The following is a 72,089-nucleotide window of genomic DNA, read 5'->3' on the forward strand; positions in this document are numbered from 1 at the left end:
GGTGCCCCTTGTGTAGTTGGGATTTGGCTGTGGGTTTGTTGTTTTGGTTTGTGTTGTGTTGTGCCCCAGCCCCATTTGAGCAGCACGGGAGCGTTGAAGGTTGTCTAGAGGTTGCTCTTCTTGTTGCCCGCCCCGGACCGTCTCAATACGAATCATTGATCAAGATGCGCGAAACCATACGATGAAGAAGCAGCTCAGCGGCCATGTCGGGGACGACATGAGCAAGGAGGGGGGGAGTGTTAGAAGCTGGACACACCCCACGGAAACTGACTACTCGGAAGATTATCATTTTTTGTAATTATTCATTTATTGAGGAAACCTGATTTTTTGCCTTGTAAATATTGGGACTTACAGAAGTTTCCAGATTGTATCCCAGTTTTGATAGTTAGATGGAGTAGATGGTTGATTTGGAACTTTAGGGTTTGAGAATTTTAAGGTATATATACCACTTTTTGACCTTAATGCAAAACCTTTTGTCATTTAAAAAAAAAGAAAGTTTTGAAGTTTGTGAGTGAGCGTACTGTGTACGAGAGAGAGTGTTAGATTCATCTTTACGCTACGTGTGCACCGGTGGTCGGAATCGAGTGCGGAGAAGTGCAGCGTGTTGCCCCCGACGAGAGCTACAGGTTGATACCTACATTGTGCGCGTACGGTCCGGTTTTGCGAGCTCCTTCTACGAGCTTCATCTGGTGATTTGGTGAGCATACGTTGTCCGATTTTGCATTGCAGCATATCCATGCGTTCACATTGAGTAGAGCTACACATTAGGCACTTTAGATTTTGGAAACGAAGACCTGCAAGTTTCGGTCAGACATCCTACGTTATTTTGCACCGGGTGTTTTTGGTTGGGGTTTTGGTTCATAGACCTTAGGGAAAGCGACCTATTGGTGATAGTAGGGTCTCCTTCAAGTTATGTGGTGTTTCGAGATTGTTTGATGGGTGTTCGGCTCTAAAAAGCGTTGTAGGAAGTTTCCTCTTATGCACTCTTGAAGGCTGTGACTTAGACAATTGGTAGAGACCTCTGTAGGAATTAGTTAGGAGTCGGTCAAGTGTAGGTTGACACCTTATGCTTGCTTCCACGCGCCTGCGGGTCGAGCTTCGTCCTTAGTTGACAAATCTTGTTAGGTGAGTTCTCGCTGTGCTGACATCGTCGCGGCGTATCTGTCCAACATACCCATTGTGGATTGTAGGACATCTAACCAACCCACGTGATAGGTGTGACCTGTGTATAGTTCGGTTAGAGTTTTTATTTGTAGTTTGTACCCCTAGTGCCATTCAAGCTTAGTGTATGGCATTCCCCGGCAACGGCACCAAAAATGTGCGCGTATGTCGCACGTGTCAATGCAAGGAACGCGTATGTCGCACGTGTCAATGCAAGGAACGCGTATGTCGCACGTGTCAATGCAAGGAACGCGTATGTCGCACGTGTCAATGCAAGGAACGCGTATGTCGCACGTGTCAATGCAAGGAACTTGCCGATACACTGTGTGCGAGCCACAAATGGCTCCAAGCACACAACAAGCCTAAACTAGTAAGCTTAAAGATGGCGATGGTGTGTCACTCACCGCTCTATGCTTGCTCTCGTGGAGGATTCCTCGTCGCGAAGGAGAAGGAGCCGCCGCCGCGCCGTGCTCAACCGCTTCACCGCCGCCGTGCCGTCGTCGCAATGCTCAATTGCACTCTCTCTCTCTCTCACACACACACACACACACACACACACACACACACACACACACACACACACAAGCAGATGGAGAAGAAGAAGATGGAGATGGAGCAAGAGCACTCTTCAATTGCACAATGAGAGAATGAGTGAATTTTAGGTTTAGTTGACTTTTATATGAGCTCGCCCCATTCACACTTAGGCGCCCATGCTTAGCCAACTAATCCCTTGAATGTTCCAGTTAGAGTGCACCTCTCATTGGCAATCACTCTTACCCTTTTCCTATTGGACCAACAAGCCCGGTACCTGACTCTACCAAATAAATAATAGAGTGTCCGTCTTAGGTGATAGGAATGTGTGTGAGGGTTAACATTGTGGAAACCTTGGTTGTTTGTTGTTGGGAAAATGGCAGCAGGTTGCACACCTCCCATGAATTAGACATCAAGTTGCCAACCTCCAAATTCACTGTATTTCAAAATGCAATTGGTTTGAGCTATTTTCCAAGATGTTCATCTCTTAATATTAACAAATTCTTGAGATGCTCATATATTCATTTTGTAGAAAAATTTAAAATGAATAGTGGTGGTAGAAATTGATCTTGGAATGAGGTTAGGATAAAGTGTAAAGTGCAGGTCAAACAGAGAAAACAACAACCATTAAATTTCTTGAGCTAAGAATGCCATCAAAGCAAGAACTTAAGTAGATCAAGGTTTCAGACAACCAAGAAGTAATAGGAAGTCCAAAGGTCAGTCAATCATTGTCAAGAGAGTCAATAGATGGAAGTCCTAGTGGAAATTAAAGTCTCAAGTCACCTTCCATAGAGACTAGGCTAGATCAAGACGAGACTATGGCAAAAGAAGAAAAAAGATATTCAATAGAACTTCATGAAGATCTCAAGAGCTCAACAAGACCTCAAACGAGACAAAGTTGTCAAAGAAGCTATGAAGGTGATGGAGAGGTTGGATTCCCAAATCTTCCAATGCTCTGAGTCAAAAGACAAATGCCAACATTCAACAAAGGCCTACAACAACCTCAAAGACTCCTTTCAATAGGCCTAATTGGAGAATCAAACGAACAATGGAGTCTTCACCATCAAAGAAGGACAACCCAACCAACAAAGTTGCAGATTCAAAGATGAAACATGTATGGCAAAATAAACCTTCAATGGCAACTTGGTCCTTCAATAATCCTCTTTTTGAGGATTGAGCTTACTTTTACCAGATGAAATGTTTTTAGTAAGCTCAAGAATGTAAAAGGTCAAGTTGCTAGGGTGCAAAAAACACTCTTTGGCATAGTCAAAGTTGGGTTTTTGAGCCACAAAATGAGCAAATCATTAGTCCCAAAGCTTCAAGTCATATTAAAATTTGTGCTAAGAGTCATAATTTTTAGGGTTATGCTCAAGCTGGAAGGGTTGAGCATATCTAAAGTTGTGTTGCTCAGGCTGGATGAGATGAGCATAAGAGTCAAAGTCTATTAATTTAATCATGGCAAAGTGACGTAGAGTCCAACACTCTCATGCACAATGCATAGTATGAGAGCACATATCCTTGAAAATCAAAACCCTTCTTGAAGGGGTGCCAGCTTGTAAATCCACGACATATACTTTTGTAGCTACACCTTCTTTCTAAAAGCCCGTCAAAAAAATCTTTCTTGCATAGCATATTGTTTTCCATGAATTTTTGTGTATGCATATATAAGATGTCCCATCATGCTACCCTCTTATATTTGTTGCCCTCTTAATTCTATATCTCTCAGCAAATGATCCCTTCAGTAATTTATTGATACTTCCCATGATAATAAGTACTCCAATAATGCACGTACCCCAAAGGAACTTTTTTCCCACTGGGTTTTGTCCCTTTGGTCATTCAAGTATTAGACCCCTAATTTAGATCCTCATCATTCTACTTGTCATGTACATACTCTTAATAGATAAACAGAAGCCTCACCATATGCTGCTACAATAGAGAAGAAGAAGGAAAAAAAAAAGAAGAAGGAGAAGGAGAGGAATAATTTTAATGTCGTGAGAACAATCCAAAGGGGCAATGTGTGTGTGTGTGTGTGTGTGTGTGTGTGTGTGTGAGAGAGAGAGAGAGAGAGAGAGAGAGAGAGAGAGAGAGAGAGAGAGAGAGAGAAGCATTCACAGGTAGATATGAGCAAAACCACTCTTGCTAGAAATTACTTGCATAGTGCATAGTTCACACATACACATACACAAAGTAAGGAAAAAGATGTTGCAGCAACTGTGAAAAGGCTTTTGAAAAGGGATAGGGAGCTAGAGTAGGAAAGTTGATGGTGCACGTTGAGAAAGAGGTTATGGAATTTGAAAGAGAGATGCAAGCTTGGGAAGAGAGCGAAAGTGGGCCGCGAACCTACAAGTTGGAGCTATGGAGATAGAAGTTTCAGATCTAGAATGAGATGTTGGACCTGTGGAGAAAGAGGTTGCAGATCTAGAAGAGAAGAATTTGGAGCTATGGAGAAAGAGATTGCAGATCTGGAAGAAAATGTTGGAGCTATGGAGAAAGAGGTTGCAAGTCTAGAAGGAGATGTTGTAGCTATGGAGATAGAGGTTTCAGATTTACAAGTAGATACTATAGCCATGGAGTACGAGGTTGCAGGTTTAGAAGGATATGTTGTAGCCATGGAGGAAGAGGTTGCAAATCTAGAATGAGATGTTACAGAGGTAGAATGATGTGTGGTAGGCTACTTTACAAAAAGATACCTTGGCATGAGAAGAGGAGGAGAGAGAGATGTCACGGCATTTTAGAGAGAGAGTGGGATAAAGATTGCAGATCTGCACTTTTTAGCAGCTGAGGGGAGAGAAAGAGAGCTTGAGACACTTTTGGAGGCGGAGAAAGAAGAAGAGAGAGACAAGACAAGAGAGGGAAACTTTAATATTTGAAAATTGAAAAGGTGATTTTGGGGGGAGAGTAACTCCAACCAAGCCTAGTAAAATTTGATATATTCACCAAGAAAATAATCAAAAGAGTATTTTTATATAGGCATGTCTAGGCTATCTACCCACCATTCTAGCCCTTGGTCAAAGCTTGATTAAGTTTTAAAGATTTACTTAAACTACCAAATAAAGAGGCCCTCCTATACCTCATTCCCTTCCCAATGAAGAGCCAAAATTCCATCATACAATCAGGTGTTTCCCAACAAGGAGGGGACCAATATCATGTAATAATCCCTAGTCAAGATCTAGAAAAAATTACCATGTATAATTGAGCAATATTTAAGGTATAACATCATAACTATAGCCTGATAACTCTAATCACCTGCTCAACAAGCTAGATTTATAGTTCAATAGTTAGTAAAGGTAAATAAAAGCCAATTGTTATGACAAGAAAAATAGGTATTCCCATCATAGTACAAATATAAAATTTATAGTTGGTGCAACCAATCAGTTTTCCTTATAATAAATTAATCATAAATGTATTAAACCAATCCATCCAAATGATTACTATCTTGGGAAAACAAAGCATTAAGTAACCCATAGAGCAGAACCCCACCAAATGATGGCTCTGTTTAAGAGTAGCACCTAAAGTTCAGTAGAACTCAAGGTCCAATTTAAAGTCAGCCAGAAGTTCCACATAACTAAACCTTTCAACATTCTCAGAGCAGCCCAAGCATGTAGAACATATCATTAGAACAAAGAGTTTAGCTATCACAAAACCATGCCAACATGACAATAAACAAGGTCAAAATCAACTAGGATCATCAACAAGTGAAACCCAAGTTCAAAGTAAGAACAACCAAAATAAACCATTGTGATTAGTGAGTGCTCAAGTACAATGGCCATCGGCTATCATTTTTCTTTTCAAAATTAAACAAAATAATCAGTTTTTTGGTCTAGCCAAAGCTTGAGCAAAGAAACCTGGGATGTTGAGGCGTTGTCAAGCAATTTCAGATCCATCAGCTGTTCAAAACAACTTCATAATCTCCATAGAAAAATTACCCCATCATAGCTATCCTCACTCACTCTCTATCTTTACTAAACAAAACTATACCGAGTCTAAGTGAGGGGATACCTCACATGTATATGTAATAGTAGAAGGTAGGTGATAATACAAGGCTAGCAACACCCAATTGTAGCCCAATATCATGCCAAGCATTTAATGTTTATTGGGGAAGTCAAAAAACCATAGGGACAGATGCAGAGGGAGCCATTGAAGGGTCATTGAAGCATTATACCAAATGAGGCAAACACCACGAACTAACATTGCGCAATACACCCAGAAGAGGGGGGAAGAAAAGGGAAGTGAGTATTAATGCTGCAATGTGACCGTAGTGTAGAAGATCAAGGGGACAAAAGGGTTGCAGACAATTACGACGAGGGCGGGGCACAATATAAAGAGACAAAATGGAGGCCCAAATATCACCAGGAAAGAGGCCAAATGGGAGCATCCCAATAATTTATTGAGAGTACAATTAAGGTGATATTCCCACTGGGCATGCACATTGTAGGGGCTAGATAGTGGGGTAAAGAGACCCATTTAAAGTATTCTAATGAATTTAAATCAAAGAGAATACTAGTCCTATAGAATCATACCAATCCAAGGTAGAAATTACCACGTAAAGACTCATGGTAATCACCCACAAGACAATGTAACCATCAACTCCAATAAGCATAGCATGAGACAGACACACCCATGGAGGTTAGTGAAAGCTAAAGACACACCACTAGTAATCACACTCTGTTACATCCATTGAGGAAAATACTAAGTATCAACACATCGTAAACACACACAAGACACTATATTCATCAATTCATTTATGCATAGCAAAAGCTAGAATCTCCCATCGAGGGAAGTGCAAGATAAAAACTCATCCGAGCCAAATGAAGGGGATTTTTTTTTTGCGAGATTTCAGTTTTGAGATTTTACAATTGGAACTGTTTTTTTGAGCTTTTGAACCCCAATTTTACATTAATGATATATTTAAGTATCATTGTGTAGTGGAAAAACTCAAAAACTCATAGTACAATCCTTCAACTACCAAACACTTTTAAGAAATATGGAAGCATTTCTATGCTTATGCAAAATGAAACTTTATAAAAAGCACCATTTGTATGTATTTTTGAGCTTGTACAAAAAACGTGATTCTTAAAATTTTTGCCAGAGTCTCCTTTGTATGGATACCTTTTCATAGAAAAAACTATACACCCTTTCTTGGGCTCCCGCATGCGACTTCCTTCACATAAACTCTTATTTCCATCACTTTAACAATTTTGTTATCTCACAAAATTCAACACACAAGCCAATGGTGTCAACATAATCTAACTACATAGGAAAGCTCCAATCAAAGTCGTCTTTACATCATGTGGCCATCATCTACCAAACAAACACAAATGAAACATCCAAAATCCATGTATGGAGCATACCAAAATGCCATGTCAATTTCATATGGCTTCCATGTACATAAAAACATAAATCAAAACATCAAAATGTGTACTGTCAAAATAGAGTTTCCTCAATGAAGTGTGCATCCGCAAATCACCATTTCACAGGTCCACATGCAATTTCGGTCAAACATCTTTCATAGAGCACATCATCTAGCTCTAGACACATGCAATGCCTCATATCTTCTGCAAAAGCTCGGCCCAAACCACCACACCCCGCAAACAAGTCCAAAACATAGTCATGAGGCTCAGTATACATTGCCAGCAACCACCTGACCATATAAAAAGTAAATTAGATACTTAATGCAAATACACATATACCATAACATTCACTAGTATCATACTTTGGACTAGTCTTACAGAAAGAACAAAGAAGACCTCTCTACCCCGCCTCTAAGAATAACACCATCAATATCAATGGGGAAGACTACATCATCTATCATGTAGCTACAATCTGTTGGAAACAATCTCTTGGCAATTTTCTCCCCTTCCTCTCTATCATAGTCTGTGATGGCCAATACAATACCAAGGACACATGGTAAGATCAAGTACCTGCATAAATAAATAACTCAAAGAATGAATGTCATAGCTATAATGTTTTTAGTTAGTAAATTAAACTATGAAATTAAGTTTGTTATCTCACCGCTTCTCTAGTGAGTGGATGCCGATATGCCTTCTTATTACACATGAGGGTCCATGTATGTAAGAGCACAAATCCTATCCTAGTTGCATCTGCAATAAAATCTCCAATATGCTCGGCCATGCACATGGTGACTAAAAACACCTCATCAGTCAAAAACTCACGAGCAACATCCATGCACCTGTCACTAGACCCCTGGAAGATGTGTTCCATTTGGGAACACTCATTCCCTCTACAAAAGTGAATGATGACATGTAAGCATACAACCATAGTTAGCTGTAGGTACAAGTCCAAAGATGAGTTACTTACCCAATGGGATTGGTCCTAGACCATCCACAAGCAAACTTGTAGGAAAATTTGCAAAGATAAGCCTAGCAACCTCACAACACGGCACATAATCTTTGCTATATAGATTTGTATTCTGTGTCGCAAAAAATTTGTTGATGCTACAAGAAAACCAAACATCAAAATCATGTTCAATATCATAGAACAATGCAAGAAGAAAATGCAAATAAGTAAGCATTATGGAAATCTATCTATCAAGGGAAAACTTATCAATTTGTGATATATCCACAAGGAAAAAATCTACAATGGTTTGGTAATGGAACTCTGCAAGCATTATCTAGATTATCTTTGAATTAGGAAATATGCAAGACAGATTTGCTAAAAAATTTCTTAAACTTACCAACAGATCGTGTGATCGGTCTTCTCTCCCAAGCCTCTTACCCAAGTGAAGACTGCAACAAAGGAAGTATTGTGCACCAATGAGGATGTAGTGTGTGTTAAGTATGGAGCCTGATTTACCCTTGTAATTTTCTGTGGTAAAAGCGCACATTTGTAAGGCCCCCATTATGAGGAGAAGCCATCGTGCGTGAAGGAAAATCACTCATCGGAAACCAAAATTTTCACGGACAAGAATCAGGGGCAACTTTAAAGGCCGGACGGCGGCCGAAAAGTGGTCAAAAAACAACCGGTTGGTTGGGCGGTGGCCGGTAGTCAATGGCCGATGGCCGGTGGTCAGAAGTCAATGGCCGGTGGCCAGTGGTCGGAAGTCAATGGCCGGTGGCCGAATTCAAAAGCGGACTTGTCTTCTCAAGGGCGGCCACACATGGGCGGATTGGAGGGTCCGATTTGGACTTATTCGCACAAGGGCGGCTACAAATGGCTGTCTCTCATAAGAGAGGGAAGCCCTTTTGGCCTATAAAAGGAGGCCATTTCTACACACATTTCAGAGTGTGTGAAGTTGATGCAACAAGGTGAGTGTGAGGTGGTGAGAGTGAAGCAAGGCGGGAGCTCCATTAAGGGTATAATCCCTTTGTAAACTACTTCTTGTTTTGAAGAACTAAAGCCATTGAGTGGCTGCTTTCCCGTGGACGTAGCCCACATTGGGTGAACCACGTATATCATGTGTACTCTCTCTCTCTCTCTCTCTACTCTATAATCTCGTGTATATAAATCTGTCTCTCTCCATTAAGTAATCTACTCAATTATCTATTTAGCTACGTCTTATTTCCTAACAACTCATATCAGAGCAAGGTTTGCTCGTAGCTAAATTATCTCAAGGAAAGGATTCCTTGAATTGAGTGGGAGTTATGGAGGAGGAAGGGAAGCTCAAGATTGAGAAGTTCAACGGCAAAAACTACCAACATTGGAAGATGCAGATTGAAGACTATCTCTACCAGAAGGACCTCTATTTGCCACTAGGCGGTCTTGCGAAGAAGCCCGCAACAATGGCAGATGAAGCATGGATTGTCCTTGATCGAAAGGCACTGGGAACAATCCGGTTAAGCTTGGCGTCAACGGTGGCCTTCAATGTTTCGGAGATGAAGACCACGGAGGACTTGATGAAGTCACTTGACGACTTCTACGAGAAACCATCGGCATCCAATAAGGTATTTCTTATGAAGCGCTTGTTCAATCTAAAGATGGCAGAGAATGGTTCAGTTGAAGAACACCTAAATGACTTTAACACAAACATAAGTCAACTTCGATCAGTGAAAATCAATTTCGATGACGAAGTGCGAGCTCTCCTTATACTATCATCTCTACCGGATAGTTGGGACAGCCTTGTGATGGCTGTAAGTAATTCTATCTCTGGCACAAATACTCTTAAGTTTGATGATGTTGTGGGTGTTCTCCTAAGCGAGGAAATGCAAAGGAGAAGCACAGGAGAATCATCAAGTGCTGCACTATCAGTGGAAACAAGAGGAAGGCTTAAGGAGAGGTTCAAAAACCAAAAGGGTCGTGATCGCTCAAGGCGGAGCAAGTCACGCACAAAGTCAGTTCTTGAATGTTGGAACTGCGGCAAGAAGGGCCACGTCAAGAAGGATTGCTGGTCCAAGAAGAAGAAGGAGACAGAGTCTCAAGACAACAAGCCAACATGGGAGGCCAATGTGGCAGGTAAAGTAGAGCAAGATGCTCTAATTCTCTCATTAGACAATGTGTCTAATTCCTCGATAGTAGATGTCGGGGCTTTATTCCATGCGACACCACACAAGCAACATTTCCAAGACTACACCAAAGATAATTTTGGGTATGTATACTTGGGAGATGATGAAGCTTGTGAGATTGTCGGAAAAGGTACAGTTTCTGTCAAAACTGCTAACGGAAATGAATGGAAGCTTAAAGATGTTAGGCATGTTCCTTCTCTTCGCAAAAATTTGATCTCTACAGGACAATTGGACGATGAAGGTCACAACATTGCATTCGGAAACAAACAGTGGAAGTGTACTGTTAGCACGCAACCTTCAGCTTGTGCAGCAACTACAGAAGTTGACAGTGCGGTGTGGCACTACCGACTTGGGCATATGAGTGCCAAAGGAATGCAAATCCTTCAAACAAAGAATCTTCTACCAGGTTTGAAAGAAGTGGACTTAGAGTTCTGTGAAGATTGTGTTTATGGTAAACAAAAGAGGGTAAAATTTCAAAAATCAAGAAATGAAAGAAAAAATAAAAAACATGAGTTGGTTCATTCTGATGTTTGGGGTCCTGCAAGTACACCATCACTTGGTGGTTCATTGTACTATGTAACATTCATAGACGATGTGACTAGAAAAACATGGGTTTATGTCATGAAGAATAAATCCTGTTTCAAAGGTGGAAAGCCTTTATGGAGAATGAAACAGGTACCAAGGTCAAATGCCTCAGATCCGACAATGGAGGCGAATATTGCAGCCAAGCTTTTGAAATCTTTTGTGCTAGCAATGGCATTCGGAGGCAAAGGAAAACCCCAAGGACACCTCAACAAAATGGGATTTCGGAAAGGATGAACAGGAAAATCATGGAACGAGCACGAAGCATGCGGCTACATGCAGGCCTACCGCTTGAGCTTTGGGCGGAAGCTGTAAGTACGTCTGTGTACTTAATCAATCGGTCACCCTCAACGGCATTGGATGGGGGAGTTCCAGAAGAGGCATGGACATGTAAACCGGTGAATTATGTATTTCTCAAAGTGTTTGGGTGTGAGGCTTTCATGCACATAGATAGAAGCCTAAGATCAAAGTTAGATGCAAAGTCCAAAAAGTGTTTCTTCATTGGCTATGGAGAAGGAGACTTTGGGTATCGCCTATGGAATCGTGAAGATGGTAAAATATTAAGGAGTAGGGATGTAATTTTTAGCGAACAAAATATATACAAAGATTACTTGGAAAGAAAACAAACAAAAGAAACAGGTGATGAGTACATGGAGCTTGAGGACGGTGAAGACTCAAGGACTGCAAACGGTGACAATGTGCAACAACGTCAACCAAATGAGGAGCCTCAACCTATTCCCCGAAGATCTACAAGAGCAAGTAGACCTCCAGAAAGGTTTGTTCCTTCCTTCAACCATCTCTTGATCTCAGATTCTGGAGAGCCGGAATCATATGAAGAAGCTATGCAACATGAATGCAAAGAAGAATGGACGAAGAGCATGCAAGTGGAGATGGACTCACTACATCGCAACCAAACATGGGAGTTGGTTGAGTTGCCTAAAGGTAAGCGGGCACTTCAAAACAAATGGGTGTACAAGGTAAAGGAAGAAGAAGGTGGGAAGAAAAGGTACAAGTCTAGGCTTGTGGTAAAAGGTTTTTCTCAAAAGAAAGGTATTGACTTCAATGAAATATTTTCTCCTGTTGTAAAAATGAACTCAATTAGGCTTGTCTTAAGCCTTGTGGCTGCTCATGATCTAAATCTCGAGCAAATGGATGTAAATACGGCATTCCCTCACGGTGACTTAGAGGAGGAAATCTACATGCTTCAACCAAAGGGGTATGAAGTAAAAGGTAAGGAGAAAATGGTTTGCAGATTAAAGAAGAGCTTGTATGGTTTAAAGCAAGCATCAAGACAATGGTACTTGAAGTTTGATCGATGGATGTTGGATCATGGATTCACAAGATGCAACTCGGATCACTGCGTCTACACAGAGAATTTGGGAGATGGGAAATTCATCATCCTAATGTTGTATGTTGATGACATGTTGATTGCAAGTGCTAACATGCAGGACATGAAAGACCTAAAAGAGGAGCTGTCCAAATCTTTTTCAATGAAAGATTTAGGTGCTGCAAAGAGGATACTTGGTATGAAAATATCAAGGGACAGGACGAAGAAGACAATAAAGCTATCTCAAGAAGATTACATCAAGAAGGTACTAGAAAGGTTTGAAATGCAAAATGCAAAACCAGTTTCTACACCTTTGGCTGGTCATTTTAAACTAACGAAGGATATGTGTCCAAAGACACAAGAGGAGATAGCCTATATGTCTTAAGTTCCATATGCTGCAGCGGTAGGTTCTCTAATGTATGCTATGGTCTGGACAAGGCCAGACATTGCACATGCAGTGGGAGTTGTGAGTAGGTTCATGGACAACCAAGGTAAAGAGCATTGGCAAGCTATGAAGTGGATACTACTGTATCTAAAAGGGACAACAACAAATGCTTTGTATTTTGGAGGAACTGATATTTTTCTAGAAGGGTATGCTGATGCAGATATGGCAGGTGACAAAGATACTCGAAGGAGCACTACTGGCTATGGGTTCACGGTTGGAGGCACAGCAGTAAGCTGGGCTTCAAAGCTGCAGAAAGTGGTTTCAATTTCTACCACGAAAGCAGAGTATGTAGCAATGACGGAGGCAAGCAAAGAAATTCTGTGGCTTCACAGATTCTTAGAAGATCTTGGATTCAAACAAGACAATTGTGTCTTGTACAGTGATAGCCAAAGCGCTATCCATCTTGCTAAGAACTCAGCCTTTCATTCAAGGACAAAGCACATTGAGGTGAGATATCACTTCATACGCACTCTTTTGGAAGAGGGACAACTAAAGCTAGGAAAGGTGCATACAAGTGAAAATCCTGCAGACATGTTTACAAAGGTGGTCAACAAGGAGAAGTTGAGCTTTTGCTCATCTTCAATCGGCATTCAAGGATAAGAAGCCAGAATGGAAAGCAGTCACAGGTTTGGTTTGGAGATCAGTCTCCAAGTGGGAGATCGTTAAGTATGGAGCCTGATTTACCCTTGTCATTTTCTGTGGTAAAAGCGCACATTTGTAAGGCCCCCATTATGAGGAGAAGCCATCGTGCATGAAGGAAAATCACTCACTGGAAACCAAAATTTTCACGGACAAGAATCAGGGGCATATTATGGCCGGAATATTCTTTCTCGCCGGAATATTATGGCCGGACGGTGGCCGGAAAGTGGTCAAAAAACAACCGGTCGGTTGGCCGGTGGCCGGTAGTCAATGGCCGATGGCCGGTGGTCAGAAGTCAATGGCCGGTGGCCGGTGGTTGGAAGTCAATGGCCGGTGGCCGAATTCAAAAGCGGACTTGTCTTCTCAAGGGCGGCCACACATGGGCGGATTGGAGGGTCCGATTTGGACTTATTCGCACAAGGGCGGCTACACATGGCTGTCTCTCATAAGAGAGGGCAACCCTTTTGGCCTATAAAAGGAGGCCATTTCTACACACATTTCAGAGTGTGTGAAGTTGATGCAACAAGGTGAGTGTGAGGTGGTGAGAGTGAAGCAAGGCGGGAGCTCCATTAAGGGTATAATCCCTTTGTAAACTACTTCTTGTTTTGAAGAACTAAAGCCATTGAGTGGCTGCTTTCCCGTGGACGTAGCCCACATTGGGTGAACCACATATATCGTGTGTACTCTCTCTCTCTCTCTCTCTCTACTCTATAATCTCCTGTATATAAATCTGTCTCTCTCCATTAAGTAATCTACTCAATTATCTATTTAGCTACGTCTTATTTCCTAACAGTGTGCACAGTAGAAGAGGGTGCCATATGGGGTATAGTGGTTGCCAGAGAGGACATGCCAGGCTCCATAGATGGCACAATGGGAGGCGTTGAAGAAGTAGTGGGTATCCTTGATGTACTTGGAGGCTCCATTTTCTCTTTACCCTTCTTGAGTACATCTCTTGCTAGTGGAGTACCTTGAGAGCCACTCTCAATGGTGTTTTGAGTAACTCCATGAGAAACAGAAAAGAGACACTCTTCTTGTGTCTCCTCTAAGTACTCATCGCTCTCATTTTGAAACCCTTCACTCAACAAACATATAGCACAATATCACATAAAGTAGCACTAAACTAAGACATATAATCCTCAAAAGAAAAGAGTCACAAGTGTTGAGGTACTTACTCTCCTGTAATACAAACTCTTGCTTTGAAATAACTCCTAATAAATAATCCAACCACCAATGACAAACATTGGCTTCCCATGTTGTGAGGGTCCTTTCAATCAAAGAGGGAGAGAACAGTGTATTCTCATCACGCACATTAATCCACTCTCTAAATAATAATGGGGCTTCATTCAATTCTTGTGCCTCAACGCATTGCATAACCCATCTACAAAATTTTTAGAGCATCATCCACTTTGCACATAAACGCAATGGTATGATAAATGTCATGTATGAAAAAAAACGCCATAGTCTCCTTTGTATGGAGAACACTTTTTCAAAAAAAACCATAACCTTTTCTTGGGCTCCCACAAGGGATTTAAGTGTTTTCAACATAGACATTATACAACACGTATTGTCAAAAAAACCATCCACCCCTATCGGGCTTCCACAAGGAATTTAAGGATTTTTTGTAAACACAATGATATTTCATCATTCTGAAAATGACCCACTGTCACCAAACCATGGCAAAAAAATGAAATGCTCTTTGCAAAGAGTGCAAGTGGAAGATGCAAACCTATAAATCACTCTCTTAGCCGACAACACAAGCTCTGTTATCTTCTCACTAGAGTCGGAAGACTTCACCGCATCCATTAGATAAATAAAAGCCTACATACGTAGTAACAATCAAAAAACACACCCAACTTGATGTTGTGTAAATTAAAACATGTCGATATTCTATTAAAAACAATGGTCAAATGTCTACCTGCAATAATTCTTCATGCTCATCATGTAGAATAAGTCAAAAGAATCTGGAAGTTGTGGACCTTTTACTTGCATCCTTTCAATCATAAGTGTAGCCTCCCCATGCAAGTGAGCCCAATAAGTGTCCTTTGTCATGTAGCTTCTAAAAAGCTTGTGATCATCAAAATGAAGATATTGTGGATCCTTAGACTTAGTGAGGCTCATTAGATGCAAAATTATCTTCTTTCTACAAGCAATAAGAACAACATATCACTTAATCATATAGAAAAACAAAGTGGAACGAACACAATTAAAAATGAGAAACCAATAGGTTCAATACCTCTTAGGAGTGATTTTAGAGCTTATCAAACAATTGAACTTATCTCTAGTGATAAGTTAGCATTTAATGCCAGTTCATCCCATTTAATGCTAAAAAGAAACTTGAAGAAATCATCACCATTAAGAGGATTGGTGATTGATAAGTACTTGTAGTCCCTATCTTTCAACCGTTCCTCTTCTACCTTTGTGGCCTTGTCCATTCTCTTCTTCTTCTCAACATCATTTAGTCCAAGTGCATCTAGCTTTGCTCTTTCTTTGGACATAAATGCAGTGAACTCATCCTAATACAAAACACTGTATTGAAACCATAATAAAATTTTCCATTAATTACCCAACATGTAGAGTAGGTATCACCTTCCACACAAGTTGAGATATCAATCCACATGGAGTGTTGTACCATGCTGCAGCACCATGGTGATACCTTGCCTCCACGGTAATGTCCAACCTAGCCCATTCTCTCATATCGGGTGCCAATTTTTGGATTGAATTTTTATTTGCCATACGAAATCTTTGAAACATATAAACTTCATGAGTGATGTTTGGCACATGTGCCCTAGAAATGCTACAGAAAAATAGAAAACAAAGAGTTGAACACAAGCATTGTTTGCCAAAAAAATGAGAGTCAACATGCGATTAACAAACTTATATATTGGAAGTGTCAAGTGCACGAAGCAACTCTGCTTCTTTTTCTCTGGACAACTTAAGGAATTGGCAATGAACACTAACATGGTATTGACCATTGTATGATTACTCTATCACCAAAAAAAAAAAAATCATCATTTGTAAAAACAAAGCTTTACAACAAAAGATTGAAAAAGGTGAAAGATCTCACTATCTTTGATTCTCTTCAACCATGGTTTTAGCCTATAGTTTCCATCCCATACCAGAAACTTTTTTCCTTTGAGCTCCTGCCACTCTCTACAAAGCGCTCTCTAAAACTCAACATTTCTTTCCCGCCAAAGTGGTCCCAATTCCTCCAAATCCACTACGGTCACGGGAAAGGTATCTCCTCTAGAATCCCCAACAGACACAAGAAAATGCCCCATAGTTTTTGAATACCCAGCAGAATCAAATGAGGAAATGAGCCATTCTACATTATCTCTAGCAAACCTAACAGCCTCATGCACCATGAGTTGACAAAGTGGAACAGGAGGAGGCAATGTCTTCTTCTTGACATAATATTGACTTAGAACATCTTTCATCAAGCCAATCAAAAGTTGCTTGCCTAGGTGTTTGGAATGCTTATTCTTCTCATCCCCTTCATGATCACTATCTTCTTCATTGTCATTAGGATCTTCAGTGTGAACATTGGTCTCTGCATAGAGAAAACAAGTGACAAACATTTAATTGTCCAAAAACATATGCAATTAGAATTAGATAGTATAAAGTATTTAATTTACAAAAAAATTTCCAGAGTCTCCTTTGTACGGAGACAACTTTTTCAAAAAAAAATTGCACACCCTATATAGGGCTCTCACATGAGATTTAAGGACCTTTTCTCAAACATAAAAAAACTATCAATGGTATGTATATGGTTCACCCTTTCTTAATCTCCCACATGGTTATTTATTACCAAACTTTCTCAACAAAAAAAAACGTCCATCAAATTCAACCACCATCAGGATTTATAATACAAACTACGTATCGACATAAAATTATAGCATACACTCATAATTTACATGTGATCTCTACATCATCTTCAACGTTGTTGGAGTCTTCATCAACTTGAGCCTCATCATCAATAAAAACACACCTTTTGAGAATCTTGTTCTTTTTATTGGGTGGAGTGTCCAAATGTCGGACTTGTGATGATGCCTGCTAATTGATAGTTCCCTTTGGTATACAACCGGACCTTAGCGTCATGCTTCACTTGACGGTTGCTAAAAGGAGAGACTGGAGGTTTTCTTTTCTTGCTTTCCCTCTTTGGTGCCATTATCTACAAAACATATATTATGTAGTTTTTAGTTTATATAAGACCAATAATTTGCAATTAAGTACTTATTACATAAAGTAGACTACATACTAATTCAAAAACATACTTTAGAATGTAGATTATAGTATGCTACATATATACTATCTGTAGCATGTAGCTTATATACTATATGTAGTGTGCCCATTTTTTACTATATATTCTATACTATGTATTATATATATTAAATTATATATTATATACTCTACATTATATATATAATATCTACTCTATCGTAGTACTATATTACATAAACTATATCTTATATTATATATATATATATTATTTAGTATATACTATATAATCTATTAATAATACAATATATATATATACTATATATGCAAAAAATTACATTGTTTGATATATATTTGTTCAATAGCCACATCAAAAACGCAAAAAAGGGGGAGGCAGAGCTCCCCCATCATTCGCACACGTGGATGATGGGGGAGCTCTACCTCCCCATTTTTTTTTCGACGCGGATGATGGGGAAGCTCTGCTCCCCCCTTTTTTTGCGTTTTTGATGTGGTTATGCACGTGGATGATAGGGGAGCTCTGCCTCCCCCTTTTTTTTCGACATGGATGATGGGGAAGCTCTGTATCCCCCTTTTTTTTCATTTTTGATGTGGTTATTGAACAAATATATATAAAATAATGTAGGTTTTATTTCAAAAACCTTAATGAAAAGCATTTTTCCTGCAATACCATTGAGAAAGCTCATCAAATTGACAAAAAAAAGGAGGAGGGGGCAGAGCTCCCCCATCATCCACACACGCACGGATGATGGGGGAGCTCCATCTCCCCCTTTTTTAGTTGATTTCATGAGTTTTATCAAATTTTTGTTAAATTTGTGGAGTTAATCCCAAAATTTAATGAAATATATCTGATAATCCATAAGATTTAATCCCAAAATTGCAAGAAAAAAGGGGGAGAGGGGGTAGAGCCCCCCTATCATTCGCATGCGCAAATGATGGGGTGGATCTGCCCCCCCCCCCCTCTTTTGTGTAATTTTGCATTAAAACATATGGATTATCAGATAGATTTGATATGATTGCCAAACACGTTATTAAGAAAAAGTTGAAGAAAGCTAGTAATTGCAAGAAGACAGTTCGCAAAGAACCGTTCAACGCGGAAAAAAAGGTGGGGACAGAGCCCCCTGATCATCTGCGTGTTTTGCAGATTGTCTTCTGGGGCTGGAACGGCAATAGTAGAGAGAGAGAGAGAGAGAGAGAGAGAGAGAGAGAGAGAGAGAGAGAGAGAGAGAGAGAGAGAGAGAGAGAGAGAGAGAGAGAGAGAGAGAGAGAGAGAGAGAGAGAGAGAGAGAGAGAGAGAGAGAGAGAGAGATGGTACATGTGTTAGCTCGAGCAGGTAGACGATGGGTTCCCAAAGTAGTGATGCTTCAAACCTAAGCTTTGAGATTCCCATTATGCACGGACATCAACCAAACTAACTAAAATTAAACTTGACCTGAATATGAACAGTAAATATTATATAACATTACATATACTCTATATTATGTACGATGAGGGATAATATGCATAATTAACATGAATAACTATAAGTACTGGTATTGCTAGTGTATTGAACTATACTGGTAGAACATATATTGGTACTGGTACTGTTAGTATTGGTATTGGTATTGGTATATGGGTATACGAATATTGATACTGATATACGTATATACTAATACTAGTACTAGTAGTGTACTAGTATACGAGTACTGGTATACAGGTATTGGTACTATATTGATATTGGTATACGGGTATTGTTACTGTACTGATACTGGTATATGGGTATACTAGTATTGATACTATATTGATATATGGGTATGAGTACTGTATTGATAATGGTTTATGGGCACTGGTACTCGTAATACTGGTAATGGTACTTGTATACAGATATTATTACTGTATTGATACTAGTATCTAGGTATACTGGTACCGGTATTGTACTGGTATACGGGTACTAGTACTGGACTGATACTGGTATTCTATTGGTACTTTACTATGCTAGTACTGTAATGATACTGGTACTGATACTTTACAAACATTGTATTGGATTGTACTAGCAGTACCAGTACTCGTACTGCTATACTGCTATAAAGGTACTCGTTCGAGTTTAATACCAATACCCGTAGGTTACTAGTACTAGTACAACTAACAAGAAAATCTGAGTACAGTACCAGTACCAGTACTAGTATACCAGTACTTGTATAACAGTCACTATATGAGTACGAGTATTAGTACGGTCAGTACACTACAATACCATTACTGGTACAGTATCAATATCAGTACAGTTCCAATACCAGTACCATTACAATATCAATACCTGTACAGTACCAATACTAATACAATACTAGTACTAGTACAGTAAAAAAGAAACTGTGAGTTGAGTACCAATACTTGTACTGCCAGTACAATACAATACCAGATTCAATACAGTGTATCAGTACAGTACTAGTACTCGTACTGATATATTGCTATACTAGTACTGGACTGATATTGGTATTGTACTGGTACTGGTACTCTCTCCAGTCTTTATCAAAGCGGCCCAAAAATACTGGTATAGGTATATTGGTATTGGACTGGTACTGGCTATTTTCAACCTCTCTCCAGTCTCTAGCAAAGTGACCCAAAAATAGGCAAAATAAGAGGCGTCTTGCACACAAACACATAAAACCGCAAAAGCACAACCCACACACACGAGTTAGCAAATTTAATTTAAATTTTTTTAAAAGTCCACAATTCTTAGCCATTTTGAGCGAGCTATAACTCCCAAATGGTTCAGAATTTGCCCAGCGGCATCTCATATGAATTTTTTTTTCTCGTTGAGCTCTTCAACAATCATTTTGGGGGGGGGGGGGGGGGGGGGGGGGGGGAGGCCCCCGATCATCCCCCCCTTTTTTTTTTGCAATTTGGATCAAAGCATACGGATTATCAGATAGATTTGACATGACTGCCAAAAACGTTATTAAGCAAAACTTGAAGAAAGCCAGTAATCACAAGGACACAGTCCACAAAGAACCGTTCAACACGGAAAAAAAGGGGGGGGGGGGGGGGGGGGGGTGGGGCAGAGGCCCCCGATCATCCGCGTGTCTTGCAGACTATCTTTTGGGGCCTGAACGGTACTAGAGAGAGAGAGAGAGAGAGAGAGAGAGAGAGAGAGAGAGAGAGAGAGAGAGAGAGAGAGAGAGAGAGAGAGAGAGAGAGAGAGAGAGAGAGAGAGAGAGAGAGAGAGAGAGAGAGAGGAGGCACCAACGTGATGCGCATGCGAGAGAGAGATGGTACCTGTGTTAGCTCGAGCAGGTAGACGATGGGTTCTCAAAGTAGTAATGCTTCAAACCTAAGCTTTGAGATTCACATTATGCATGGATGTCGACCAAACTAACTAAAACCAAACTCGACCTGACTATGATCAATAAATATTATATAACATTACATATACTATATATTATGTATGATGAGGGATAATATGCAGAATTAATATGAATAACTATAAGTACTGCTACTGTCAATGTATTGAACTATACTCGTAGAACAAGTATTGGTACTAATATACGGGTATACGAGTACTGCTACTGTATTGATATTGGTATACGGGTATACGGGTACAAATACCGTACTGATATTGATATATGGATACTAGTATACAGGTATACTGGTATTGGAATTGTATTGGTATATGAGTACGAGTACTATACTAATATTGGTATATGGGTACTAGTACTGGTAGTACTGGTAGGGTACTGGTATACGGGTACTATTATTGTACTAATACTAGTATACAGGTATAGTGGTAATAATATTGTATTGGTATACAAGTATTGATATTTTACTAATACTGGTATTGAACTATGCTAGTACTGGTAATCTACGTGATACTAGTACTGGATTGATACTAGTATTGTACTGGTATTGTACTGTTTTGGTACTGTACTAATACTAGTACTGATATTGTACTAAAACTTTACTAATATTGTATTGAACTATACTGGCAGTATCGTTGTATTGCTATACCGGTACTCATACCAGTACAATATCAGTACCCGTAGATTACCAGTACTAGTACAGCAAACATGAAAATCTGATACAGTACTAGTACTAGTATTAGTATACCAGTACTTGTATAGCAGTACCAATACCAATTTGGTCAGTACACTACAATATTAGTATACTGGTATAGTATCAGTATCAGTATAGTACCAGTACCAGTACAGAACCAATACCATTACAATACCAATACTCGTACAGTACCAGTACTAGTACAGTAAAAAAGAAACTATGAGTTTAGTACCAGTACCTGTACTGCCAGTATAGTATAATACCAGTATCAGTATAGTGTACCAGTGCAATACTGGTACTCGTACTGGTATCCTGCTATGTTGTTACTGGACTGGTACTCTCTCTAGGCTTTAGCAAACCGGCCCAAAAATACTCGTACTATACTGGTACTAGTATACTGCTATACTAGTATTGGACTGGTATTGGCTATTTTCGACCTCTCTTTAGTCTTTAGCAAAGCGGCTCAAAAATAGGCAAAAAAAGAGACGTCCTACACACAAATGTATAAGAACCCCAAAAACACCACACACGTGAGTTAGCAAATTTAGAAAGTTTTTTTTTTTTAAGTCCACAATTCTTGACCATTTTCAGCGAGCCATAACTCCCAAGCGGTTCAGAATTTGCCCACAGGCGTCTCATATGAATTTGTTTCTCTTGTTGAGTTCTTCAACAGGTGTGTGTGTTGTGTGTGTTGGGGGGGGGGGGAGGGGGGCACAAAGAGTTACATGTGAAGTAGTATGTGTGTGGCTGATGAGTGATTCTTGATGCTCCAAAATTGTGGTGATGAGAGTTGCAATGGAGAGCCCACATTGTGGCTGGGAGAGGAAAGTGTGTAGGTCTTATTCATGGCTCAAAATGTGAGGGAAGCAAGCTCGAATGTGACCAAAGCTGAGCACTCTAATAGTGTGTGGTACTTAGACTCTCAAACTTGTAGTGAGCATGTGCACAATCAATTTCACTCCTTTCCATTTCCTCAATGCACTATCTTGCATCAAAGGGAGTGGGAGATAAGCCGAATGGCTACGATAATGCGTGTCACTAATAACAAGGGGATATGCGCAAGAATGTAAGGGTAGTACAATTTCCTCTTTTGGTGAAGAACAAAGAGAGAGAGAGAGAGAGAGAGAGAGAGAGGGAGAGGGAGAGAGAGGGAGAGAGTTTACATTTGAAATCCCTTCATTTAAGAACCATATACTGACACTTGACACAAGACAATTAACATAAATAAGTGACACATGACAAAAGGCAAAAAAAATTTATTGAAATTATTTTTGGTACATTCATTTTTGGTAGGAGACTGAACGAGATCCAGAATCCATGAAAGAATAGGCCTAACCTGTCATCATCCAACAAAAAAGTAGCAAGTTAGAACTTGGGCTACTTTGATGGAAATATCCAAACAACCCATTTTTCTTGTTATCGCTATCCCATAGCCCTAGACTCCCTCACTCTCCTTGTATATATTAGGGGGTAGGTTTTTGCCTTCCTATCGGGCATAATCCATTTCTTTATGACTTTTTTTGCTACCACAACACGTTCCGGTTTAGTGGGTATGTCTAGTTTGCTTAGGAGATCTGGTTGACATCCTTCCAAGAAGTCTCTTATGGCGGATGGACGAGGCTTTCCATTGGGTAAGTATGATTTCTTATGAGTTTTTGGATCAGCATCATCGAGAGAGTGTCTATCCCCTAGGATTGGAGTATTGGAATCATGTCAGGCAAAGGGAAACCTTGGAGGTCAAGGGCCAGCCATCTTCCAATGGAGACAGGATCTTAGTGGCAAGGCCTATAAAGGGGGGAATTTCAAACTCCGATCAAACCTTTTGGAGCAATCAAAAAATCAAGCAAATCCTAGAAAGATGCATGTAGAAATTGACCTACAACAACACCTCCATGCCTTGTCTCTTCTTAGCTTTTCCCTGTGTGACTATTGCTACCACCCGTGCTACGTGGTGGTGTGTCTTGTAGAATCTGCACTATGAAAAATCTCGGCTTCATCCACTTTATGTAAAGACTAGGGGAGACTAGAGCCTAGAATCCACCTCCCAACCTCCCACTATATAGGCTAAGCTCCTAGCCCCTTTGCCCTAACTGGATTCCCTTTCCACATTGCCTAGTCCGGCTCTTGGCCCAGTCCAAGACCCTCTGGCCTTGCCCTTGTCGTGACATTACTCCCCCCTTAAGGAAGAGTTTTCGTCCTCGAAAACAAAAGTGGGAAACTTCTTCTTAAGAACACTAATGTTTTCCCAAGTGGCACCTTCCTCAGGCCGATCTTTCCACTTGATTAAAGCTTTTTGAAGCACATGATGATGTGTACATAAATCATTATAGTCGAGAATTTGTTCAGGTTCATGCAGTAAGGTAGAAGGTTCAACAAAATCGACCAAAATTTGTTGGTCAATGACATTGTCGTCCCCATGTAACCGCTTACGTAAACAGCTTACATGAAACACCGAATGAACACGAGAATGTGTAGGTAGCAATAATTTATAGGCACGATCACCCACTCGCTTGAGTATTTTGAAAGGCCCACAATATTGTGGAGATAATTTAGGTGTTGGCCTAGTTTTCAGACTTTTTGATGCTCTGGCAAACGTAAAAATACTTCCTCCCCTTCCTCAAAGGTAACTTGCCGATGTTTCTCATCAGCGTACTTCTTGTACCGATCCTGTGCTTGTCAGACATTCTGACGAGCGCGTTTTAGCATATCTATGTGATCTTGGAGAAAATCCTTAACCTATTGGAGTTTTTCGGTTGCTAACCCCACCGTAATAGGTGACCTAGGTTGAAAACCATACATGAGCATGAAAGGACTAAATCCAGTCGTGACATGCTTAGCATTATTGTTAGAAAACTCAAGAAGAGGTAAATACTCTTCCAAGTTTGACAATTTCTTGCTAACGTATGCACGTAGCATATCCTCTAGCACTTGGTTAACTCGTTCAGTCTGACCATCTGTTTCTGGATGATTGGCCGTACTGAGATTTAGTTGTGTACCCAACCGTTTAAACACAGCCCTCCAAAAATGACTGTTAAACTTGGAATCACGATCACTGACAATGTTACTTGGCAAACCATACAACTTGTATAGGTTTTCCACAAATAACTTGGCTAATATCTGGAGTCCTAATTTGATTTTGTTAGAATAAAATTACATAGTTTAGTCAACCAGTTTACGATCACCCATACCGAGTCATGACCTCATACAGTGGTTGGTAAACCCACAATAAAATCCATAGAGATACTTTCCCATTTACCATTGGGAATCTCCAAAGGATGTAAGAGTCCTCCTACTTTCAGGCGCTCTACTTTGTTAACCTGACATTTTCGGCAATGCAAGACATAATCTTGAACAAATCCATGTAAACTTGGCCAATAAAGTTTTCGTCGTACGAGAGCATATGTCTTTCTAATACCGGGGTGCCCTGCACTTAGACTATCATGACATTCATAAAGAATTTGGCACCAAATGTCTGTGTCCATCGGTATACAAACTCTTCCCCAATGGAGTAGGTACCCATTGTCGATGGTAAAATTCTTCCATAGTTGTAGTTCATCACTCGACAGAGGAGAACTGTGTGTGGAGGTTAACGCTACACTACCATCATTGGAGTGAGAAGGATCCCTCATTTGTACATGGCTCCACACTTTGGAATATGCATCATCCTACGCATATTTGCCCTTTAGAGAATCCAAAAATATATTACGAAGTTTTGTGAACAAGAGAGAATTGATCTCTAGCATACAACTAAGAACGTCAGCCACCACATTGTATCATCCTTTACGGTACCGGAGCTTGGTGTCATATTCTTGAAGAATCTCAGACCACCTGGCTTTCCGACCCTTCAAATTGGTTTGTTGTGTAAACCATTTGATGCTTTCATAGTCAAACACAATCTCAAACTGAGCACCGTACAAATAATGTCTCCATGTTTTCAAGGCAGACACTACTGCATAGAGTTCGCATTCATAAGCAGAGTAGTTCTGTTGTGCTGCATCACGCTTCTTGCTTTCAAATGCAATTGGCCAAACATCTTGTAACAGGACTACTCCAATAGCACGGTCACTGGCATCCGTCTCCAAAACAAATGGTTTCAAAGGATCTACAATAGCTAGTATTGGAGCTATAGCTAATGCATCCTTGAGCGTATTAAAACTATGCTATTGAGCGGGTCCGCACTGCAAAGATTTGTCTTTGCCTTTTAGTTGGTTCGTCATGAGAACAATAATATTAGCATAGTTTTTAATGAATCTGCGATAAAAACTTGCAAATCCTAAAAAATATGTAACTCTTCCAGATTTTTAGGAGAAGGCCACTGCCAAATTGTATCCACTTTGGATTGATCCATATGTAGGCCAGTAGCTGAAATAACATGCCCAAGATAGTGAATTTCTTCCTTTAAAAAATCACACTTAGAATCCTTGGCATATAATTGATTTTTTCGTAACAATTCGAGCACCCACCTTAGATGTTGTAAGTGTTCTTCTTCAGCAGCATTGTATACTAGAATGTCATCGAGAAAGACAATGATAAATTTTCCCAAGTACGGCCTCAAGACACTATCCATAAGTGTCATGAAGGTTGCAGGCGCATCGGTTAGCCAAATGGCATAACCAAAAACTCGTAGTGTCCAAACCTTGTTCGGAATATAGTTTTGGGTATATCAGCAAGTTGAATATGTACTTGGTGATAACCTAACCGCAAGTCTATTTTGAGCATGAGTGAGCTTGTCGAACAACTCATCCACGTGTGGCAATGGGTACTTGTTCTTAACAGTAACCGCATTTAAGCCACGGTAATCTACGCACATGTGCATATTATCATCTTTTTTCTTCACTAATAGGATAGGAGAAGCCCATGGTGAAGAATTGGGTTTAATAAACCCTCTACTAAGATAGTCAGCAAGTTGACGTTCCACCTCAGCAGCTTTAGAGTAACTCATGTGGTAGGGTGGTTTATTGACAGTTTTACTGCCTGCAACCACATCGATGCTATGTTGCACCGATCGTGTCGGCGGTAATCCTGGTGGCAAATCATTAGTAGGAAAAACATCGTGAAATTATTTTAATAATTTTTTAAAATCACTAGCAACCTTTGCTTGTTGGGAAGTAGACATTGGTGGAAGAGATAAGAGAGAAGCATGCGGCGTTGAGGAATGTTCAACAAATTCAATGTTAGAGAGAAAATGAGACAATGAGTAACATAATAAAACTTGATCTATTTCATTATCAAAAACGAGCTGCATAAGCTCAGTGGTACATATCAGTGGTGAAGAAGGTACATCCTTCTCTCCTAACAACAACACATGTGTGCCATGGGATTCAAACATTAAGTTCTTGTGCTCATATCTACGCTTCAGTGATGGTCCTAGGCTATGCAACCATTCCCTACCAAGGACCACGTATGCCCTCTCCATGTTCATAACCTGAAAATCCAAGGATGTGGAGTAGCCTTGTACTTCCAATGGTACAGCTCGGACTTGAGTATCCCAAATTTTAGCATCATATCCATTCATCATTGCTACCTTGTAGCGGTGGGAACTCGGAGTTTAAGGCAAATTGAGTTTTTTCACCAATCCATGATTAATGAAATTGTGAGTAGCACCGTCATCTACCAAGATGCACACCTTGTGCCCTTGCAGAGATCTGTGCATACGTACTAACTCATGTGGTCCGAAGGTCTGTTGCCACATGGAAGCTGTGAGACAGCATTTATGCATCACCTCGGTGTGTGTTACTTCCACTGTAGAGAATCGTGAGGAAGACTCAAGAGGCAGCAGTTGCACCGTGTGCACTTCTTTCTCCTTGCCATGAGAAAAAATTTCCCCTTGGGACAATCCTTTTTTCCATGACCGCTTCCCAAGCATTGAAAACATAATTTTTCTTTCTTAGCTTTATCAAAGTCCTCAGGAGAGAGAGGACCTTTGGACCCCTTGGGTTTTTTAGATGCTTCAGAATTGGCTACTATAAATTTCCTTTTATTGTGCCCTTACAGTGTGCGTGTATTACCATGTGTATTAGCAGGAACATGATTATTATTTGATTTCTTTTCATTTGGATCATCATGAATGTGTGCTTTCGCTATGGCCTACTCAAGTGTTTTAGGGTCTTGAGTCTTGACGTGCTTCTTAAACTCTGGCGTCAGACCGCAGATAAACCCACGTACTTGTTCAAAGGTGTCTAGTCCTTCCAACTTGAGGATAACATCTCGATAGTGAGATATATATTCAATTAATGATGGGTATTGGCGCATGGAACACATGTCCCAAGCCGTCCAATTCCGATCTTCCTCATTTGTAGGAAAGAATTCTTTGTGAAACATAGCCTCAAAATTTTCCTAACTCTATGGTATGATATTCTTCTTCTTGAGAGACATCCACCACTTGTAGGCCTTGCCTTCCAGAGTTAATCTTGTTTGCAGTGCTCTGACTGCGTCCGGAGTATGACATAAGGCGTGAATTACATCCCACTTGCTGAGAAAAATATTCACGGCATCCTTATTGCGATCTCGATCTTCTCCCTTAAAAGTCGGTGGTTTGGTGTTTTTCAACAACTCATCCACCTCCTTTGCAGTGAGAGTGTGCAAAGAATCTGGAGATGGACCCTATCCATGATCATAAGGGCCTTGCCCCTGTGTAGCAACGTGCTTATGCATGTGTGTGGCAATAGGGCCCTTGGCCTGCTGCTACTGTGTAAGTTGTATCACTAATGTAGATAATTTAGTGACGTTTTCATTTAAAGATGCAAAAAATCCTTCCATGAGTAATATGCGTGTTTAAAGTGCACGAAATTCTTGAATATCAAGCAGTTCATAAGCATTGTCACCCACCGTAGCATCCCGGGCACTCTCCGTGAGAGCATCCAGCCGTGAGCCATCACGAGCAAGATCAGGCGTTTGATGCTCAAAATCAAAAGTCATATTAATATTTGAATCCATGGCAACATTGTGCAGTGGAAGGAACAGAAGGAAAAATACCTAGAGTCAAAAAATAATATCGTCGTTGTATGATGCACCGCAATAGGTAATTAGCGTGCTAATTACATCCATGCTCCAAGGTTGAAGAGACCGATAATTTGGTTGGTAGTCTGAGCTTGTTAATTTTCTTGTTCAAGGGTACCGAGTGGTTTTGGAGGAATCGGCTTAAGGTGTCAAAGTATGTATTGATTCCGGACACCAAGAGTGTAATAAAAAAAAATTGCAATTTAAGCTTGTGAGCAGCAAACGGATTCCCTTTCGGAGTGCCTTCGTCCTGGTTGCACCTTCAAGTGAGTTCAATGGCGTGCTTGTGGTGTATGCTTTGCATGTCTAGTGGGCATGCCCCCTTAGCCAAAGAAAGCGTCCACCTTTAGACCTTAGGGCAAGCCCTCATGTGAAAAGAGGTCGTTGCTTATCCTCATGTGAAAAGAGGTCGTTGCTTATGGCGATGGCGCTGCAGGCCGCTCCGAGGTCCTCAAGGATGATCGTAGCATCCCGTGTGGTGCTCCATCAGGGTCGCCCACAAAACCTGCTGCACTCCTTGCTGCAGCGCGTGCCAAATGAGCTCACTAGCGCCTGCAAGGGCGGAGGTCGAGCTCTACTCCCTCCTTTGGCCAAGAACCATTGCACACGCCCACGTGGTGCATTTTTCCTGTTTCCTAGCATGCGGCCATGCCCGCCTCCAAATCCCTTTGCATGTGCATGCTTAACCAAAAGTAGTGGTCCACGACCCACCGCTCTTGCCTAGAACAACTTTGCTCTTGATACCAGTGTAAAGACTAGGGGAGACTAGAGCCTGGAATCCACCTCCCAGCCTCCCACTATATAGGCTAAGCTCCTAGCCCCTTTGCCCTAGCTGGATTCCCTTTCCACATTGCCTAGTCCGGCCCTTGGCCCAGTCCAAGGCTCTCTAGCCTTGCCCTTGTCCTGACACTTTAGCATCCCACATGATACTTGCCTCTAGTCTTTTTTGTGTTCAAATGTGCTATGCTTTCTCTCTAGTCTTCCATGTGTTCATATGTGCAAAGAGTGCTTGCGATGCTAGATAATTCTTTGGATTCCTGTCATGCATGCTTGCGTCTCTCTCTCTCTCTCTCTCTCTCTCTCTCTCTCTCTCTCTCTCTCTCTCTCTCTCTCTCTCTCTCTCTCTCTCTCTCTCTCTCTCTCTCTCTCTCTCTCTCTCTCTCAACCCTAGCTCAACATTTCTCTTTGAAGCACCACCTTCCTCTCCAGCCCTCTGAGCCTTCCCTTGGGCGAGGGGCTGCCCTTGGGGAGGCGTTAAACCAATGCCTTGCCCCTTAACTAGCACATCTTACTGCGTTTCTACCTTGCCAAATCAGGACCTGTCGGCATTGATGCAGGTTCACCAACGCATCCCCCTCCATCACTGTCTCCTTCTTGCCCAGTGCTGCTGTTCTCATCATTGATTTTTTCAAGTAGTCGCTTTTTTGGAATAGTAGATTTGCATGCTGCTCCACATTTAGCGAGGCTACCATTTTACTTTCTCATTAAGCAGCTTCTACCATTGGTGCCCTACCTGATTTAATTTTGAGATTGAAAGTCATTGTGACGGTGTCTCGTAGCAAGCTTTGTCGATTAGAAAAGCCGCAAGAACGGTGTCCCATAGGTTTGCACACAGCCAAGCTTCAAGGGTTTTTTACAGTCAAGGTCTACTCAAGTCATGTCTTCCTTCAACACACCGAATCCCATCACGTGCAAGAGTTTTCTTGTTGTGGCAGCTGCACCCAGGAAGGATCCCGCGGCTCGCCAGGACGCAAGGATCATGGCCCTAGAGGCTCAGATCCAAGCACTTGTTTTGGAGAATGTTACACTTAAAGAACGTTTGGGTAAGCTCGAAGATGCGGCAAAAGAGAATGAATACTCTACTCACAAAAAAACACGAAGTCAAAGCGTCTCTCAATGAGACTGTCAAGGAGGCTCAGCAAGAAGCCAATGCAACAGTGCATAAGAAGATCGACAGTGAAATCCAAGCAGCCTTACAAGAATGCCGCCTACAAGAATCCATTTCCCTCAAGATTAGAATTGGAGGACTCTCCTCACCATGTTGCACCGAGGAGGACACCCTTGAAGAGCCATCACCAAGCTCAATGACACTCTTCAACCAATCAACATCGAACCCGACATTGTCTCTTCGATCGACGACATGCATAGGTGTGTACCACCTGGCCAATGCATCCTCACTTTCAAAAACAAAGAAGAACGGACAAGGATACTACGCCAATCCTACCACCTCAAGGAAACAAAGCTTTGGATTGCCGAGGAATTGACTACAAACCAACTCAAGCATAAAGCAAGCAAGCTCAAGAAGATACATGAAGCTCATAAACAAGGTAAATGGGTAGTCTATCGTGGTGGTAAAGCCATCATTTAGGAGTTTCAAACTCCCAAGCCAGCTTCCCTTCCACCTGAAACCGCTTAGGTTTTCATTTTGATCTTGTTCCTACCATTTTTCCTTCCCCTTTAATGGACCCTCAGTCCCTAACTGATATGTATCTCAGGCCCCCACCCCACAAGAATGGATGTAATGTTTTGTTTTGGTCCCATAGGTCATATCTAACCTTCGTGGATGATAATTAAATCTCTCTCTCTCTCTCTCTCTCTCTCTCTCTCTCTCTCTCTCTCTCTCTCTCTCTCTCTCTCTCTCTCTCTCTCTCTCTCTCTCTCTCTCTCTCTCTCTCTCTCTCTCTCTCTCTCTTTGCCTGCCTCCTTGTGATCGGCCTGCAATTGTGTTTACCTGCCCCATTGTTATGCTTACGTATGCGTGTCATATGCCTACCTCTTTGCTACACATCCTCATAGAGTCATCCAGGGAAGAGAATGTTGGGAATGTTATGTATAACTTTATTTGTATTGTGCCAGTAAATAAAGTATGTACCTTAGGGAACCCTCTTAAAAAACACTCTGAAACAGTCCACACTAGTGCGGACTAGTTCAGAGAGCTTTGTGTGTGTGTGTGTGTGTGTGTGTGTGTGTGTGTGTGTGTGTGTGTGTGAGAGAGAGAGAGAGAGAGAGAGAGAGAGAGAGAGAGAGAGAGAGAGAGAGAGAGAGAGAGAGAGAGAGAGAGAGAGAGAGACAGAGTCTTTCTCGCCCACAACATAGTCACAAGAGGGAGCGAAAGGAGCAAAGCAAGATTCAAAGCGATGTGTTGAGAAAATCCATGTGTAGAAATCTAAGGAGTCAAAGAAGAGAAAGTTCATGGAGACACTTGAGCTTCAAATTGGGCTGAAGAACTATGACCCCCAATAGAAAAGGCATTTTCGCTCACACACACAAGATGAAAGTGTGCATGCTAGGAGATGCCTAACATGTGGATGTGGCAGAGAAGCTTGTGAAGAAGATGGCAAAGAAGTATCATGCCTTTCTAGCTCTTGAAACTATTATTAAGAAGATTCCTCATCTCCTGGGTCTCGGTTTGAACAAGGCAGGGAAGTTTCGTATTATTGTCTCTCACCAAGAGTCATTGGAGAGGGAGTTGAATGAGACAAAGGCCACTATTAAATTTCAGCTGAAGAAGGTGATGTTCATGGGTGTTGTTGTGGGAAACATTGAAATGGAGGAAAAGCAGCTTTTTCAAAATGTGGAGCTGAGTGTAAACTTTATTGTCTCCCTCTTGAAGAAGCACTGGAAAAATGTGAGAGTTTTGTATTTGAAGTCGACTATGGGGAAACCTCAAAGGATTCTTTGATTTTGTGCTGAAGTGTTGAATCCAACTCTAAGGATACTTTGGTGTTGACATGCTGCTGAATTTTGTGGTGTGCATGCATGCCAGGAGGCCAAGTGCCTCTTTTGTTGTATGCCCACTAGGTAGTCCACAGAATGAGGGTTTGTTCCATTTTTTTTTCTAGAGAATATTTTACTTGTTTAATGTATTTTTGAGGAATGATTTAAACACATGAATTTGGAAACATTTTTTGTGAAAGATGATTCCTAATGTGGATGTAGAAAATCTAGAGAGAGAAAGAGAGAGGTGCAGGAGGATGATGTATTAGGGTACGAGCGATGAAGGGATATGAGCGACAAAGAGATCGATCCCTCCATTCTGTAGAGATGTAGATCTTTGTGAAGACATTGACTGGCAAGGCCATCTTGAGGCTAAGTCGCCTGATATTATTGACAATGTGAAGTCCCTCTTGATCAATAGCATATCATCTTTGTTCTAGGAAGCATCTTAAAAATGGACAAATACTGGTTTATTATAATATTCCAAAAGAGTCCACCCTCCATATTTTTCATAGGTGCTCCACTTTGTACTCGGGTTAAGAGGCGGAACCAAGAAGATAAACAAGAAGGCTTACACCGAGCCCAAAAATCTCAAGCACAAGAGGAAGAAAGTGAAGCTCACCGTGCTCCAATTCTACAAGGTGGATGACTCCAAAAAGGTGCAACAACTTTGGAAGGAGTGCCCAAATGCAGATTGTGGACCTAGAACTTTTATGGCCAATCATTATGATCACCACTATTGCAACAAATTTGGTCTCACCTATGTTTATCAGAAGGCTTGATGTTTTTGACTTTCAAAGTCATGTTTTGGATGTAGAACAAGCAGCTAATGCTCAACTAATATTTTTTTTAAAAAAATAATGATGCCACTTACTTTTGTGTGTGTGTGAGAGAGAGAGAGAGAGAGAGAGAGAGAGAGAGAGAGAGAGAGAGAGAGAGAGAGAGAGAGAGAGAGAGAGAGAGAGAGAGAGACTCAAGGACAAGAAGAAGAGAAGTTTTAGCATCATAGGAACATTTTACAAGAGACCTCGTGTATCTATCCGGACGAGCCTTGAACTACTATTCTAGAGGGAAATGAAGAGAGATGCATTAAGAGACTCACTTTTGAATGAGCATCTCACTTAATAACTTTGCTCGCTTCCTTGCTTTCTCATGGAATTTTCCTCGATGGGAGGTTGGTCAAAGGATCAAGGCAAGGTAGTCCCAAGGCCTTTCAGTGGTATCAGAGTATGCTACAATCACCGATCGAAAAACAGCTTGGAATTTGGGTTCAATTATTCACACATTCAAGCACGGATTGATTTTTGGGCAATCTTGCATCTCTAAATTGAGTTTGTGGGCATAATTAGCAAGGCTAATTATAGGCATCTGGGCTAATAGTACGGCTATGAGCTTTTTGAAATGTAGATATGCTTCTTCTTTTTCTAGCATTGCACAGTCGTCATGCACAGTCACCGACAAGGATTCCGATATCAACATGACATTTGAGTTCAAGCATACTATGCCTACTCCTCCCCATGATGGCTCATGGACGGATAATCTCATGGAGGGTACCTGCAAAGCTACAAGAGGAGATGACGCTTACAAATTGCTTGATATTCAAGAATTTTGGGCACTTCAAGCACGTATATCGATGATGGAAAATAATTTTGCATCACTAAATAAAAATGATAGTAAGTTATCCACTTTATTGGTACAATTTATGCAATAGCAAGCCAAGGGCCCTACTGACACACACATGCATGAGCATGAGCATGTAGCCAACCAGAGGCAGGGTCCTCTTGGTCAGGGACAAAGTCCCCCTCTGAATTCTCTGCACTCTCTCACTCCAAAGGAGGTGGATGATTTGTTGAAAAACACAAAGCCACCAACTTTTTTAAGGGAGAGGAGCGAGAGTGAAATAAGGATGCGGTGATCATCTTTCTCAGCAAGTGGGAAGGGATTCACGACTTACGGGTTACTCCAGATTGCATTCAAGGCACTACAAACAGGTCTAACTCTAGAAGGTAAGTCCTATAAATGGTGGATGTCTCTCAAGGATAAAACATCATACCATAGACTTGGGTAGCCTTTGAGGCTGTATTTAGAAAATAGCTTATGCCCATGAATGAGGAAGATAGAAATTGGACGGCTTGGAACACGTGTTCCATGCACCAACATAGATCATTGCTTGAATATATCTTGTACTATTGAGAAAATAGCTTATGCCCATGAATGAGGAAGATAGAAATTGGATGGCTTGGGACATGTGTTCCATGCACCAACATAGATCATTGCTTGAATATATCTTGTACTATTGAGATGTTATCCTCAAGTTGGAAGGGTTAGACACTTTTCAACAAGTACGTGGGTTCATCCACGGATTGACGCGAGAGCTTAAGAAGAACGTGAAGTCTCAGGACCCCAAAACACTTGAGGAGTCCATAGTGCAAGCTCACATTCACGATATTCAGATGTTAAGAAACCACACAGTACTCATGTGCCTCATAATACACATGGTAATACACACACACATCATGGGCACAATAAAAGGAAGTTTGTAGTAGCCAATTTAGGGGCGTCTAAGAAACCCAAGGGGTCTCAAAGGGTCTCAAGGGGCTCTCTCTACAGAAGAGTTTGAGAAGGCTAAAAAAAAGAATTTACGTTTTCAATGCTTCGGAAGCGGCAATGGCAAAAAGGATTATCCCAAGGGAAAATTTGTTGCTCAGGGCAAGGAGAAAGCAGTGCACATGGTGAAACTATTGCCTCTTATGTCTTCCTCACATTTCTCCAAGGTGAAGGTAACACACATTGAGGTGGTGCATGAATTTTTTATAACAACTTCCATGTGGAAATAGACCTTTGATCCACATGAGCTAGTTGTGTATGCATGGATCTATTCAAGCTCACAAGGTGCACATCTTGGTAGATGATGGTGCTACTCACAATTTCATTAAATATGGGTTAGTGAAAAGGCTTAAATTTCTTTAAACTCCAATTTCCCACTGTTACAAGGTAGCGCGATGATGAATGGCTATAATGCCAAAGTGTGAGATACTAAAGTGAGAGCTGTACCGTTGGAAATTTGAGGTTATTCCACATCCTTGGTGGAGTTCTAGGTTATGAACATGGAGAGGGAAGATGTGGTACTTGGTCGAGAATGGTTGCATAGCCTAGGACCATCACTGGGAATGTAGCTATGAGTACAACAATATGATGTTTGAATCCCATGGTGCACATGCATTGTTGTTAGGAGAGAATGATGTTCCTTCCTCACCATTGATATGTAAAGCAGAGCTTATGAAGCTCACTTTTGATAATGAAATAGAAGAAGTTTTCTTGTGTTACTCATTGTGTCATTTTTTTTCAAATGTTGAATTTGTTGAAAATTCCTCAAGGCCGCATGCTTCTCTCTCTTCTCTTCAAGAAATAGCCACTACTCTTTCTCCTTAACAAGCAAAAGTTGCTAGTCAATTAAAAGATTTGTTAGTGGAATTTCAAGATATTTCTCCTAATGATTTATCATCAGGACTACCATCAACACAATCTCTGCAACATGGCATAGATGTGGTCGAAGACAATAAACCGATTAGTAAACCACCCTACAAAATGAGTCATTTTGAGGCTACAAAGGAGGAATGTCAGCTTGCTGATGAGGGTCGCTTTTCAAATTTTGGACCACCTCTCTCTTGGTATGCACATGATGGCAAGGCTTCAACGCTTCGCAGAGGAGGAGGGACCTGATGCATTAAATCTATGTATATATTTTGTACATAGCTATGGTTTTGACACATTTGGATCTCGAAAATAAAGAGAGGTACGAACAAACCCTATGAAAAGGAAAAATAAATAAAGAATCATTGGATGCAAATTCTACCCGCCGACGATCACTACCTAACGGTCACCACAGGTGAAGAGTAAAAGTCAATAGTGAAAGGGAATAGACTCTTAAGAATTATTGAGTTGGAGTCATCAAAATGTTATCAGATTCAAGTAGAATTCACTTGTGGACACAAGGCTTGCACATGAAATCAAGAGGGGACCACCTAGAAGACATTTGGAGGGGTAAAGACGGACACATATGTTTTGTGGGATTTTTCTCTATTTTTTTCATTCCAAATTGGAAGAAGATTTCAACAGCAAAGTAGGCCTTGAGCTGATCTTTTGGCTCCTATTTTTTTAATAAGTTTTGAAGATATAGTTTGGGAGATATGGTCAAAATGGTGGAGCCTATCTGTCCACATGGGATCCCAAGTGTCATGATTATCCAACTCCACACACACAATTTTTTATAGGTTTCTCTCCATTATTTCTTGATTTTCTCTTATTTTATCAAGATTCTCTCAAATATTATAAGGAATCTTTTGGACTCAAGCTATGGAGATAAAGCTTTCCATGATGAAGGCGATTACGAGGAAATTGGTCAATAAGTAGGACACACGGAGCTGTCTCATTGGGGAAATGCCTCTAACTGAGGTTACTTTGTAATAACTCCTTTTTCTCATAAATCTCTTTCCTTATCACTCTCTTGGCCTATAAAAGGAGGCCTTCTCTTTTGTAAAAGGACACACTACACACACACACACACACACAAACACACTATCCCATATGCACACTATCCCATACCCACACACTACACACTACACATATGCAGCCTTGTGTTACATGCTAGTAGCATGAACTCTAATCACATAATCACAACACCATCACCATCACCATCCACAAAATGAGCACCATATCTCCATACACTTGTAATGAAGGATTGCAGGTAGGATTTCAAGAATAAGAATGATGGCTACACTCATGATATTCCTGGTCATCAACTCCCATCCCTTTATTATGCATCATATGGCCTTGTCCCCTTCTCATCTTCTTGCCCTATGCTACCTATTGTATTCATATTTTGCAAGCAATCAGCACACTCCATCTTGGTGCCATACCTTGTGTCGTTTGGGATATACTTTCATTGTGAGTATGGTTTATGCATACACACACACACACACACACACACACACACACACACACACACACACACACACACACACACACACACACTCCCTCTCATATTCCTATCATCTTGCTACTTGCATCTTAACGTGTATTTCTTATATTTTCACAAAGACAGGACTTACAGTCGGGATATCACCAAGTACACATTTGACTTGCTGATATACCTAAAACTCCATTCCAAACAAGGTTTGGACATCATGAATTTTTGGTTATGATCTTTGGATTAACTAGTGCATCTGTAACTTTCATGACGCTCATGAATAGTGTCTTGAGACCATACTTGGATAATTTTATTATTATTTTTCTTGATGAAATTCTTGTGTACAGTGCTTCTCAGGCAGAGCACTTACAACATCTGCAGAATTTTTTTGATTGCTAAGGCAATCAAGTTATATGACAAAGAGTCAAAGTGTGATTTTCTAAAGGAGGAAATACACTATCTAGGGAATATTATCTCAACTAATAGGTTGCACATGGATCAATCCAAAGTGGATGCCATTTGGAGGCGGCCTTCTCCCAAAAATCTCGAAGACTTATAGATTTTCTTGGGATTGCATGTTTTTATTGAAGGTTTTTTAAAAACTATGCCAGGGATCCTTGTCAGGACGTATTTCTTTTCTTGAAAACGGGTGAATGTCCAAGAGATGTCACTAATGGCCACAAGCAATGGCTAGTTCAAAAGGCAACTAGATATCGACTCATTTGCTGCAGTCTAGCTCAAGTATGGAACTACAAGCATGAATGACTCTAGCTTCAAATTGAGGGCTAATGAGGGCCGCTTTTCAAATTTTGGATCACCTCTCGCTTGGTATGCACCTGATGGCAAGGCTTCAAGGCTTCACGGCGAAGGAGGGGGGACTTGATACATTAAATCTATGTATATATTTTGTACAAGCTATGGTTTTTAGACATTTGGATCTCAAAAATAAGGAGAGGTAGGAACAAACCCTATGAAAAGGAAAAATAAATAAAAAATCACTGGATCCAGATTCTACCCGCCGACGGTCACTACCTCCATAGGTGCAGAGTAAAAGTCAATAGTGAAAGGGAATAGACTCTTAAGCATTATTGAGTAGGAGTCATCAAAAGTTATCAAATTCAAGCAGAATTGACTTATGGACACAAGGCTTGTACATGAAGTCAAGAGGGGACCACCTGGAAGCCTTTTGGAAGGGAAAAGACGGACACATATTTTTGTAAGATTTTTCTCTATTTTTTTATTCCGAATTGGAAAAAGATTTCAATAGCAAAGTTGTAGGAGTTGAGCTGATCTTTTGGCTCCTATTTTTTTTATAATTGTTGAAGCTACGGTTTGGGAGATATGGTCAAAATGGTGGAGTCTATCTGTCCATGTGGGAAGGTGTCATGATTATCCAACTCCACACACACAATTTTTTATAGGTTTCTCTCCATTATTTCTTGATTTTCTCTTATTTTATCAAGATTCTCTCAATTTTTATAAGGAATCTTTTGGACTCAAGCTATGGAAGGAGGCATGGAGATAAAGCTTGCCATGATGAAGGCAATTAGGAGGAAATTGGTCAATAAGTAGGGCACATGGAGCTCTCTCAATGAGGGAATGCCTCTAACTGAGGTTACTTTGTAGTAACTCCTTTTTCTCATAATCTCTTTCCTTATCACTCTCTTGGCCTATAAAAGGAGGCCTTCTCTTTTGTAAACGGGACACATTACACACACACACACACACACCCTTTTTCTCATAATCTCTTTCCTTATCACTCTCTTGGCCTATAAAAGGAGGCCTTCTCTTTTGTAAACGGGACACATTACACACACACACAATCCCATATGCACACTATCCCATATCCACACACTACTCACCTACACATACACACCCTTGTGTTACATGCTAGTAGCATGAACCCTAATCACATAATCACAACACCATCACTATCACAATGCACAAAATGAGTACCATATCTCCATATACTTGTAATGAAATATTGAAGGCACGATTTCAAGAATAAGAATGATGGCTACACTTATGCTATTCCTCTCCATCAACTCACATCCCTCATTATGCATCCTATGGCCTTGTCCCCTTCTCATCTTGTTGCCCTATGCTACCTATTATATTCATCTTTTGCAAGCAATCAACACACTCCATCTTGGTGCCATACCTTGTGTCATTTGGGATATACTTCATTGTTAGTAGGATTTATGCTTGTTTCTTTCCATTTTGCTTATGTTGAGGTGTCCGGATTCGCCACCATACACACACACACGCTCTCTCTCCCTCTCATATTCCTATCATCTTGCTACTTGCATCTTGAGGTGTGCAGATTCACCAACTCTCGTATGAGAAGTGAGCATACTTGAATGTTTCCCTCACCTCATTATCTTCCTTATTACATACATGAGTAGCAAGCCCATTCTCACTTACTCACCATTCCTCTCATCTTGTTTTCTGACCACCCCATCACACACTTGGGCATGGATCTTTAAATTGTTTTCCATGGCATGTTTGATTGTGTATATGTATATGTATATAGGAGTCGGAGTCTCAAGACAACAAGCCAACATCGGAGGCCATTGTGGCAGGTAAAGTAGAGCAAGATGCTATAATTCTCTCATTAGACAATGTGTCTAATTCCTGGATAGTATATTATGGGGTTTTGTTCCATGTGACACCACACAAGCAACATTTCCAAGATTACACCAAAGGTAATTTTGGGTATGTATACTTGGGAGATGATGAAGCTTGTGAAATTGTCGGCAAAGGTACAATTTGTGTCAAAACTGCTAACAAAAATGAATGGAAGCTTAAAGATTGTAGGCATGTTCCTTCTGTTTGCAAAAAATTGATCTCTACAGGACAATTGGACGATGAAGGTCACAACATTGCATTTGGAAGCAAATGGTGGAAGATCTCAAAGGGATCTTTGGTGGTTTCCAAGGGAGAAAATGTTGGTACACTTTACTTTTGTACTGTTAGAACGCAACTTTCAGCTTGTGCAACAACTACAAAAGTCAACAGTGCGGTGTGGCACTATAGGCTTGGGCATATGAGTGCCAAAGGAATGCAAATCCTTCAAACAAAGAAGCTTCTACCATGTTTAAAAGAAATGGACTTAGAGTTCTGTGAAGATTGTGTTTAAGGTAAACAAAAGAGGGTAAAATTTCAAAAATCAAGAAATGAAAGATAAAATGCTTTTTCTCATCTTCAATCGGCATTCAAGGATAAAAAGCCAGGATGGAAAGCAGTCACAGGTTTGGTTTGAAGATTAGTCTCCAAGTAGGAGATTGTTAAGTATGGAGCCTGATTTAACCCTTGTAATTTTTTGTGGTAAAAACGAACATTTGTAAGGCCCCCATTATGAGGAGAAGCCATTGTGCGTGAAGAAAAATCACTCGCCCAAAAATAAAATCACTCGCCGAAAACCAAATCTTTGCGCCCATCGGAATATTCCTTTTCGCCGGAATGTTATGGCCGAATGGCGGCCGGAAAGTGGCCGGAAAATGATCGGTCGGTTGGCCTGTTGGCCGGTGGCCGGTGGCCGGTAGTCAATGGCCAGTGGCCAGTGGTCGGAAGTCAATGGCTGATGGCCAAATTCAAAAGCGGACTTGTATTTTCAAGGGCAGCTTCACATGGGCGGATTGGAAGGTCCAATTTGGACTTATTTACACAAGGGCGTCTACGCATGGCTGCCTCTCATGAGAGAGGACAACCCTTTTGGCCTATAAAATGAGGCCATTTTTGTACACACATTTGACAATGTGAAGTTGATGCAACAAGGTGGGTGGTGAGGTGGTGAGAGTGAAGCAAGGCGGGAGCTCCAAAAGGCTATAATCCCTTTGTAACCTACTTCTTGTTTTGAAGTACTAAAGCCATTGAGTGGCTGCTTTGCGGTGGACATAGCCCACATTGGGTGAACCACGTATATCGTGTGTACTCTCTCTCTCTCTCTCTCTATCTCTATTCTATAATCTCTTGTGTGTAAAAATTATCTCTCTCCATTAAGTAATCTACTCAATTATCTACTTAGCTACGTCATATTTCCTAACACGTATGAGTTGGCAATGGAAGTAGCCCGCCTTAAAGACAAGAAGTTGCACATGTAAGCAAGAGTCAACAAGTCAGAGGAATCAAGATCAATTCAACTAACCCCAGTAACTTCAACAGCTGCTCAGAGGACCCAACCACAAGAGGCATCAGAAGAGTAGCAAGACATGTTGAGCTACATCACTACTCAGCTGGAGAATCTATATGTGTTGCACTTGGTTCAATAAGGGTATGCAAACAACCGCAATCAAGATCAAGGTAGAGGCAACGAAGACAGAACCAAGAGTACCACTACTACAATTGTGGGGAAGATGGCCATGGCATGTATTACTAACCACACCCAAGAGACAAAATTTCTACAAAGGAGCCAGACAAAACTAGATTTCACCACCAAGAGGAAGACCACAACCACCACCCAAACCACCACAACAAGCACCACATGTGAAAATCCTACAGCAATCTATGCAAACACAACCACCACCATATACCCTCATTCCACCTTTACCACCACCACTAGCTGGTAACTAGGTAGTGAGTGTCATAAGAGTCACAGAGAATGAATCCCAACATGAGAAAGATTGGAGTACGGTCTTGCATACATATAGTTGAGATGAAGTGTTTTTCAACCAATGGATTGCAATTACCTACCTTTTGTATATGCTATGCACTCCCGTACAACATGTATCAACCTTGTCTTTAAGCTGCAAGGTTGGTGGATTATTACCAACATCGGAGAAGGCAATGGACCTTTTTGACAGCACCCAAGAGGATACTGACTCTTTTGCTCGCTTCAGTAATAGCGCGGTAAGCTAGTTTCTGAAGAAAACTGGGACTTACCACATCAACAAGGCGGCCATAAATGGAGGACTCTTGGTACAATCTTCGGAATCATGATCATAAGTCTTGTCTTGGGAGGAGCTAGAGTACTGAATTATCCTTTCACTTATGGTGGCTACAAATCCTATCCTTTTTGGCATGAAACAAGAAATCTTATTGTTAGGACATTTCAAGTGATTATTCTATTCTTCACATGGGATCCTGGAGGATATTGGCACAAATTTTGAAATCCATAGGCTTGTAATTTACTCAAAGACAGTTTGAGTTGTTGATCATTGTTGTTGTAGCCACGGAGCCTTGTCAGGACGTATTGCTTTTCTTGAAAATAGGTTAATGTTTGAGTGATCTCACTAATGGCCACAAGAAATGGCTAGGTCAAAAGGCAAAAAGATATCGACTCATTTGTTGCAGTCTAACTCAAGTATGGAACTAGAAGCATGAATGACTCTATCTTCAGGGGAAGGGTTAATCAGGGCCACTTTTCAAATTTTGTACCACCTCTCTCTTGGTATGCACCTGATGGCAAGGCTTCAAGGCTTTGCGGGGGAGGAGGGATCTGATGCATTAAATCTATGTATATATTTTGTACATAGCCATGGTTTTGACACATTTGGATCTCGAAAATAAGGAGAGGTAGGCACAAACCCTATGAAAAGGAAAAATAAATAAAAAATCATTGGATGCAGATTCTACCCGACGGTCAGCACAGGTGAAGAGTAAAAATCAATAGTGAAAGAGAATAGAATCTTATACACTATTGAGTTGGAGTCAACAAAATGTTATCAAATTCAAGCATAATTCACTTGTGGACACAAGGCTTGCACATGAGGTCAAGAGGGGACCACCTGGAAGACTTTTGGAAGGAAAAAGACGGACACATATTTTTGTGGGATTTTTCTCTATTTTTTCCATTCCAAATGGAAAACTTTTCAACAGAAAAGTTATAGGCGTTGAGCAGATCTTTTGGCTCCTTTTTTTAATAATTTTTGGAGCTACGGTTTGGAAGATATGGTCAAAATGGTGGAGCCTATCTGTCCACATGGGAAGAAGTCATGATTATCCAACTCCACACACACAATTTCTTATAGGTTTCTCTCCATTATTTCTTGATTTTCTCTTCTTTTATCAAGATTCTCTCAAATATTATAAGGAATCTTTTGGACTCAAGCTATGGAAGGAGGCATAGAGACAAAGCTCGCCGTGATGAAGGCGATTAGGGGAAATTGGTCAATAAGCAGGGCACATGGAGCTCTCTCATTAGGGGAATGCCTCTAATTCAGGTTACTTTGAAATAACTCCTTTTTCTCATAAACTCTTCCCTAATCACTCTCTTGGCCTATAAAAGGAGGCCTTCTCTTTTGTAAACGGGACACACTACACACACACACACACACCCAAAAAAAAAAAAAAACTACCCCATATGCACACTATCCCATACCCACACACTACACACCTACACATAAACACCCTTGTGCTACATGCTAGTAGCATGAACCCTAATAACATAATCACAACACCATCACCATCACCATGCACAAAATAAGCACCATATCTCATACACTTGTAATGAAGGATTGAAGGCATGATTTCAAGAAGAAGAATGATGGCTACACTCATGATATTCCTTGCCATCAACTCCCATCCCTCCATTATGCATCCTATGGGTTTGTTCCCTTCTCATCTTCTTGCCCTATGCTACCTATCGTATTCATCTTTTGCAAGCAATCAGCACACTTCATCTTGGTGCCATACCTTGTTTTGTTTGGGATATACCTCATTGTGTGTATGGTTTATGCTTGTTTCTTTCCATTTTTCTTATGTTGATGGATTTTTCACCATACACATACACACACACACACACACACACTCTCTCTCTCTCTCTCTCTCCCTCTCATATTCCTATCATCTTGCTACTTGCATTTTAAGGTGTGCAGATTCTCCACCTCTGGTATGAGAAGTGAGAATACTTGCATGTTTCCCTTACCTCATTAGCACGAGTAGCAAGCCCATTCTCACTCACTCACCATTCCTCTCATCTTGTTTTCCGACCACCCCATCCCACACTTGGAAGTTGGACGTGGATCCTAAAATTTTTTTCCATGGCATGTTTGATTGTGTATATGTATGCGTCCTAGCCACATATCTTGTTAGGTGCCTCCCCTCTATTGTGTACTCCCCATGATGAGGCCATCGTGCATAGTCTTGGTGTAGAGGCCATCCGGTCTGTTTTGCGCTTCCGCTACCACTGACTACTTGTGCAAAGGCTTTATTCAACCGTGGACTTCTCCTATCCTATTGGTGAAGAAAAAAGACGGTAGCATTCACATGTGCGTTGAATACCATGGTTTGAATGTGGTATCTTTTAAGAACAAGTACCCATTGCCACGAGTGGATGAGTTGTTTGACAAGCTCACTCATGCTTGTATTTTCACAAAGACAAGACTTACGATTGGGATATCACCAAGTACACATTTGACTTGTTGATATACCTAAAATTGTATTCCAAACAAGGTTTGGAAATTATGAATTTTTGGTTATGACCTTTGGATTAACCAATGTATCTGTAACTTTCATGACACTCATGGATAATGTCTTGAGACCATACTTGGATTATTTTTTTATCATTTTTCTCGATGAAATTATTGTGTACAGTGCTTGTGAGGAAGAGCACTTACAATATCTACGGAAATTTTTTGATTTCTAGAGGAATCAAGTTATATGCCAAAGAGTCAAAATTGTATTTTCTAAAGGAGGAAATTTACTATCTAGGGAATTTTATCTCAACTAATTAATGGGCTGCACATGGATCAATCCAAAGTGGATGCAATTTGAAGGTGGCCTTTTCCCAAAAATCTGGAAGATCTATTGATTTTCTTTGGATTTGCAGGATTTTATCAAAGGTTTGTTAAAAACTATGCTCATATTGATGTACCAATGACGGATCAGTTGAAAGCCAATGGAAAAAACTTTCAGTGGAGTGCCACTCAATAGCAAAGTTTTGATACGCTCTAGGATGCATTAACTACATCTCTTATTCTACCTATTGTGGATCCTTCAAAGCCATTCATTTTGGAAATGGATGCCAGTAACCGTGCTACTGGAGCAGTCCTTCTACAAGAGGGGAGGCCAATTTCATTTGAAAACAACAAACTTGATTCAACAAAGTATAATTATTCTGCTTATAAACGCACACTCTACGCAATAGTGTCTACCTTAAAGACATGGTGGCATTATTTGTATGGATCTTAATTTGAGATTGTGTTTGACCATGAAAGCATAAAGTGGTTTATACAAAAAACTGACTTGAGGGGTCGAAAGGCTAGGTGGGCTAAGATTCTTTAGGAGTATGACACAAAGCTCCAATATCGTAAAGGACGATACAATGTGGTGGTTGATGCTCTTGGTCGTATGCATGAGATAAACTCTCTTCTATTCATAGAAATTTTTAATGAGTTTTTGGAATATTTGAAGGCAAAATATGAGCATGACGATGCATACTCCAAAGTGCGGAGTCATGTGCAATGAGGATCCTTCTCACTCCAATGGTGGTAGTGTTTTGTTAACCTCCACACCCAATTCTCCTCCATAAAGTGATGAACTGCAGAGATGGAAGAAATTTTTCATTGATAATGGGTACCTACTCCACAAGGGGAGAGTTTATGTACCAATGGACGCCAACATTCAATGCCAAATTATTTATGAATGTCACAAAATTCCAAGTGCAAGGCACCCCCCATGCATTAAAAAGACTTATGCTCTCGTAAGATGATAGTTTTACCGGCCAGGTTTTCATGGCTTTGTTCAAGACTATGTGTTGCATTGCTAGAAATGTCAAGTTAACAAAGCAGAGCGAATGAAGGTAGGAGTACTCTTACATCCATTGGAGATTCCTAATGGAAAATGGAAAAGTATCTCTATGGATTTTATTGTTGGTTACCAACCACTGTAGAACATCATGACTCGGTATGTGTGGTCGTAGACTAGTTGACCAAACTATGCAAGTTTATTCCAACCAAGCTGACAATCATGACTCCAGAATTAGCTAAGTTATTTGTTGAAAATATGTGCAAGTTGTATGGATTTCCAAGCAACATTGTGAGTGATTGTGATTCCAAGTTTGACAATCATTTTTGGAGGGTTGTGCTTAAATGATTAGGTACACAACTCAACCTCAGTACAATAGATCACCCTGAAATGGATGGTCAAACTAAACGAGTTAACCAAGTTCTAGAGGATATGCTACGAGCATACATTAGCAAGAAAAAAACAGACTGGGAAGAGTATCTACCTCTTCTTTAGTTTGCTTACAATAGTGCTAAGCATGTCACAATTGGTTTTAGTCCTTTCATGTTAATGTACATTTTTAAACCAAGATCACCAGTTATGGCAAGGTTGGAAACCAAAAATATCCAACAGGTTAAGGATTTTATCCAAGACCATATGGATATGCTGAAACTCGCTTGTTAGAATGTGCAACAACAATAGGATCGGTATAAGAAGTATGCTGACGAGAAACGTCGGCAAGTTACCTTCAAGGAAGGAGAAGAGGTATTTTTGTGTGTGCCAAAGCATTCAAAAATGTAAAGACTGGGACAATACCTAAACTATCTCCAAGATATTGTGGGCCTTTCAAGATACTCAAGTGAGTGGGTGTTTGAGCTTACAAAGTATCATTACTGACACATTCTCGTATTCATCCGTTATTTCATGTAAGTTTGCATGGGGATGACAATGTTATTGACCAAACAGATTTTGGTCAATTTTGTTGAACGTCCTACCCAACTACATGAACCTGAACGTATTTTCTACTATCATGATTTACGTACATGTCATCACGTATGCCGACAAGCTTTAGACAAGTGGAAAGATCAACCTGAGGAAGGTGCAACTTGGGAAAACATTAATGTTCTTAAGAAGAAGTTTTGCACTTTTGTTTTTGAGGACAAAATCACTTCTCCAAGGGGGGACTAATGTCAGGACAAGGGCCACCGTAGAGGTCAAGGACCAGGCCAAGGACTAGGGCCAAAGGCCGACTACCAATGGAGACAAGATCCTAGGGGAAAGGCCTACAAAGAGAGGTTGGGTGGAGGATCAAGGCAAGGTAGTCTCGGATCAACCTTGACATAACATTGCAAATCAAACTCATGGACAAAAAGGGGAACTAAGGAGAGAAAAAGAAGAGGTAAGAGACTAATCAAGCCCCATCCCATCCTATCTACAAGGAAGTCATTAATAATTCATATCATTTTGAGAGCATTAGTTATTCATAGTTTGTTATTAGCATGTTGTCCACAACTATATCCTTGTTTCTTTGTTGAATCTATTAGGAGACTTTTATGGGACACCTAAGGTTAAAGCCCACCTCTATTTATGCATTAGTGACCCACGTTTCTATGAGTACTTGCAAAAACTTACAAAGTCCCCAAAATTTTGGAAAACATTGCAAGAGTTCCCCCTTGAAAAAAAACCATAATGGACTTCATCCAACCAAGCAACTCCTCAACCATCAACATACTTTTTTTTTCCCTAGCCTAAAGGTTTGATGCCATCATAACATATCACAATCTAGCTACATTATGTTTAATATGTGTTTTTATTAACCACCTTGCGTAGTTTAAAAAATCAAACATAAGCAAAACATCTATGCATCAATTTAAACCCATCTTTTGGTAGCACCTAAGCTTAAATCCACCTTTATTTTTAAACCATTTGTTCTTTTGCGGGACGTCTAATTGTATATTTTACTTCCATTTATGTATACCGTACCCATGTTTATATGATTACTTTAGAAGGAGTCTCCCACATCCTTAGCTTTTAGAAAATTTTGACAGATTTTTCTCTATTTTTGAGTATTTTATCCAAAACCATGATAAATCACCGATGGTATTGGTGGATATGCTGCAAGTAGACACTAGCACATCGAGAACAAGACCAAAATACTACATGTCATCCAAGGACAAAACTCAACCCGTAGGCGCATGGAAACAAGTGGATGGTTGTCAATCACCTACTTGACCATCTAAGACAATCACTACTCGAGGAAATCATGCCTAGACATACTATGTGTTCATGAATGAAACTCAACCTACGACGCTCACACTCACCGAATCAAGACCAAATGTGTTTGATTCACCACAAAACTCATATGGAACACTCTACTTACCAAGAGGTACCTACCATATGGACTCTAACCCAATATCTTGCCCAGCAAACGCGTATGAAGATAGGCAATGTATTACAGGTCATTGTTTCTCCTCATGTATGGTCCTAACATGTAGCTCTACTCATCATGAACCCATCCATACAAAGATATCACCAAACAGACACACAGATAGCAAGAAAAATTACTGAGAACGAAGCTCGTCTCCGAATGGAACCAAAACCTTGCAATCTCGGTGTTGGTGTGTAGCCCTCGCCTTTGCAATGGCTACTCTGTAGCATGAAGTTCAGGGATATGTGTTCAAAACATGAGTCAAGAAGGGGTTGGGTCTCTCGCTGTGAGAGGTGTGAAAGAGAATAGGAACAACAGGTGAAAAGGGCTACAGAAATCACCATAAACTTCAATTAATCAAGTCAAGCTTTAAGTGCTACTTAATCCTTAGCCAAGGTAGGCTGTTAACAGCACCGTCACTTGGATTATCTAAAAACTAGGAGTTTAAGATCCCTTAACAAGATTAAGCAGCCAGTTAGTAGCGGCTCTAAGACTTATCAAGATGATTAACCAAATTTAAGTAGATGATAGTGATAATTTTCCTCCATGTTGGTCTTCTCGCTTTAATTGCCTGTTGGATTCTGCAAATCTTCTCTTTTTGTGTTGATCTTTCCCTGCTTTGATATCCCTTAAGAGCTTTCTATGTCCTACTGCCTCAATTACCAAATACAAGCTACAACCTTCTGCTTTAATTGTCTTCAAGCTCTGTGTACCCTTGATGATTTCTCTTACCGAGCTCGATAGAGTGGGCTTACTTGCTCCTTATGAGATGAGAGAGATCCGGATTTATTTTCCTTAAGTTTTGAGAGAGAGAGAGAGAGAGAGAGAGAGAGAGAGAGAGAGAGAGAGAGAGAGAGAGAGAGAGAACCACCTTCCTTGATTAGATCCGAAAACAAGAGAGAAAGAACCTCCTTGAGTTCGAAAGCGAGGAATCGCTTTTCTTCCTTGCTTATGCAATCCCTTCTTCTTCCAATAGACGTGCTCTCCCTTCCTTGCTTCTTACTACTGTTGTCTCCTCCTCCTCCTCCTCCTCCTTGAGAGAGAGAGAGAAAGTTCCCCTTTCTTCCTTGCTTAGCTTCCGAGGGGGAGAGAGAGAGAGAGAGAGAGAGAGAGAGAGAGAGAGAGAGAGAGAGAGAGAGAGTTCCGCCTTTTTCCTTCCTCCGTTCCAATTCCCCTCATTGCCATGGCTTGAGAGAGAGAGCAAGAAAAACCCCTTGAGGTCCAGAGAGAGAGAGAGAGAGAGAGAGAATGTGTCCCTCTTCCTCTCCTACAAATTCCCCTCTTCTCACGAATACTTGCCTCCCTTTTTTTATATGCCTTTCTTCCCCTATTTTTTCCTCTCTTCCCCCATGCTAAATCCCCCAAATTTTTGCTCCACCACACAGTCATGACACCGTGACTAATGTGGCGTTGGAAAGAGGATTTGATGATGTGGCAAGTCAGATTGTGGGCACCACAAAATTTGCTACAAATAGTGCCGCATGGGGACACCATGCCTATCTAAGCATTATTCCCTTCATGCTCAAGACCATCCGATGCCTCCAAAGACCAAAGGGAGTGAAATCTCTTCTTCTTGTGCACTGTCCTCACTGCCCGCTGCTTCACGCCATGCTTTTTTCTCCTATTCCCACTTGTTGAAAGGACGCTCTTTCAACAACGTTTCCACAAAGATTCCATTAATATTCCTCAAAGATTCTGTAAACATTCCAAATGAAGATGGTGATGAAGTAATGAAGATGAAGATGGAGGCTGCAACATGAAGATACGAGTTCATGGACGTCATCAAATATCCTGTTATTATTATTTTGAGCCATTACGGCCACTTTTGTAATGTTTACGAGAACCTCATATTTTAAATCGGCACTTGTATTTTGGCCGCAGATACTTGTATAATGAGTAAAGCCAACTCAGTTTCTTGTAATTAAGCTCTGTAAAAGCCTAGGGACAATTCAGGTCATTTGGCCAGACATTAGGTTTGAAGGCTTGGTATATAAGCTAAAACCTAAGGCTTTGTAAAAAAGACATTATGTTATCTCAAATAATATACAGTCGTGGGTTCTGCAGCACACAGTAGTGAGCTTCACGCACACACACCGTCGCGCACACTAATCACATTGCAGATATGAGAGTAGGAGCGTGTTAGCATCCAGGAGCTCTTCCCGTCGACGCAAGCAATGCAAGCTGAGGACCACATCGCGAGCCCGCCTGCTACGAGCTATATTTGGTCGTAAGTACCTCAAACGACATCCGTTCTGAATGATCGAGTAGTCGTTAGAATCAGGGCGAGAAGCTCTTCGTGTTGATGTCTTTGTAGATCAGTTCCGGACACTTTGGAAATTGCTGTTTTGAGTCTATCGCGACAGCGATTAGAGGTCTTACAGTCATGGTTTTCAGGGTTTAGGTGTTTGGCCACATAGGATATGTCTTTGTGAGTCTTACCCTCCGATTTTGAGTCATTCTGATATGATTTGAGACTGTTTCGAGCTTGTAGTGTTTCGTAGGATGCGTTGTTTGTTTCTTTGCTTTATGGTAGTGTTGTGGTAGGATTAGTGACTGTAGAGTGTTGTTCATGTCTAGCTCACGGTTGACAACCCAGAGATTGCCTCCATGCCCTAGTCGGGTCAGCTACGTCCTCGGATTGACAGTTTGTTGGTCTGTGTTCTCACTGTGCTCCATCGTCCGTCGCGGCGTACCCGCTAACATTGGCGCCGTTGCCGGGGACCGAAGCGCCTAAACTAGCATAGACCGCATCACTCGTGTTTGATATTATAGCGTTTCTCTAGAGTTTTCTAAAGTGTTGTCACCATTTGCCTTCTTAGTGGGAAGTCAAAGAATGGATCTCTTAACTGAGGGATAGCCAGGGAGCCTACGTCTCACCGAGGTGGTCCACCATGAGGTTGAGGTATGGTTATATTATTTTGTTGTGTGTTTAGATTAGGTTTTATAGTTTGTGTGTTTGGTTGTGACTTATGGTTGTGAAGAACTTGAAAGAAAAAAAAAACGCAAAGAAAAACGCAAAAGGTAAGCCGAAGGCTGTTTGCTTGCCAGAAAGAAAAAACAACCATTCAACCATCTAAAGTAGGACTTTAGGTAGTGTAGGACATCTGATGTTGATCTAGAGCAATTTTGACATGAAAATATGCTTGAAAACACAAAAGGTAGAATTGTGCTGATTATGGTAAAAGTACTCTACAATGGTCGTTTGAAAGCCGATTTGAGTGCTTGTTTTTGCATTGAAGACCTTAAGGTAGGGGGAAAACACAGATTTGGTCCAATCAATCAAAAAAAAAAACTCTAAAAAACCCCAAAAAAAAAAAAACTGAAACCAAATCTGCAATTTTCAACAAGAAAAAAAAGTTTGACCTCAAGACCTTGTTTTGCATATGCTCTAGAGCTTGTATGTGAAATTTCAAAGCATTGCATCAGTGCTTGTGCATCTAAGTGGGAATTTGCTTTTTCTAAGTGTAAGGAAGTGAACTGTGAAATGCTTGAATCCAAAGGAAAGGAAGTCCAAATTGAATGAAACTTTGGGGATAGGCTTCTAAGGGCATTGGGAACCAAACTGTCCAAAAACAAAGAAAAAAATCACTTCCCAGTGGCTCTCTGCTCAGTCTATCGCGATAGACTGGTGAATTGGAGATAGACTCACAATCAGGCAAAACCCCTCATACCACAGGTAAAACACATCAATACAAGGCTGCTCCCAAAAATTGAGTGTACTTGGACACTTGCTTGACCACCAAACCTCAAGTCTGGTGTTTTGAGTCAGACTTCAGAGACAAATTGGGTAAAGGGACTTGACTAAATTTCCAAACCTTATGAAACTTGGTATACATGATCTACAGAGGGTAGGGAACACATATGTGAAGAGAAAATTTGAAAAAAGTGTCATTTTGGCATACTTGGTGACTCTATCGCGATAGACTAAGAACCCAGTGATAGAAATATAATTTTTCAAAAACCTTTGTGGCATAGCTTGGAAAGGAGCTATCAAGGACACATAAAAATTTTGAAGTCATTTGGACATCAGAATGTGGGTCTAAGACCATTTGAGAGGATTCAGCTTGTAGAAAACACCACATCTGGTCTAATTGACAAAGTAAAAGTCCAAAACAAGTAAAAATTGGTAGGAGGACTAAGGAGAGGTATTGGAACACAGTGGTATAGTCAAAGTTCAAGTTTGACCTATAAAAGGGGTACTTGCTGAGTCTATCGCGATAGACTCAAAGCAGGGCCAAAGAAATTAAAATTTTCAAAACCCTCTGGAGCATAACTTGTTTAGCCTCTCAAGAGGTTACACACAAAATTTGGTGGATTTTGGACATTGGGAAGTCATCCTAGGTCTATTTTCTAGTGATCAGATAGACTCAAAATTCTAGAGTTGGAGTTAGAGACCTAAGAAAAAGTCCAAAACAAGTGAAAATTGGTGAACAAGGTGTACAGAGCACAGGGAACACAGTGGTAAAGAGAAATCTAGAAAATTTTCAAAATTGAAGAATCTGCTGAGTCTATCGCGATAGACTGAGGCTTTTTCACAGAAATTGAAATTTTTGAAAACTGACCTTAGAGCCTTGTTCTACATGTTGTTGTGAGCCTATGGTTAAATTTTGAGTAAATTTGGAGCATTGGAAGTGCATCTAAGTGGATTACTTCACAAGATCACAAAAGAGATTGTTGTTTGATGCAAGTTACAAAGGAAAAGTATTCCAAATTGGTTGAAACTTGGTGAGTAGTATCTCAAGAGAAGGGGGAACTCAAATCTGTAAAAACAGTTGAAAAACTGTATCCCAGTAACACTCTGGTGAGTCTATCACGATAGACTCAGAAATTCACTGTAGAAAAATCAAAATTCAAATCTGACTTCATATTTGGGTTCAGAAGGCCCATTATACCTTGTACACAAAGTTTGAGTGCATTTGGACATCTGCACGGGGTACTTGGTGAGTCTATCGCGATAGACAACTGAGGAAAAAGATTTTGAAACCAAGTATACCACTGGGTTTATCATTGCCTAAGGAGTGCACACATAAATTTTGGGCTCAAACTGATCACTTGTAAAAACATTAGATAGAGCAACTTTCCAAATTACATCTCACTGTTTTAGTCATAACTTTCACATACGGACTCCGATTCCATAACTTTTTTATCAAAACGTAGCTTGAGAGTAGCACTACAGATCTTAGAGTATATTGACCAAAATGGTTGCCAACGGCATACATTTTGGTCAGTTTTGAAAAAAATGCTGTTTAAGGCCTACCCAAGAGTTACCCATGCCAGAACGTCAGATCCTATGCTTCATCAGAGGGCTTAGGAATGAGAATCTCCAAAAGAATTTATACGTGAAAAGATACCAAACCTTGGAAGAAGTGACCAAAGCGGCAGTTGACCTAGTTGACAATTGCAAATTCTATGAAGATGGTCAGAAGAACATGAATGATGCGAGTGAGAAAAAGAAAACCGCTGATCTTGAGGATCAAAGAGGGAATCTAGGACAAAACCAAGTAAATGTTGAGGAGCAAATCATAGAGAATGTGGTGCAACGCATCAACCACTCTGACAGAGTTACAGCCTATAGAGTTCCTCAAAGACGCAGGTGCATGACATGCGGAGGGGACCATCAAACGCAACATTGTCCTGACTATAGACCTAAGACTCCACCAGGGTTTGAGCATGTAATGTCTCAACCGCCTAGATATCATCCTGTAGCGGAACAAGTGTTCTTAAGTGAAAGACCCATGGCTGCTAGAAATGCATATGTGAGTCATGAGCTTCAAACAGAAAGATATGTGGTAGATCAGGGGCCTCTTCAAGGTCAATATCAAGTATTGCCACAACAACCAATATGTCCATGTGACAGATGTGGTAGTAGTGATCACTTGATTAAGGATTGTCCACACCATGATATCATGATAAATGTATATTGTAATGAGTGTGCAATCACACATATGATTTTAGATTGTCCTAAGAATCCAAGAAAGAAAGGTAAAATGCAACCACGTGTTACCTTTCCTTCTACCATCAAATCAGAGAAAGAACGAGCCGCAACAAAAGGAGAGACGACAACAACAACAGAGCAAGAAACAATTGCAAAAGAACAGGTGCTTAAACAACAAGAAGATGAAAGTAAGCAAGTTGCTCCATTAAACGTTGTCACAAGAGCACAAGCAAAAGTGCAAGAGCAGAAGGCTACAGATGGAGAGACTAGTAAGAGTTCCAAAAGCCGTAGAAACTCTAGACGAGCAAGAAGGACTAGAATGAAAGCGAGACTAGAAAGGGGAAAAGGGGAAGAAAAGGCTGTTACAGCTGAGTTGGAAACAACTCAAGAGCAATAGACATAGCAAAGGGAAGTTGAAACCCTTAAACCAGCTGAAGCACCCAAGAGTGCTAGTTCAAGAGGATCTGTCCTAGTGGACAAAGTGAATGAGCCTTTAGACGCGATTTTACAGGCTTATGAGGCTAGATTGGCAAATAGATAGACCTTAGAACAAAGATGGATGACCCATCCTTATCCCGAACTAGAGAAGCAGAGGCTAGAAATGTGTAAGCAGCTATTGAAACTGCTCAAGCATTGCTAGAACCACCTCCACCAGAATTGAAGGATAGGATAGTCACCCCAGTGCACAAAGATGAGACCATTAATAACCTACTGACATAGACTTGCACCCCACCTTACAGTTGTACTAAATTGTAATTTGTAAGTCTCCGCATACATCCGATGGAGATACAACCCTTCCAAGTCCCCATACATCCGATGGAGATGCAACCCTTCCAAGTTCATTTATCAGTTTAGCCTATGGTAAATTGCACCATTTTTATAGTTTGTCATTGCTTTTTGCCTCGCCAAGTTGGTGACTGGTACTAAAATAGCCTTGCCCTCATAAAAACTTTAATCCTAAGAAAATTTAACCTTGCCCCCATAACCCCAAGCTTCTTTTAAGCTAAATGTTTGCCTCCACCAGACTCTTTGCCCAAACCTCAACCTAACCTTCCACCACACTCTGGCCCCAGGCCCAAACCTCAACCTAACCTTCCACCACACTCTAGCCCCAAACCTAAACCTAAGCTAGCCATGTACATCAAATTCATCGTTGCACAGCTCAAGACTTCAATCTTGTATAATGAAGGAGAGGTTGCGACAAAATCTCTTGGAGAAATCTAACGGTTTGACCCTTATCAAGGATTCTAGTGCTTCATGAAACCCCCTAGCCATTGGTACCACTTTTATGCAATCTCTCTAAAGATCACCAAAAATTAACACCTTAAAAATTTCCACTCTCAAGGAATTACACTGACTTTCAACTAAGCCAATCTATTTCTTGGTATTCATCCATCACCATGAAGTTGTACACAAGCCCATTTAATGCTTAACTAGAGAAAGCCAATGTTTTTCTTGGTATACACCCATCACCATTTTAAAATCTTAAAGTTGTACACAAGCCCAATGAATGCCCAACAAAGCCAATCTATTTCTTGGTCTACATCCATCACCACTGAAACTCTTAAAGTTGTACTCAAGCCCAATGAATGCCCACCTACCCACATTTCCCTCCAAAAATTCTTAAATTTTTTTCTCTCCAAAAGTGCTTATAAAACCAATAGCCTAAAGAGAGAATTTTCTGTATTCATGGAATGCCCTAATGAGACTCAATAAGTCGAAACGCGTTGGCAAATGCCATGATGCCATGTTTGAGTAAAATCTCTCTTTTTTCCTTGGTGGGATCCCTTCTCTCCCTTTAAGCTTATGTGAAGTACTCGCACGCTTGGCTTTTATAATTAATCAAGTTTTGAAAAAAACGCTGTTTAAGGCCTCAAAATGCATCCGGAATTCAGGGGTGTCTAAAACCGGCAATTTGAGAGAATTGTGAGAACGCTCACGGTTTTGGACATAGTTTTGGATTTTCCCTGACCAAAACACTTGAACACACTGAGAGAGGTATTACTACAGCAAGCTAGATCTATTAAGCCTAGAAGTCATGTCTACATCAGACTTAGACTCAGACTCAGCTTATACAAGCACATGGATTGCAGGGATAGATGAGCACCCGCCCAGAATAGATCTTCCAAACCTACAGTACATAAAGACCAATTTTGTGGAGAGAGTTTGGACGTATAACCATGAAAGTGAAGGACTATATAGGTATATTAATGGAAATCAATTCAACCTTTACAGTTGCTTAGAGCCCTACCCAGATGAACTGACAGAATACAAGCTCTTATATGTCTATACATACGAGGTCGACCGACAATGGACATCCTTATTTGTTGACAAGTATGGACGAGAATATAGAGCTGTAGAAAGCACAAATCCCCGAACCAAATTAGAGATAAGTGGATATTTGGTCAATGAAGGAGCTCAGATACATCCACCAAACACAGGAACCTCTAAGAGAATTCCAAAGAGGGGACCACCACCTTGATTTCCCCCTAGAGCGATAACGAGAGATGAAACGATACCAGAGAGGAGTAAGGTTCCATACTTTGCACCCCAAAGTATAAGACCATCTCGGCTAAGAAAATGGGTAAATAGAAAGTACAATGGCATAGGAGACCCATACGCCCATGTCTCGGCTTTCAAGCAAGTCCTACAGGAAGGGGATCGGGGAGCACACCACAGACGGAGAGTGACAGAGAGAGAAGGAGACACGACACACAATGTGGGTGGGGAGACTCAAAGAGTGAGCAGCCCCCTATACACTTATGCTATGTATAAGGTATACAAGTCAGTGGGCGCCCAGACTCTGGGCGGTCGGGCAAGGCACAGACGCCTATACCCCAACAACCTCCCACTTAAAGGCGACTGTGCCTTTAAGCAAGAGAACCTAGTCTAAAGACTATAAAAGGCGAGAGAAAACCGCTCTCAACCGATGCCCACTGGCTGGCTGTGATCGTGTGCATCCGGCTGTCCTGATCCTGTGTAAGTCCATACACCACCAGACGTACCGCACACGTACTGCAAGTATGTATGCAATACCTGCATATCTCCCTCGTGCACTATGCCATCATCAGTCAACAAATGACTGACAACCCCAACTGCAAATGCTCCCACTACAGCTGCGATATCTGGTCTCAAGATCAACATCTCATACATGAGACCACTGAATGCCGATGCAATGCTAGCGGGCCCTGCTAGCTTTACGGAGCATGCATCAACATATATATCCCTCGCAATAGGCATCTCTGATTGACAAGGCGTGTCAGCCACATGCATCTCCTGACTATCCACAAAAGACGCATCAACCTGTCGTGCAATCTCAGAGCAAACCAGTTGCTCTAGGTGTCTGCTGGAAGACATATCCTGCACAACTATATCCCCATGCTCACTGTCGAGCATAGAAAGGAATGATTGCATAATCGCTGACATCTCAGTCTCCTCTGCAATCATCCACTGCAAACATGACCACTCAATCTATTGTGACTCACTAGAGCTCTCATGCTCTAACTCCGTATGCATAGACTCTTGCACAACCTCCTCCTGTCGTGACTCACTAGAGCAAGACCGCTCTACCTGTCTATCTTGCATAGAAGTATCTCGCACAACTGACTCTTTGCTTTGCTCAGTCACTAGCAAAGCATGCATGTCTGACTCTGTCACCTCTCTGTGTGACTACTCAAGTCGTACCCCAATTGTGTGCACAACGAGCTCACTACTCTGCACTCCATGCAAAGAACCCTGCAACCCATGAGCAAAAGAGACTCGCCTGCTCTCTCGCTCTCTACCTGGCTGCATGATCACAGAGACAACACCGTCTCTCTCGTGATCCACATGCAATGGGTAACCTGTACCACTCCTGGCACCTCTCGCAATCACTAGCGAACCCAAATGCATCACAAAATCTCGCTCTCGTAGCGAAATCTGACATCCACAATCCCATAACTGTCTGACTGAGATCAAATCCCGTCTCACATCTGGCACATAACGCACATGATGCAGGATAAATCTCATACCACTGGGCAAGGACAAACATACGTCTCGTGCACCCTCAATGTCATACACAGCACCATCATCCATGTGCACACAACCAAGTCTCCCACTAGAAAATGTGCTAAACCACTCACGATGCGACGTGACATGGAAAGTAGCATGTGAATCTAGTAACCAATGTGAAGACAATGTGCAATCCGATATGCAATCCGTAGACATAAGATCGTCTGAAGACAAGCTAGATGTAAATGTGACATCGTCGTCACAAGCATACTCAGTAACCACCGTACTGATCTCAGTAGCATCTGTCATGCCCAAATCTGCATCACGCATCTGTCGCCTCCGTTGTCTCAAACGCCTGAAACATCGACGCCTAATGTGCCCTCTATGTCCACAATGCCAACATGTCAAGTCTCTATGCCGTCGAGACTTGCGTGTGGGACCAATCTCTCCCATGGACATAGAAGTGGGACTAGACTCCCCTGTAAACATGGATGTCGCGTACATAGCATGTAAACTTTTCCATAAAGCATGAGTTGTAGTCTCCCTCAAGACCTGCCAGTCAACAGACTCAACTAGATGCAAACGAATCGTAGACATTGCTAACTCATCAAGATCCTACCAATCATCATCACGCATAGACTTGGGCTTCTCCGATAAACCATGCAAGGGTTTATCCTGTCCCAAATCTGTCAATGCAACAAGCATATGTTCCTTCCAAGCAACAAAATCTGTACCATCAAACTGTGTCAGACCATAACGCTGGAAGTCAAATGAAAAATCAGCCATAATGCTCGCAAAAGAGCAACCAACAATGAGTAACAAATGTCAACCAAATCAGCCCTAAACTGGCTCGAATCGCATCAACAAAAGTGTGCAAATATGGCTGCAAATCAGCCCCAAAACAACCCCAAAATTCAGCTCTTAAACAGCTGCATAAACAAGTCACAAACGTGTCCCAGATCAGCCTACAACTGAGCCAAACATGGACACCTGCAAAGAGGAAACAATGGCTGAAAATTCAGCACCCAAATAAGCCCTCAAACCTGCCTGTAAACTTGTAAACCTGTAGCTGAAACCTGCTGATAAACCTCAAGCAATTAGTGCTCGAATCCATCTACCTAGCTCGTAGCCACACAAGCATACATCACAATACTCACTCGTGTGAGTGTGCCAAGATAACTGTACGCCTGTCAAACCGTGAGCTAATCACCAAGCCCACACTGTGCGGTATCGATGCATACACACGCACAAATCTCCCACCTGCAGAGAACACCGCACGCAAATGCTGAGTGCAACCCGCAATCTCTACCTAGATCGCATAAATGATACGCATAAAACTCCTGGGAAAATTTCGCCAGAGTCTCGTCAGTAAAACGGCCACAAAACCAGTAACCAAACTGACTGCACGCTCAAAACCATGAGCAACCAAAGCGCATCAAACCGCACTCCAAATGCATGCACCAATCTCCACACTTTGCATACATCATTGCAAACACCTGCAAATCTAGTACACAAATATCTGCTCTATCTGTGACTGCCAAAAAACATGCTCGAGGCATACATTGCCGAGCTCAAAATGCAATCACATTAGTCTCCCTGAGCATCAAACCACATAAGGCATACATTGTATCCTCCCACCTATGAGGAAACTTGCAGCAAATATCACTCTCACATCTGAGAGCAAACCATGTGTGGAATCCTCGACACACAATAAACAACTACTGCTGCAGAAAATTCAGCATTCAGAATTTTAAAATTTTGATATGACAAGCGCATCCGGAGCATGCCAAAACCCCAAGGTAGACTCTTGGATCACATGTATCCGAGTCCGGGTGTGAAAGCTATGCCAAAAAACCTCCGTTTCGATCCAAAAACGCAGCATAAACTGCCAAAAGAGGGCTGAAAATGCATCTCCTCAACCGTAGCTCGAATGAAGTTTTTGATGGCTCGAATGGCTTCAAAAGGGGGGTAAAACGCCAGGACGCCCAGTGGAAACGCTCTCGAAAAGCTGAATTTGCCGATGCCGAATTCGAAACCCTGTTTGCACTCTTGAAAGTGCGTGTGCGCGGACGTGATTTCGGGAATGAAACTGGCTCTCCGCTGTCTTCGTGACTGTGCACACACGCGCTCCCTCCGCTTTTTCGTCGGAATATTATGGCCGGACGGCGGCCGAAAAGTGGTCGGAAAACAACCGGTCAGTTGGCCAGTGGCCGGTAGTCAATGGCCGATGGCCGGTGGTCGGAAGTCAATGGCCGGTGGCCGGTGGCCGAATTCAAAAGCAGACATGTCTTCTCAAGGGCGGCCACACATGGACGTATTGGAGGGTCCGATTTGGACTTATTCGCACAAGGGCGGCTACACATGGCTGTCTCTCATAAGAGAGGACAGCCCTTTTGGCCTATAAAAGGAGGCCATTTCTACACACATTTCATAGTGTGAAGTTGATACAACAAGGTGAGTGTGAGGTGGTGAGAGTGAAGCAAGGCGGGAGCTCCATTAAGGGTATAATCCCTTTGTAAACTACTTGTTGTTTTGAAGTACTAAAGCCATTGAGTGGCTGCTTTCCCGTGGACGTAGCCCACATTGGGTGAACCACGTATATCGTGTGTACTCTCTCTCTCTCTCTCTACTCTATAATCTCGTGTATGTAAATCTGTCTCTCTCCATTAAGTAATCTACTTAATTATCTATTTAGCTACGTCTTATTTCCTAACAACTGGTATCAGAGCAAGGTTTGCTCGTAGCTAAATTATCTCAAGGAAAGGATTCCTTGAATTGAGTGGGAGTTATGGCGGAGGAAGGGAAGCTCAAGATTGAGAAGTTCAACGGAAAAAACTACCAACATTGGAAGATGCAGATTGAAAACTATCTCTACCAGAAGGACCTCTATTTGCCACTAGGCGGTCTTGCGAAGAAGCCCGCAACAATGGCACATGAAGCATGGATTGTCCTTGATCGAAAGGCACTGGGAACAATCCGGTTAAGCTCGGCGTCAACGGTGGCCTTCAATGTTTCGGAGATGAAGACCACGGATGACTTGATGAAGTCACTTGACGACTTCTACGAGAAACCATCGGCATCCAATAAGGTATTTCTTATGAAGTGCTTGTTCAATCTAAAGATGGCAAAGAATGGTTCAGTTGCAGAACACCTAAATGACTTTAACACAAACATAAGTCAACTTCGTTCAGTGAAAATCAATTTCGATTACGAAGTGCGAGCTCTCCTTATACTACCATCTCTACCGGATAGTTGGGACAGCCTTGTGATGGCTGTAACTAATTCTATCTCTGGCACAAATACTCTTAAGTTTGATGATGTTGTGGGTGTTCTCCTACGCGAGGAAATGCGAAGGAGAAGCATAGGAGAATCATCAAGTGCTGCACTATCAGTGGAAACAAGAGGAAGGCCTAAGGAGAGATTCAAAAACCAAAAGGGTCGTGATCGCTCAAGGCGGAGCAAGTCACGCACAAAGTCAGTTCTTGAATGTTGTAACTGCGGTAAGAAGGGCCACGTCAAGAAGGATTGATGGTCCAAGAATAAGAAGGAGACAGAGTCTCAAGACAACAAGCCAACATCGGAGGCCAATGTGGCAGGTAAAGTAGAGCAAGATGCTCTAATTCTCTCATTAGACAATGTGTCTAATTACTGGATAGTAGATTCCGGGGCTTCATTCCATGCGACACCACACAAGCAACATTTCCAAGACTACACCAAAGGTAATTTTGGGTATGTATACTTGGGAGATGATGAAGCTTGTGAGATTGTCGGCAAAGGTACAATTTTTGTCAAAATTGCTAACGGAAATGAATGGAAGCTTAAAGATGTTAAGCATGTTCCTTCTCTTCGCAAAAATTTGATCTCTACAGAACAATTGGACGATGAAGGTCACAACATTGCATTCGGAAACAAACGATGGAAGATCTCAAAGGGATCTTTGGTGGTTGACAAGGGTGAGAAAGTCGGTACACTTTACTTGTGTACTGTTAGCACGCAACCTTCAGCTTGTGCAGCAACTACAGAAGTTGACAGTGTGGTGTGGCAATACCGACTTGGGCATATGAGTGCCAAAGGAATGCAAATCCTTCAAACAAAGAAGCTTCTACCAGGTTTGAAAGAAGTGGACTTAGAGTTATGTGAAGATTGTGTTTATGGTAAACAAAAGAGGGTAAAATTTCAAAATTCAAGAAATGAAAGAAAAAATAAAAAACTTGAGTTGGTTCATTCTGATGTTTGGGGTCCTGCAAGTACACCATCACATGGTGGCTCATTGTACTATGTAACATTCATAGACGATGCGACTAGAAAAACATGGGTTTATGTCATGAAGAATAAATCCGATGTATTTTCCATATTTCAAAGGTGGAAAGCCTTTGTGGAGAATGAAACAGGTACCAAGGTTAAATGCCTCAGATCCGACAATGGAGACGAATATTGCAGCCAAGCTTTTGAAAGCTTTTGTGCTAGCAATGGCATTCGGAGGCAAAGGACAACCCCAAGGACACCTCAACAAAATGGGATTTCGGAAAGGATGAACAGGACAATCATGGAACGAGCACGAAGCATGCGGCTACATGCAGGCCTACCGCTTGAGCTTTGGGCGGAAGCTGTAAGTACGTCTGTGTACTTAATCAATCGGTCACCCTCAACGGCATTGGATGGGGGAGTTCCAGAAGAGGCATGGACATGTAAACCGGTGAATTATGCATTTCTCACAGTGTTTGGGTGTGAGGCTTTCATGCACATAGATAGAAGCCTAAGATCAAAGCTAGATGCAAAGTCCAAAAAGTGTTTCTTCATTGGCTATGGAGAAGGAGACTTTGGGTATCGCCTATGGAATCCTGAAGATGGTAAAATCTTAAGGAGTAGGGATGTAATTTTTAACGAACAAAATATGTACAAAGATTACTTGGAATGAAAAAAAACAAAAGAAACAGGTGATGAGTACATGGAGCTTGAGGACGGTGAAGACTCAAGGACTGCAAACGGTGACAATGTGCAACAATGTCAACCAAATGAGGAGCCTCAACCTATTCCCTGAAGATCTACAAGAGCAAGTAGACCTCCAGAAAGGTTTTTTCCTTCCTTCAACCATCTCAGATTCTGGAGAGCTGGAATCATACGAAGAAGCTATGCAACATGAATCCAAAGAAGAATGCACAAAGAGCATGCAAGTGGAGATGGACTCACTACATCGCAACCAAACATGGGAGTTGGTTGAATTGCCTAAAGGTAAGCAGGCACTTCAAAACAAATGGGTGTACAAGCTAAAGGAAGAAGAAGGTGGGAAGAAAAGGTACAAGTCTAGGCTTGTGGTAAAAGGTTTTTCTCAAAAGAAGGTATTGACTTCAATGAAATATTTTCTCCTGTTGTAAAAATGAACTCAATTAGGCTTGTCTTAATCCTTGTGGCTGCTCATGATCTAAATCTTGAGCAAATGGATGTAAATACGGCATTCCCTCACGGTGACTTAGAGGAGGAAATCTACATGCTTCAACCAAAGGGGTATGAAGTAAAAGGTAAGGAGAAAATGGTTTGCAGATTAAAGAAGAGCTTGTATGGTTTAAAGCAAGCATCAAGACAATGGTACTTGATGTTTGATCGATGGATGTTGGATCATGGATTCACAAGATGCAACTCGGATCACTGCGTCTACACGAAGAATTTGGGAGATGGGAAATTCATCATCCTAATGTTGTATGTTGATGACATGTTGATTGCAAGTGCTAACATGCGGGACATCAAAGACCTAAAAGAGGAGCTGACCAAATCTTTTTCAATGAAAGATTTAGGTGCTGCAAAGAGGATACTTGGTATGAAAATATCAAGGGACAGGACGAAGAAGACAATAAAGCTATCTCAAGAAGATTACATCAAGAAGGTACTAGAAAGGTTTTCAATGCAAAATGCAAAACCATTTTCTACATCTTTGGCTGGTCATTTTAAACTAACAAAGGATATGTGTCCAAAGACACAGGAGGAGATAGCCTATATGTCTAAAGTTCCATATGCTGCAGCGGTAGGTTCTCTAATGTATGCTATGGTCTGGACAAGGCCAGACATTGCACATGCAGTGGGAGTTGTGAGTAGGTTCATGGACAACCCAGGTAAAGAGCATTGGCAAGCTGTGAAGTGGATACTTAGGTATCTAAAAGGGACAACAACAAATGCTTTGTATTTTGGAGGAACTGATATTTTTCTAGAAGGGTATGCCGATGCAGATATGGCAGGTGACAAAGATACTCGAAGGAGCACTACTGGCTATGTGTTCATGGTTGGAGGCACAGCAGTAAGCTGGGCTTCAAAGCTGTAGAAAGTGGTTTCACTTTCTACCACGGAAGCAGAGTATGTAGCAATGACAGAGGCAAGCAAAGAAATTTTGTGGCTTCACAGATTCTTAGAAGAGCTTGGATTCAAACAAGACAAATGTGTCTTGTACAGTGATAGCCAAAGCGCTATCCATCTTGCGAAGAACTCAGCCTTTCATTCAAGGACAAAGCACATTGAGGTGAGATATCACTTCATACGCACTCTTTTGGAAGAGGGACAGCTAAAGCTAGGAAAGGTGCATACAAGTGAAAATCCTGCAGACATGTTTACAAAGGTGATCAACAAGGAGAAGTTGAGCTTTTGCTCGTCTTCAATCGGCATTCAAGGATAAGAAGCCAGAATGGAAATCAGTCACAGGTTTGGTTTGGAGATCAGTCTCCAAGTGGGAGATTGTTAAGTATGGAACCTAATTTACCCTTGTACTTTTCTGTGGTAAAATCGCACATTTGTAAGGCCCCCATTATGAGGAGAATCCATCGTGCGTGAAGGAAAATCATTCACCGGAAACCAAAATTTTCCCGGACAAGAATCAGGGGCAACTTTAGAGGCTTCGGGGGCGGAGGCCCCCGAGACTTTTTTTTTTTCACCAGAATATTCCTTTTTGTCGGAATATTATGGCCGGATGGCGGCCGGAGTGTGGTCGGAAAACAACCGGTCAGTTGGCCGGTGGCCAGTAGTCAATGGCTGATGGCCGGTGGTCAGAAGTCAATGGCCGGTGGCCGGTGGCCGAATTCAAAAGCGGACTTGTCTTCTCAAGGGCGGCCACACATGGACGGATTGGAGGGTCCGATTTGGACTTATTCGCACAAGGGCGGCTACACATGGTTGTCTCTCATAAGAGAGGGCAGCCCTTTTGGCCTATAAAAGGAGGCCATTTCTACACACATTTCATAGTGCGAAGTTGATGCAACAAGGTGAGTGTGAGGTGGTGAGAGTGAAGCAAGGCGGGAGCTCCATTAAGGGTATAATCCCTTTGTAAACTACTTATTGTTTTGAAGTACTAAAGCCATTGAGTGGCTGCTTTCCCGTGGACGTAGCCCACATTGGGTGAACCACATATATCGTGTGTACTCTCTCTCTCTCTCTCTCTCTCTCTCTCTCTCTCTCTCTCTCTCTCTCTCTACTCTACTCTATAATCTCGTGTATGTAAATCTGTCTCTCTCCATTAAGTAATCTACTTAATTATCTGTTTAGCTACGTCTTATTTCCTAACAAAATCTTGGCTCAATAGAACCCCGGTGGTTTGATCATCTTCAAGTATGATTCATATATCTTATATTGCTGATGCTCACCATTGGTCTTAAAATTTTGTTGTTGTAAGTGAAAAAACCTATATAAAGAGCCTCTTCAAAGGCCTACATATGATAGCTTGGTAAAAACATCACTCTCTGGCAGAAATGGTGTAGCACTTGGGGTGATGGTTGGGTGGAGAGGTTGTGAGCCGGTTTGTGGAGGGTGTCGTCCGTGGACAGTAGACTTGAGCCTGTAGCTTTATGCGGCATGAACTCTTTGATGCAGGCTAGTAGTGTTTTGCATATTTTTTTGAGCATTACACATGTCAAGTCATGAGAACCAGTGAAAAGATTAATGGTGCCCATGAGGGTTTTCACCATATAAAGTTCCACTTATTCTCTCTCCTTCTTTGGGCGATGGAAGCTTAGGAGAGTTAAGCCAATTGGGATGTTTCTCCAGTAATCTGGAGTGATCCTTCCAGGTTCTCATTCTTAGAACAGGGAAAAAGGAAACATCATCCCATACTAACTTTGGCGTATCAACCAGACATACAAGGTATATTGGGTACTTGCAGAGCCAACCTTTTTGACAGTTGAGCTGTGAATCCACTATTCTTTTGGAGACTTCCTGATCTTTGATATCACCACCATCAAAGAGAGGTGTTTTCTCCTCTGCTTGGATGTGCTTCTTCATTGTTATCACTTCATATTTAAGTAAAGGGTAGGTAAGGGATGGTTGCATCTTTTGATTTCATTTGCATCAAGCTTTAGGAAACCTATAGAGTGTAGCATCCTCTAGAGTCTACTCCCATATTATTGCAACTTTAGCACTTTCTTCAATGGATGTTTCTACTAAACTACGGAGGCGGGCCTCTTCTTCCATAGTTAACACATGTCCTTCTTCTTGGATTTGTGGAGGTATCTCCACCAATACGGGTTCTTTTAAAATTTTTGGGAGCTCCATAGGCTCTTGTTGGGCATTGAACCTAGAGTTGCTTGGAGCCGGGTTTATAGGTTGTGGCCTTGTGCACGCTCTACCTCTTGTCTTACGTCTACTAGTTGTTGTTGCACCTCCTCACTTCTTCTTGTTACCTCTTCTGTATTGTTGAGCAGTAGCTCATGCATTATCTCCGCTTTAGCTCCTTGTTCTCTTTCTAGAGTGCTAATTGTTGTGCTTTTAATCTTTCTTCCACTACCAAAGACCCTTCCGCAGTATGGATTCTTTGTCTTTGCTCTAACTTTAAGTCCCTTTGTAGAGCTGCAATCTGGGTTTCCAAGGCTTGTACAACCCATTTGTCTTCTCCTGCACTTGCTCTAGAGGCCCTTGGGGTTCTTCTTAGCCTTTGTATGTATGGTAAGCCCTTGGAGCTCTAAATTGTCTTTCAGCTCCATAATCTCATCTCTAGCTTATTCCAGCTCATCCTCAATCTTGTCTTTTTCCTCTTGTAGCTTTGCAATTTCCTTTGATACTTCAACTATTTGCAGTGTGAGGGTGTCTCTTTCAGCCTCAGCTACTTGTAGTGCTTTTCTTTGTGCATCTTGCTCTCTCTCAACTCTTTTTTCACTTTGAATATATCTTTGTAGTGTTATCATGCTCTTTCATCATGTTATTCTGTCTTGTTCATAGCATACTATTCTCTTCAACCACGAAGAGGGATCCTATTTTGATTCGGTCTAAAATCTGGTGGGCAGCTTTAACATCTTCTTTATTAGCTGCCACCACACTCCTTGTGTTGTAGGCTCTGGCAGTGGTCCAGCTAAGGGGACTTGGTGGCCCATACTTAACAGTACTCCCACTAGACGGGGATGCCATGGAATCTCAAGGGGTCTCCATTGCAGCACTGGTGGAACTCACATAAACCCTGGTACTCCGGGTTGTGATACATGCACTTTAGGTGCCCTTTCTTGTGTGCTTTGGTTTTGAGACTTCTCCTCAACTTTTTCTTCTTTCTAACCTGCCCATGGTGGGTTAGATGCACCATATACTACCTCAGATGCATCCTCAACTGAATGTGCATCCCGCTTTGAGGAGATCTTCATAAGTGCATCTTCTGGTCTTTTGCTTTTCTTTTGGCATTGGCTCAACTTCTGATTTCTTTTTGGCCAATCCTTTTGCTGGGATGTTGGGGGTTTTGGGATTGGTGGTCGGTTGAATTCAAGGGGAGATGCTGGTGGTGTCGTACTTCTTCCTTCAAACTTTGTGTCTCCTTTTATTCTTTTTCTTCTTGTGCTTCTTGCTACTCTTGTAGCTTCTTCTTAATGTCTTAGACTTCCTCAACATTGAATGGCTCTAGATTCTATTGTTCAATCAACCACTTAGTCTATTCATAGGCCCTAATATAGTGGTTAAATTGTTCCTCCAAGGGTCGAGAGAAAATGTCACCCATTTTCTTTGGGCCTTGCACCCAATACTCTTTAAAATCCTCTTTTAGTGGTCACTCGGCCCTAAATTGCTCCACTAACCTTTCAAAATGGGCCGCCTTCTGACTGTTGGTTTCCTTTGGTCTTTCCTCCTTGGTCATCACAACTTTCCCTTTCTTCTTTGGTGGCTCCTCCTTGGTATCTTCTTGCATTGTCTCCATCTTTCTCCTGAGCCGCGTAGAGACAGGTGGTGCTAATGTTGTAGAAGGTTCATCTTCTATATCTTCTTTCAGTATTAGCCACTCGTTCTAGGTGGGTGGGTCTGGACACTGTCCTCTTGCTTCAATAGCTTCATATGTAATTTTGATGAGGATCTCTACTCCACCAATGTCCTTGAGCTTATCAGTCCCCAAGCCAGCTACCTGCTCATGTATATACTGGGTGTAGTTCACATCCTTTGGTACACTGCTGCCTAATGCCCAAGTGAAAGTGGTGGCAATGGCGTGAGGCGGGGTCGTGTACTTTTGTTGCCGCTTGTTGTAGACATGGAAAAATTGGTTGTACAGCTTGCAGATTCTATTTGCTCTTGGGTTCACCAGGTCTTCAAAGGTGGGATTGGTCTTCCTGAATATACCTTGACTTCATCTCTTCTTTCTGGAATGGAGCCTCCTTCGTTGTGTAGTGCCAAAGCATTGGAAATTATTTGTGGTGTAATTACGACTTCTTTGCTTTCCCCCTCAAGTGTGTGAGGATTGTCATGCCATCTTTCTTGATTGTGGTGGTCAACTCATAAATTCTTTGGAAATCAATACAAGTTGGCACTGCTATGAAAAATCCATGTAGGTCCACTCTTTCTAGGTGGTTAAGGATGCCCTCTTTGCTGGCATATTTATTGAGCGCTCTTGGAATCATTGCCCTGTAAATCTCTAAATGTCCCTTGATATAGCCTTATGCCTTCAGCTTCTAGAGTGGCTTCTTCCATGCACACTTTAGTCGGCTTCAGTGTCTCAGGTGGAATCGTGAAGGGCTCTAGTGCTGTAGTGATATCTTTCAAGGTCAGCCTTTTCCTTTTTGCAGGTGACTTGCTTGCTTCCATTGATCTTGCATTCACTCCAAGTCCCAATATTAGCGTCTTTTGGCAAAATATGGCAATTAATCAGCTTCTACCTATCCACATGATTTCAAAGTTGAACCATAAGCTATTTATGGCCTAAAGCTACCATTCAAATGGAAAAAATTACATTTGGATGCTCATTTTATGTTGTGACACATCATACGCATATGATGACTGTGTTCTTTGACTGAGGTGGAACTTGAGTCTGTTGTTTGGGAATCCAAATTTGATGTTGACTCTGTTGAGTTTTCCATAAGCTCTTGGGTACCCAAATTTGTTAAACTTGTTGTGGATGTCATGGCTTTGGTTTTGGTTGGATCTTTGGTGTTTGTACTAAAGGGAGTTCCCTGCATGGTCTCTTCCGAACCTAGAGCTATTCTTGATTACCTTGGGCTGCAAGAAACTTCTTTGGTACCCACACTTTTGTGATATTCTATGGAGGTGTTTTCCTATTTTTACCATATGTCGGTTGAGAGGTATCCCAAGCATGGTCTGCCAAAATTTTGTGACTTCATCCTTCTTTATCTAGACTTGCTTAGGTTCTATTGCAGGTTGTGATAACTGCCTTTTCTTTGTGGTTTTCCCCAACATATTCATTACATTTTTCCCTTGTTGACCATAATTCCCCTGGGTTGAACCAATGCGAAAGTGATTTTTGTTTAGCTTCTCTTTGGTATCCATTGTTGGACTGTTGTAAGGAAGGGTTGGTTGCCCTTATCTCTTGACTCCACTACTGATGGTTTGTCACCTCTGTGTGCAGCAAATGGAACTGCTTGGTTGTCCTTTGTATGTTGAATGTGGACTTTATCATAGCTCCAATCAATATGTACATTGTAATTTCTCTTCCATGGTTGACCGAGCAATAAAGGGTGTTGCACTCGATTATCTTCTACCACATAAAATATATGCGGATACACATATTGGTTAATTTGGACAAATATGGATGTCCATCCCATTTCCTGATTGAATGCTCTGAATAGCTTTGAATATGTTGTTCTGTAGGTGCAAGCTGCTTATATAATCTATAGGCCCAACGAGGTTTCCTTGAGCTCCCGAATCTAGAAGCGCATTTACTTCTACTTGATTACTTCTAACCTTGACTTTGATTGTGGGATCCACCATATTCTTTTCATTTTGGAGCATGTCTTGGGTTAGTGGAAGGTGATATTTTTTAAGCTTACATCCACTAGTTCAATTTGGCGTTTCTTTACCCAGCCAATGTAGCAAGCTTGACAACCCCACTTTGTGATAGATCTTTGATCACAAAGGGTCCCATCCCTCGCTTTTTAAGTTTTTGGCATGCTATTTTAATGTATAAACCAAGATATAATTGCCTGTTTCAAATTCTTTTGAGCGCGCATGCTTATTAAAAAACTGCTTTTGCCTTCTTTTCTGAGCGTAGATAGAAGCTACAGCTTTAAGCGAATCTCATCTAGCTTTTCAAGGTCATCTATTCTTGAAGATAATTCATGGCCTGTCCATTCTAGTTGTTTAGATACTCTCAGTGTTGGGATTAAAAACTCCAGGGGCAAGATAGCGTTAAGACCAAACACCATATTATACGGTGTTGTATCAATAGATGTCTTATAGGCTACCCTATAAGCCCACAATGTAGAGTGCAACTGCTCATCCCAATCCATCCTCAAAGTAGATATTATTTTTTTTAATATCGTACATAGGATCTTGTTTGTAGCTTCAACCTTTCCATTAGTCTATGGATGGTATGGAGCTAACTTCTTATGAGTTACCATGAATTCATCTAAAAGACTTGCAATAACTTCTTTAATGAAATGTGTGCCACTATCATTGACAAGTTCTATTGGTAGACCATATCTAACAAAGAAATTTTTGTATAGAAATTGTGCAATGGTCCTTGCATTGGCTTTCTATGTGGCTTTAGCTTCAACCCATTTAGTGAGATAGTCTATGGCAACAACGATATATTGGGTGTGAGTCCTGTAAGCGGGCAGTGAAATTGGTCCTACAAAGTCTATACCCCACTTAACAAAAGCTCTAGCTCCCATCATTGGCCTTAATGGAATCTCCTTCCTCTTTATTGACACTTTGGTACACTAGCAAGCCTCACATCTTTTAACATATTCATCGGTGTCCATATTCCCGTGGTTAAGATAATTTTTACTGTCTTGTCCCCTGAGAAATGGCCTCCGCTTATTCCTCCATGTGACTGCTCTAGTATCGGTAAATACATGCTTTTTGGTGTTCATATCCTGAGCTGATTATCTTTTCCTCTCTTATAGAACTGATTTTTTATCTTTGTGAAGGTTCAATCCTCTATCTCTATACCTCTTGGCGTGCTCTAGAGGTATTTTTAGAAAACGTTCTTGTTGTCAGGTAGTCAATTATATGTTGACTCCATTTTGGTGCAATTGTCACCTAAAACAACGTTATATGTTTTATTGGTGGTGTAGATCTGCGTGTAGTATAGTTAGTAACATACTCATAAACATCAACACACATATTTGGCCAATAGACTCCTAATAGTTTCAGCAATGGTATGTTTTCATTTGTGAGAAATGAAATGCTAAGTCCTGAACATGTGCTCTTAAAAGATATCAATCGATTCTTTAGGAATTATGCATAATTGTAAAATGTTATTTGAGCCTAAATGATACAAACGTCTACTCATTAAATGAAAATTCTTGGATTGCCAAACCGTCTGTCGTTTAAGCTCTTATTCATCCCTATCAAATTCTCCTCCATTGCACAATAAACTGACTATCTCTTGAGACCACTTGGGTACCATCTCAACATTAAAAAGATATGCATCCAAGAGGTCATCGTCTATGTATTTTGGAGCTTCTCCATTTGAAAATCTGATCAGATGGTCTGCTCAAAGATGTGTCTCTCTCTTTTTAACCACTACTATAACATCAAACTCTAGAAATATGATAAACCATTGTACAATGTGTCCGATATTGCATGGTTT

General features: G+C 41.2%; 1 pseudogene; it reads left to right on the top strand.

Annotated features, from left to right (window-relative positions):
* The first annotated feature begins 28,826 nt into the window (after positions 1 to 28,826).
* LOC147438740 (large ribosomal subunit protein uL1z pseudogene) lies at positions 28,827 to 32,084 on the top strand (annotated as a pseudogene).
* Positions 32,085 to 72,089: the final 40,005 nt, after the last annotated feature.

This window comes from Adiantum capillus-veneris, chromosome 16, assembly GCF_014529385.1.
Source record: "Adiantum capillus-veneris isolate H3 chromosome 16, ASM1452938v2, whole genome shotgun sequence".
Taxonomy (NCBI): domain Eukaryota; kingdom Viridiplantae; phylum Streptophyta; class Polypodiopsida; order Polypodiales; family Pteridaceae; genus Adiantum; species Adiantum capillus-veneris.